We start from the raw sequence: 72,089 nt of genomic DNA on the forward strand, positions 1-72,089 counted from the left end.
TCTATTCTTATCATCTTTTTAAGTGCCTGAAGTTCATCCTTATCACTGGGAACTGTCAGGAAGGTCACCTAAACCACCCAGGTACTTGCTTAACCTATATTCCTCATATCCGAGGAGGACACACTCCTCAGACTATATTTCTCTACTATTTCCTTACGTGGTTCTCCAGTTCGGGGCTTTTCACAATCATTTACTCTTCCTCGAACGTACCCATATCTTCAAATAGGGCTCAAGGCCCAATATATAATGTGGGCTTTTATCCCCATAATAACCCCTCAAAATTTTAATTTTTCCCTCTCATCCAAGGAGAAAAAATAGGATTTTGATTTGCCACAGAAATAGAGGCTAAAAATGTAAAAATAACCTGAGTTTACACGTGTGGGAGCCTAGATTTAGGTGCTTCATCATTGCTGCTGTTGTTTCGGTATGTACGAAGCGTTATTAATTGCTCCAGGCGACGTTATGTCTATGGCATCCAACGGTGAACCACTGATCCAACGAACGACCTTTTTCCTCAGGATTTGGGCGGGATCACTCCCACTCATTTTCTGACCCCTATATAAAGCCTCAAAGGAAATTATTTTTCCTTTACTTCACAAATTCTCAGACTCTCCAACGAACTCGAGCATTCAAACTCACAAAATTTTTCAAATCTTCAATCTTATTTCTTTAAAAATCCACAAGAATCCTTCTACAGATTTAAAGATCATTCTCCAACCCAGTTTGTGTAAGTTCCAATTTCTTCAAATCTTCCATTCCTCCTCGGCCAGCTTCCTCGGTCTTCGAATATTCATTTCTCAGTTATCGCTTTGTGTTTCTTCGTTTTTACTTATCCAAGATGGGTAGATTTAAATATTTGGTGGATAGTCCTGCCCAGATAGAGATATTTAAAGAAACATTTCACATACCACAAGACGTAGGTTTGCGATATTGTCCCCCAGAAAGATTATTAACAGACTGAAGAGTGGGGGAAGTTATAAGCCCCATCATAGCTTTCCTAGAAGGGGGAATAACTATCCTTATGGGTCCCATTACAAAAGATTACCTTCAAAACCATAGGCTTAATCCCGATTAGTGTGCGCCTAACATCCTTGGGATCCTAGGAGCAATTGATGATTTGAACCGACACTTAGACTTGGGACTCACCTGGCTTGACGTAGTACATATGTACGAATGTCATAGACAAAAGGGAGCGGGGTATTACCTTAAATCCCGATCCGACATCGTTAGGCTCATTTCCTATCTTCTCAAGTCTAACAAAAGGATGAAAGACAACTATCTGATCGTCTCGGGAGCATGGCATAACGGTCTTCATTGCCCAACCCAACTAGGAGAGCCAGGTGGGATATCCTAGACCTAAGTTACCTAGAAATAGATTCAGGATCTTCATCATTAGCATTGTACTTCTTTTTTCTTTGTATTAGTATTTTACCTTTAAGTTTCTGATTATGTTTAACTCTTATGGTGTTAATAGATAAAAGGCACGTATCTCCTCGGCTCAGCTTGACTAACGTCGCCACACTCAATTACCTACTGAGATCAGAGATTTTTGTAAGTGAAGAAGGGCAACTTCGGGCCGCCCATCTCATTCTCGGCTTCCCACCACTCTCGAACACATTTCAACTGATCGGCAACACTATAAGGCTGGGAGACCGTCGCATAAACCAGATAGACGTAGCTCGGCTAAATTTTTTCTCTCCAATCGATCTTCCCCCTGTACCACATCCAGTTCCACAAGGTGTACCATTACTTGTCCCTCCAGTTCAACAAATTCCCTTTGAAGCAGCCGCGACAGGGGAAGGAACTGTTTCCTCGGCCTATTCGTTAGAGGAGTAGATTGAAAATTTTCATTTTGAAGAAGAGGCATCAGGGGAGGTCCAGGTAATCCCCCTTTCTGACGCTGAGGAAGAAGCTAACAGGCATTACAGTGTCCACGCTCCTGTTTTAATAACTTCCGCTCCAAACGACTCATCGAAAAAGGAAGAGGAGAAGGCTGCGAGCTTAAGAGATCTCATGAAGACAAGGAACAAAGCAGTCACATCTAAAGAAGCCACTAAGACCCAACCTGCTGTTAATATTCCTCCACCCCATCCTCAGCTCCCCTCTAATCTCAGCCTAAAACCAATCCTAGATCCGAAAAAGAAAAGGCCCATCACAGATCTTGAGGAAGGTGAGATGGTGCCTTCAAAAGGAAATAAACAACAAAGAATGGCTAAGGACCAACGGGGAAAAAGGGGTTCGTCTATTGAGAGCTAAGACAACACTCGCATTGCTGATGTGCACCGAGGACAGTGCACCTGGTCCCCAAAACTAGAGTTGGATGGAGTTCCCTTCCCTTGGGATACCACAATTAAAAATTACCAAGGGAGGAAGGCAGGTCTCATTACTGAGGCCCTGGAGCAACCACTTCTCCTGCCAAAGGATATGGAGGCTTACAGGCACTTCAATCAGCATGAACTCTTCCTATCCCTTAAGAGGGACTTGGCCATGGTAACTAAATTGATCTGCTTCTCCAATTAAACTGTTGGTCCTTTTTATTCGCCCTTTTTCTCTAATTTATACTAAAATTTTCCATTCTGTTATGTAGATTACCCAGCAAATTTATGTAACCAAGGAACAGAATAAAAATGCTCACAATGAAGCCTAAGCGGAGGCCTATTCTCGGTCTGAGGTTGAAAAATCTCTAGGCAATCTAAAGGAAGATTATTCTAAGCTGTCCGAGCAGTTAAAAGAGATAACCAAAGAAAGAAATAGTCTTGATGCAGGCCTTAAGAATGCTAAAAAGCAGGTCAAAGACCAATGCAAGCAATTGCATATGACCGAGATTAATCTGGAGACAAAGAAAGAACTAGTGAAAGGTCTTCAAGCTGAGCTTCAGAAAGCCAAGGAAACTACCCAATTGGCCAAAGAGGCAGTTAAGGCTGAAAAGCAGGCAGCGTACGAGCTTGGGGTAGAGGAGACTCAAGTCAAACTCACAGAAAAGTTCTCCACAGTCTGTAAAGATTATTGCGATACAACCCGGGGTAAAGCCCTTGATTCTGCTAGGGTCCCCGCAGAGTCTGACTTGAGGCAACCTGGAGCATCTACTACGATCTTGAAATTTTTGAACTCCTAGGTTCTGACTCCTCTCCCTCCAAACAACTCCCAGAGGCCTTGAAGCAGCCTTTGGTCAACCAAATCCCTCCTGAGGATCCTCAAAATAAGGGTAAAGACTTGGGGAAGAAGAAAACTCCTCTTGAACCTAAGGATCAAGCCCCAGATGTTGCTGCTGCCCAGTCCAGCCAGACTATCGACCCTTTGGCCCCCCAAATGAAGGCTTAGATGTTTAAGACTTTTAATTTATGCTTGTATTAGGATTTTTTTTTTTTTTTTTTGGTAAAGGATTGCAAAGTACTTTCTTTTTTATCAATGAAATTGTTCTTCTTTTATTTTCTATGTTTTCATTGCACATATTATAAGACTTATTGTTATTGCAAATAACTCAGACTTGTAGCTACTGTAACCTAGGCAGACTTAACAACAATATCATGCTAATGATGCAAATAACTTATACAAATACTGGAAGGAGTGGGTCGTATAAGAATTGTTAATAAATATAGAAAGCAATGAATGATATAAAGGTCTCATATGTTTTCCAGTACTCAAGTAAACAATTAGATGCTTTACCTGAATTGGTTTTTGTATAACACAAAGAATACTACTGAGCACTAATTTTGAACTAAGTACATGACCGAAGAGGCCTATCATAAGTTAGAGTCTATTTAAATACCTCCAAGGACTTCAGGCATGATTGAATTTTAGTTTAAACACTTATAAGAATTGCAAGAGAGTGTTAACTAACCCATATCATCTGGTCCGAGAACTTCAAGCATGATTGGATTTAAGTTTAAACACTTACAAGAATTGCAAGGGAGTGTTAACTAACCCATATCATCTGGTCCGAGGACTTCAGACATGATTGAATTTTAGTTTAAACACTTATAAGAATTGTAACAGAGTGTTAACTAATCCATACCATATGGTTTGAGGACTTCAAGCATGATTGAATTTAAGTTTAAACACTTTCCATGAAATCTTTATGCGATAAATAAACATAGTGATAAAAAAAAAACTCGATTAATAATAATACATTTTAAGGTTGTTTACATTCTAGGGGCGTGGTACTACATGACCATCTAAGTTTTCCAAAAAATATGCCCCAATGCCAACCCCTGAGGTGATACGATATGGCACTTCCCAATTGGGTCCTAATTTTCCCCAAGCTGGGTTCTTTGCAGTGCCCACAACTTTCCTAAACACTAGATCACCAGGTATTAAAGGCCTTAGCTTTACGTTGGCATCATAACCCTGTCTGAGCTTTTGTTGGTAACATGACAATGGAACCATTACATTTTCCCTCCTTTCCTCAATCATATCTAAACTCTTCTCTAGCTGCTCATTATTGCTAGTCGGACTGAACGAACTAGTTCTCAATGTTGGAAACCTAGTCTCCAAAGGGATGACAGATTCAGCCCCATAAGTGATTGAAAATGGGGTCTCTCCAGTAGACCTACGAAGTGTAGTTTTATATGTCCAGAGTAAATGCAGTCATTCTTCCACCCATTTACCCTTCGCGTTATCTAGCCACTTCTTCAATCCATTTACTATGACCTTGTTAACAGCTTCTGCTTGTCCATTCCCCTAGGGATAAGCAGGGGTGGAGCATCTGTTCATGATTCCCAATTCGCAACAATAATTTCTGAACACTTTGCTATCAAACTGAAGGCTGTTGTCCGAGATAAGGGTATGAGGAATCCCAAACCGAGTGATAATATTTTTCTAGACAAATTTCTTTGCGTCTACGTCTTTGATGTTAGCTAGAGGTTCAGTTTCAACCCATTTGGTAAAATAATCTGTGCCGATTAGAAGATACTTCTTGTTTCCTGCTACTTTAGGGAATGGACCCACGATATCTAAGTCTCATTGAGCAAATGGCCATGGGCTGGATAATGGATTAAGGGTTCCACTTGGTTGATGTATGTTTGGTGCAAACCGTTGACATTGATCGCACTTTTCAACATATTCATGGGCTTCCTTTTGTATATTTGGCCACCAATAGCCTTGGGTAATGGCTCTATGTACCAAGGATCTACCTCTAGTATGATTTCCATAGATTCCTTCATGTAACTCCTCAAGGAGTGATTCAACTATTTCAGGATGTATGCACAACAAATACGACCCTGAATATGAGCGTTTGTACAATTTCTAGTCCTCAGATAGCCAGAATCTAGTAGCCTTCCTCCGAACTTTGTCAACTTCTAACCTTACTTCAGGCAAAATATCCTCCTTCAGGAATTGAATTATAGGGTCCATCCAACTTGGCTCAGCTCTGATTTGATGAACTTGGACTGCCTCTTTTCTTATCTCCATGGGTTTATGCAAGTCTTCAATGAGGATAACTCGAGATAGATTCTATGCCGAAGAAGTTGCAAGCGTGGCCAGAGAATCAGCATGTGCATTATTATTTTTGGGGATGTGTAATAAATTAAAAGATTCAAACTCTAACTATAGACATTTAACTTAGCTCAAGTACCCTTGCATTCTTTCATCTTTCGCCTCAAATTCCCCTTCTACTTGGCCGACGACTAGCCTTGAGTCCGAGAACATTCCCGGTGATTTTCCTTTCATTCTTTGAACTATTGCCATTCCCATCAGTAAAGATTCATTTTCAGCCTCATTATTTGTGGCCATGAAGCTTAGTCTTAGTGACTTTTCAATAATGATCTTCTCTGAGGATATTAGCACTAACCCCACTCCAGATTTTTTTTGGTTTACTGCACCGTCTACATATACTTCCCAGAATTATGGGCCTTTTTGAGAGATTACGCCAACCGATTTTTCATCCATGTTCTGTGCTGGTGTCAATTCTTCTAATAAAGGCTCAGTGAACTCGGCTACTAGATCTGTGAGGACATGTCCCTTTGTGAAGGTACGGGGCATATACTTGATGTCGAAAGCCCCTAGGATAGTGCCCCATTTAGCGATTCTCCCCGTGTAGTCAGCACTTCTGAGTATGGTTTTAAGCGAGAGTTAGGTAAGAACAACAACCGTATGTGCTTGGAAATAATAAGGCAACTTCCGTGTACCAAGTACTACTACCAGGATGGCTTTCTCCAGTGGCAGATAGCGAATCTCAGCCTCATGCAATGACTTACTCACGTAATAAACTGGTCTTTGCACACCTCGATCCACTCTTATCAACACCAAACTTATAGCATAAGGAGCTATAGCAATGTAGGCAAACAAGACTTCATCTAGCTCTGGATTGGACATGACTGGTGGCCAAGCTAGATAGTCTTTAAGTTATTGAAAAACTAAAGCACATTCTTTAGTCCACTCAAATCCCTTCCAATTATTGATCAGCAAGAAGAAAGGCCTACACCTATCTGCTCGAGAGATAAATCGGTTGAAAGCAGCAGTCATTCCAATCAATTTCTGGACTTCTTTGGGATTCCAAGGAGGTTGTAAGTTGTTGATGGCTTTTATCTAATCGGGGTTAACCTCAATTCCCCTGTGAGTTACCATGTAACCCAAGAATTTGCCTGATCCCACACCAAACAAGCATTTAGATGCATTTAAATGCAACTTGTATCTTCTGAAAACTTCAAAAATGTTTCCAAGATCTCTCACATGCTCAGAGATAACCTTGCTCTTCACCACCATGTCATCTATGTAAATCTCAATACTCTTACCCAGCTGTAGCTCAAACATCCTCATCATCATTCTTTGATAGTTAGATCTAGCATTTTTCATTCCAAATGGCATCACTTTGTAGTGTTAGTTTCCAATAGGGGTGACAAAAGCAATCTTCTCCTAATCATCTAAGACTAGCAGTATTTGATGATAACCTTGGAAAGCATCCAGGAAACTCATCCGAGGATGACCAACAGTTGCATCCACTAGCTGGTCTATTTTAGGCATAAAGAATGGATCCTTAGGGCAAGCCTTATTTAAATCCATGAAATCTATGCACACTCGTCATTTTTCATTCTTCTTCTTCACCACCACAGTATTCGCTAGCCATTCAGGATATAAAAATAAAAAATAAAAAAAAAAATAAAAAAACTTCTTTAATAGCTCCAGCTTGTTTGACCTTTATTACTTCGTCTCGCACTACTTCAGCGTGCTCCTTAGATGGGCACCGAGGAGGCTGTTTCCTAGGGGTGATCAATAGGTTGACCTTTAGATGATGACCTATAAATTCTGGATCCACTCCCGAGGCTTCGTAAGCATTCCAGGCAAAAATATCAATGTTTCTTTTAAGGAATTCTATAAGCTCTTCCTTCTCCTGAAGAGGTAACTGAGATCCAACTTGAAAGAACTTCTCCAGTTCATCTCCGATAGCAACTTTTATCAAATCTTCACACCTCGCACCATCGGCTGAATCATTGATGGGCAATGCTAGAAGTTTTAACTGCTATAAATCCTTTCCAATGTAGGCCAAGGATTCAGTTTCGGGCCTATGCTGAATGGCAGCCACTAAGTATTATCTAGCCATAGATTGATCTCCCAGAATTTCATTAACTTGACCTTCAGATGGATACTTAACTTTTTGATGCAAAGTAAAGGAAACAGCCCCTAGCGTATGAAGCCATGGTCTAGCCACAATTGCAGTATAGGGTGAATATGCGTCTACGACAATGAAATCTACCTCTACTACCACTGGACCAGTCTGCACAGGTAGTCATATTTGACCCTTTAGGATAACAAATCTTCCTTCGAAACTCACCAGGGGAGAATTGTATGGCATTAAGTCATCAGGTTTTAAATTCATCCCCTTATAAAGATCAGGGTACATTATTTTAGCTACACTGCCTTGGTCCACCATTACCCTCTTCACATCATACCCCCTGATTCTGAGGGTGATTACCAAAGCGTCGTCATGGGGTTGGATGGTTCCAATCTTATCTTCTTCTGAGAATCCTAAAACTGGTGGAATATTGGTTTTAGCTCTCTTCGGATCTTGATTAACGTCTCCTGTGGGTAAACGGGCTACCGACATTATCCTGGAGGGGTAGGATCCTGTTCTTCCAGGTGCAGCAAAGATGACATTGATTGTTCCCAAGGGGGGTCTTGAAGAAACATCTCTTCAAGATTCTGAGCTTGCTTGGCTTCCCTGACCACTGGAATGATGCAAGAGTTGTTTTAATTTGCCCTCAGGAACAAGCTGTTCCAAATGATCCTAGAGACTCCTACAATCTTCTGTGGTATGCCCATGATCCTGATGATACTAGCAGTAGAGATTATAATTACGTCTTTCAAGATTTCCCACCATCTTGTTCAGTCATTTAAAGAATGGTTCATTTTTAATCTTCTCCAAAACTTGATGCACTAACTATTGGAATACTGCGTTGACTACTTGAGGATTCGTCGATCCTGACTGTCCGACAAAATCTCTCCGTTGTTTATTGTTACTGTAACGATCCAACCTGAAATCCCTCTTTTCCTGAAGAATAACCTTATCCTTTCCTTTTCCTTGCTGTTGATCTTCTTCAACTTTTTTATACTTATCAATCATGTCTATCAGTTGACCCACACTGGTGACAAGTTTTCCCGTCAAAGATTTCCTTAAACCGTGGTCAGTGAGGAAGCCGAGCTTAAATGTATTAAGGGCCACTTCATCAAAATCACCTTCCATCTCATTAAACATCTCTCAGTACCTATCTGAGTACGTTTTCAAGGTCTCACATTCTTGCATGTTCAAGGATAGCAAGGAAGCTAAGGGCCGAGCAACTCTTCGGCAGGTGACAAAACAGGAACCAAATGCTTAAGTGAATTCTTTGAAGGAACTAATGGAATCTACTTTCAAGCTATCAAACCATCTCATCGCAACTGGTCCCAGACTGGAAGGGAAAACTTTACACATCAAAGTTTCATCCTTGGAATGGACAACCATCCTTTGGTTGAAATGGCTCACGTGTTCCACAGGGTCTGTTCTACCATTATAGATAGTGAACATTGGCTGATGAAAACAACGAGGGAGTCTCGCTTCTTCAATCCTACATATGAAAGGCGATCTGGAGATTTGGTTCAAGGCTTTGCTCATAGCGTCATTCCCTACGCCTTCACTTGATAGGTTTCGAGGTTGCTGTTTACGATAATGTTCTTCTTCATAAGAAAAGGATTCACTAACTGGTGTTTGAGACTTCCGTCTATAAGTAGCATCTTGCTCGTCATTAGAGTTATCATCAGAGTTTGAAGAAGTTCACTTTCGCTTTACATGACGTAACTCCCTTTTTAACTAGTCAATCTCTAGTTGCATGTTCTTGTTATTCTCTACATGAGACATATGACTTCCACCTCGTGGTTGGTTTCAGTCAGTATGTGTGGTGTGTACACTACCTTGACGATTAACTCTCTACTTCAGGTTAAGGAAAAGATCAATGTGTTGGGATGCCCTGAATTCTGCTGGTTGTTGACTTGGTTCAGCCATCATCAACCGTTGCTTTTACTCTTGCTCAAGCTCTTCCCACAGACGGCACCAATTGTAGGGCCAAGATTTGTAGCTCAATCCCAAAAGATATGAGATGAACCTAATAAGCCTAATACAATAAATTTGTAGAGAGTGGATGAAAGAACTGGGCAGTTTGTGAACTAGACAACAGTTAATCAAGATTTTAAAAGATGAACAAGTGCAAAAACAAACTGTAAACTTGAATAAATTGATGTCTGAGGAGATAAACTTTTATCTTATAAGATAATACAATTCTTAGAGCTACAGTAAATCTTTCTTCCTTTTCTCTTCCTTTATTTTTCAATCCCCTTCTCATGAGAGGTCTCTTGCATTTATATAGTTTTCTTTCAGACTATCTTGATCGTCCACCTGTTCTTGATCTAGGCATTCACTTGAGTATATGTCCCATCAGGTACCTTCCTTGGTTCTCCATGAGTGGTGGCAGCTGAAACTACACTAGTCAGGGGTCTTCTCCACATAAATGCGGCCAAAAAAGTTGCTGCAGTGCATTTAATGCGGTGGTAGCAACTTTTTATTTAAATATTTCTCTATTCTTATCATCTTTATAAGTGCCTAAAGTTCATCCTTATCACTGGAAACTGCCAGGAAGGTCACCTAAACCACCCAGGTATTTACTTGACCGATATTCCTCATATCCAAGGAGGACACACTCCTCGAACTATATTCCTCTACTATTTTCTTGCATGGTTCTCCAGTCCGGAGCTTTTCCCAATCATTTACTCCTTCTCGGACGTACCCATATCTTCAAATAGGGCTCAAGGTCCAATATATAAATGTGGGCTTTTATCCCCAGACCATGCATTATCTATACTTTATTTTCAGATTCTAAATCGTTTACTCACTTGACTAGGGAGCACCTTCTCAAAAAAAAAAAAAAAATATCAAATATATTTAGTTGGAATGGTATTTCTTCGTCCATTAAAATTTTAATGAAGATTCTATAATAATAATGAAGGCTAAATATTGAGTTCATGACATATCTGGCATATGTGTAATTTTTAGGGTCGGGGGTGGACCAGATCATATTCATACCCTCAGCGTCATTCATTATCAAAAATAAAATAAAACCAAAGGTATAAGAATATAGAAACTTTTAAACATGTTTATATTAAATTAAGAAGTGCAATTTATTAACTTTACCTTCAAGTTCAGAAAGTGGGATTTGGACATGAGGTGGCCCTATTCTCTTTAAACTCAGGCCGCTAGTTTTCCTTGTTTGATTGTTCACTACGTGTACAAGTACAAAGTTAATGGAGTAGGTTGGTTAAATCTTATTTATCTTTTCATTTGTTTATTCATTTATTTATTTATTGCTGGTGTGTGTCAAACAAGAGCAATTCCAAGCTATAAAAGTTAGAACAGTAAACTTTAATTTTGAATTTGTAGAATAGATTATTTTATTACTAAACTTTTAGTTAAATAATTTATTAGTCTTGATGTTATGGGCTTCGCATACATACATATATATATAAAGTACACGCATGTCAACCAAGAACAATTTTAAGTTATGAGATGGTTAAACAGTAAACTTTAACTTTAAAAAAAGGGTACTAAAAAAATACTATTAAATTACCAAAAGTTTAATTAAATAATTTGTTAACTTTGAATTTGTGCTCACGCGTACATATTTAAATGATAGGCTAAGGCTTGAATATTCCATGGTGATACCTCCATGAAAATGCAAACACAATTAAATCCGTTCTCTACTCTATTACATTATATGCAAGATTAAAAAAGAAATGTCAAGAATTGCATTTTAAAGGAAAAAATTGCAAGATTAACATCATATTACACGATTACGATTAAAGAAGTGATTTTGCACTTTCTTTTTCTTTTTCTTTTTTATTCTTCTTTTGGGTGATGTATTCTTCCTCGTCTTGAGCAGCATAGATAATATTGCTTTATGTGGAAAAGACGCTTAGTTGCTTATCAATGGCTTTATAAAGCAGAATTAAATGGGCTAAGAAGCAGCGCCATTATTTTGTGTACATTCTTCTTTACATTATGTCATCCATCTCATCAATAATCATGGCCAAGCAAAATGTTAATGAAATCCTGCTCTTGCCCCCGTCTAAAACCCTACAATGGGACCAGCTGCAGGCTATGATTATTGACACATTCCTCTTTCTTTAGGGGTCCAATTCCTTTTCTTTTTTTTGGTTAAGCAATTCCAATAATTAAGAGAAAGATAGTACTTCCCCCAGTTGTATGCAATTTCATATTTTATCCTTTATTAGTCTTTAGATTCAAAGCCTAATTTCTCTCTTTGCTTTTTTATCTTTTTGTTCCTTCTCCGCGCATTAAAAGACATAAAAGGGCAAAGCCCAAATACATGGAAAGTAGGTATGGAGGTACAATTAAATCAATAAATAGAGCTTTAAACGACTAAAGCCAATTATAAAGAGTATTCAAATAGCCTAGTCATGAAGGCACAGCTCAAATTTTACGCCCAAACTGCGGTAAGATTTAGCAAGAAAAATGACATAACAAAGCCTGCTTTCCAACAGGTAATAGTGCGACCCCTTGAGTTAAACCAGGAGATTTTAGCCTTTGAATAATGCGGAGTAACAATAATTGGATGGAGATAAGCACTGAACTTAACTAGATTCCAAGCAGCAACGAAACAACCCAGCAACCAACTTCCTATTGGACAAAAAATCAAGTTGAGTGATGTTCCGTTGTTTCACCACTATACATCACTTTTTTTTTGTGCAGTAATCATAAAATGCCACCTCGATAGTTGTTAAAAAAGTAGCAAAAATTTGTCGCTTTGATTTCTTGAAAACCTATATACTACAGAAATTCCAAGAAATGTGCTCCAACTACAACACAAGCCATCGTAAAGTAATCTAACAGCGAAATGTTTCGTAAAAAAATAATTTAATATGAATTCAGCCATCCAATATTCTGATAAGGCTGAATTGAAATGTTTCTATCTTTTTCTCCCCATGGTACTTTTTGGGGCATTGGCCTAAATTACAAGGAAACAATCCAGAGTTTAGATATTCAAAACAAGTCAGCCTTTTTGAAGACTTACCAAAGCAACTACATCTGTAAGCTTTGGAGATGAATTGAAAACATTCCTGCATGTCCGTATGTGGTCATATGGATGGGGTTGTCATCAAACTGAACCGACTCTTCCACCAGTTAGAAAACTAAAAACTTGCTTCAAATTTCCTCTGGATGGCCTGGCATTAGATGCAAATTTACAGATATATACAAGTCGTCTTCGCATCTCCCATTTAGTAATATGAGTTTCATTAAAGGATCTCCCATTGTCAAAGGTTCCTAACATGAAAGTATGAAGTTCAGAAAATACTGAAGAGTATATTGAGGTAGCATTTACTCCACATATCATTTATTATCAGATGTTAGTCAAAGAGAATTAAGAAAATTTAGATGATTTAAAAGATGTCTCAACAATAAAACAGAGAATCATGCTAAAGACAATAAGCTAGATTACGGAGAGTTCACTGAGGGATATATATATATATATATACCAAATGAATCAACACATGCAATATGACTTATTTAAGGCTATTAAAGAAATAGAAAAGACATATGATGAGTCTAACAAGAAATGTTTGATGGATTGGATTTGCTAACTTGCTTCGTATAAACTGGAACAAAAATGTCTGCTTACAAGGGACAAGGATTATTGGTCTTTGACTCTGCTTTGAACTAAGGGATTTTGAGATTTTTTAGTTGCATCTCTTCCGCTCTCCCTAACACCATCCTCCATACCATTCTTGCCATCCTAAGCCCAACTACTTGTTTCAAACGGTGACACTCACTTGGTATGCCTATAACATGGAAATTTTTTTTATTCAATTAGCTTATAGCTCAGCCATTGCTTATTACTGTATGTCTACACCCTTTTAACCTAAAGAGGAAATGGGCGTGGAAAACCACAAAAGCACCGTGCATCCAACACTTAGCTATTTGCCACTCATGCAATGCTTCTGAAACCAACCTCCTCTCACAAGCTATTCTTTATGATGCATGGCATGGGACAATTTAGGGAATCTGTCTACATGTGGTTGTGGTGGGTTTAGATTTAGGAGGATTTGTGAAAATAGGATTTAGAGTGAAGAAAGGGTTATGGCATTGTGTTTGGAATTAAAAGGTGGTTTGATGAGTTATTTGATGGCTATTTGGTGGGAGAAAGTATGTGGAGATTTAGGATTTTTATAAGTAAAAGAAAGGGCTTGTTTTGGGGCTGTAAAGAAGAAGAATTAGATAAGTTTTATGGTGTACAGGGGCAGTATGAACAGTAGCCGTGAACAATAACTTAGAGAAAGAAAAGAAGAAGAAGAGAAGAAAGAAAGAAGAGAAAATGAGGAAGAAAAGAACCAAAAAGCCCAACGAGCCTCTATGCTCAAAAATTCAATAACTTTATTAATCAACAAATTTCCCAATTTGTCCTACATCAATGCGATTTGCTTCAAATGTTCTGCAAGTCCAGATTGTACCAACCAAAATTTCCCTTCAACCATGAACTTTGGCTGGGCAATTCCAGACAGCTCTTTCAGAGAAAAAGAAGAATTCACATTATCTACCAAAGTTACCATATAATATGTATTTACAAGTCTTCAATGCAGCCAATGAGCTTCACCATATATATATATATGTGTGTGTGTGTGTGTGTGTGTGTATTTACAATTGTGTTCAATGCTGCCAATGCGCTCTAGCTCAAACGGCACCTCCCCCTCCTCCTCCTCCGTAAGAGGTGGAGGGTAAAGTCGTGAGTTCAAACTCACAGTGTGCATGTGTAAACTTACCAATAAAATACTTTTTATTAAATAAAAAACTGAGTTCAATGCCCATTGGGTTTTAGTTCATAGCTAACAAATGTTTTAGTCCAATTTTATTAATGAAAGAGCTACTTATACAGGAAAAATGGAAAAAGATAGTAACAGTTCTGTGAAATAATTAGATTTTCTCTCAAAAAGGAATTGGCTGTAAATGTAAAAATCTATTAAACTTGATGCAAGATAAGGTAACACACCTCCATCATTGAATAATGATGTCAAGATAGCAAGACAAACGCACACACTTATATCTTCCCCTGGAAAATGAGGATACATCAAAATATTAGCGGACAATTTTTTCACCACTTTTGGGAAGCCAATGTAAACAAAATAGTTCCATCCCATTTTATTAGGGTTTGATCATGAAAATAGCTACTATGTCAGAAAGGGGTGAGTTAAAACAAGATGAGTACTGCAGAAAATGGGGTCTGGACCAAAATAATAACATCAACAATATAACACAACAAGAAAAGCGCAACAAAACAATACTAATAACCGAAGAAACAAGTAAATAATATTCTTTAGTTTATAAATCTAATGCTGAATATAATGGGATTAAAATCATTTGAAACGATATGAGAAAATACAAGTGGGCTTAATTTAAATGATTTCATGTCCATGGACATCCATCCTTCACTTGGCAGATCTAACCCCATGTAAATATGTAATATTTACTAGGCAAGGAAAACTTAAAAGAGTTTTACCGTTATGGCAACAAACAAGAAGTGTCTTCCCTTTGCTAAGATTCAACTTTGCAAAGTTCAACGCAAAAGGGAGATTGCTTAATACGGAATAACGGTCCAATTTTGACATCTGGCCAGAAAAAGCTAAAGTAAGCAGACTAGTTTCAAATATTAAAAATAATAATAATAATAATAACAAAAAGACCTATTGTCTTAGCTCTTCCATACTCACCAATGTAGGAAGATGCAAATATGCTTCAGCATCTGGAAGAAAGAGAGAGATGGACTCTTGGTCACAATTTAATATGCAATCAACATTACACACATTTGCAGCTGCACCAAAGAATAAAAAATAAAGGGAGAACCAAGTGAACATAACAGATTATGAATTACTGCTCAAATAATGTTGATGGTGGAAGTAAGATAAGAAAGAGAAACAGATAAGTGCATTAGAGGATATACGGATGCCCAATAAACATAACACAGGCATTCAGAGACCATAAAACTCATTAAGCATAGAAATCTGAGAGAACAGTGGGATACCCCTCAAATGACATTTATTGTCAGCGAAGTAATAAAATATGGAAGACAAATACCAACTTACACTATGATTTCTAGAATAATTTGATAAAGCATATACACACACACACACGCAAAGGTGGGATATTAACTCAATCATTTTATTAGATGGAACTAAAGATATGTTCTTCTCAAACCTTGTTTTCTTTTTTGTCCATACAGATATTCCATTATACCCTGCCCCGCTGGGGGAAGGGGGGTATTAAGGAAATAGTATTAAAAAAGGAATAGAACAAAAGATACATAGAGTTCACGATAGAGAACAAAGAAAAAACAGAAACAAAGAGTAACAAAAAAACATTAAACTATTCTAAGAGGCAAAAGAAAATCCATAAGAGTAGAACAATCCGTGAGACCCCAACACCAAGACCAATCAAAGAGAGTCCATTGGCACAAATCTAACAACTGAGCCAGAGATTTCTCAGTATCCTCAAAAAAACGCTAATTACATTTAGTCCAAATAATCCACAACAAACAACCTAGAACCAAATTCTCAATATCAGAATTATGTTTCCCAAGCCAATGATGCCAACAAAATACTAAGTCTGCAACAGAACCTAGCATGACCTAAACAATCCCAAACAACTGAAGCAAATACATAGAATGAGCAAACGGACATAAAATCAGCAAGTGATCCACAAATTCCTCATTACAACAACACAAAACAAAAATTCGCCAAAGGTCAACCACGAAGCATAAGATTATCCAAAGTAAGAATCTGACCATGAGCTGTTGTCCACATAAAAAATGTCACCCTTTTAGGAACCTTTACTTTCCAAATGCCCTTCCAAGGGAGAAAGGAGTAGCATTTTGAATCTCATGATAAAAAGACCGAATGTCAAACTTCCCATTTCCATTGAGGCTCCAACAAAGACTGTCACAACCACTACTCCTAGGAATCCGAGATTGGATTAAGTGAAGAAAGGAAAAAGAAGCCGCTAACTCCCAATCATTGAATTCCCCATAAAATTTTAGGTTCCACACTCTATCATTTCCACCTACTGGAGGACTTAAAACATCATAAATACAAGTTTCCTTATTGGCTGAACCCATCAAATAATTAAGAATAAAGAGTTTTAAGAGAATTATCCCCAATCCACTTATCATGCCAGAAAAGAATATGAGAACCATCACCCACCACAAAAAACACGTGCTTAGAAAAGCTCTCCCACCCTTCACTAATGCTTCGCCATAAGCCACACCCATGAGCCCTTCTACAAACTCTAGTGCTCCACCCCCCTTTCCCCTCCCCATATTTCATGGCGATAACCTTCCACCACAGATGAGTAGTTTCATGGCCGTACCTCCAAAGCCATTTCCCTAATAAAGCTCAATTAAAAGGCACCAATCTCCAAATTCCTAAACCACCCAGCTCACGCGGTATGCAGACCTTTTTCCAAGCCACCAAGGGATATTTGAAATACTCCTCTGAGGAACCCCACAAAAAAAAATTCCGCTGAATTTGTTCTAGTCTAATAGCCACAGCTTTAGAAACAGTAAATAGGGAAGGATAATAAGTCGGAAGACTTAAAAGGGTACTTTTCAACAAAGTGAGTCTCCCACCCTCATAAAGACACTTCCAGCCTGAAAGCTTCTTCTCCATCCTCTCCAGAATAGGGTTCCAAATAAAGGCTGTCATATACGAAGTACCCATTGGCATACCCAAGAAAGTCATAGACAAACTACCCACCCTGCATTGAAGAATGTTGGCCAAAATTTGAATGTTACTCACCTCCCCAGTAAGGGCAATCTCACTTTTCCGCACATTGACCTTCAAACTAGTAAAAGCTTGAAAGCAATTCAAAGTCAACCTTAATTGAAAGCAACTGCTCCCTAGAAGCATCACAAAAAAGAATAATATCATCAGCAAAAAGTAGATGGGAAATGCGAATACCAGTAGCATTAACAGGTCCCACATGAAAGCCCCAAAGAAGACCACCTTCCTCATTTTTCTTCAGAATTTGACTAAAAACCTCCATGATCAAAAGGAAGAGAAAATAAGACAACGGATCACCTTGTCTTATATCTTGTGAGCTACCAAAGAAACCAATAGGAGATCCATTAAGCAAAATTGAGAAACGGACAGTAGTGACACAAGCCTTTAACCATCCCCTCCATCGAACCCCAAAACCCATCTTGTCTAACAGATAGTACAAAGTGTCCTAATTCACTTGATCATAGGCTTTTTCAATGTCTAACATACAAACCACTCCCGGAGTACGATACTTCAGTCTACTATCAAGACATTCATTAGCAATAAGCACTGAATCCAAAAAATCTGTCTACCACCAATGAAAGAATTTTGCGACTCAAAAATGAGTTTGTCCAACACCATCCTCAATCTGTTGGCCAACACCTTAGATAACAACTTATACACCCTGTCCATTGAACTGATAGGCCGAAAATCTTTAATATTTAGTGCATTATTTTTCTTGGGTATTAAAGATAGAAAAGAAGCATTCAGAAACCGTTCAAACTCTAAGCTCCTGTGGAAATGATCAAAGAAGGCCATAATTTTTTTCCACTACACTCCAACATTTATGAAAAAAAGCCATAGTGAAACTGTCAAGACAGGGGGCTTTATCACCCTCCATCTCTTGGAGGAATTGTACCATCTCTTCCTTAGAAAAATCCCTCTAAAGAGAAAGCCTTTCATCCTCCTCAATACTAGCAAACTCCAAACCATCTATGGAAGGATGCCATGTATCTGACTCCATATTCAAACGTTGATAACATTGAACCACCTTAGAATGTACGTCTTCCTCATCCTCATAAAGGACAACATCCACCTTTATACCTCTAATATAATTAGTTCTCCTATGGAAATTTGCTAGCCAGTGAAAGAAACGAGTATTATTGTCACCCTCCTTCACAAACAAAACCCAAGAATTTTGTCTCCAAGAGATCTCCTCCAAAGAAGCTAAATAGGCAATATCACCTTTAATCTGAGTACAACAAGTTTGTTCCTCATGCAAAAGACCCAACAAGTCCTCTCTAGCATCCAAACCCAACAATTCAAACAAAAGGCTTTTCTTCCAAAACGCCAAATCCCCAAATTCCTCCTTATTCCACTTTTTCAAATCATCTTTAAGAGCTTTTAATTTCCGAGCCAGAATAAAGCTAGGAGAACCCAAAAAACAATATCCATTCCACCATTGCCGAACTCTCTCCACAAAACCCTTATCTTTCAACCACATATTCTCAAACTTAAAGGCACTTTGACCTTTACTAATGCCACCAGCTACCACCAATAGTGGGCAATGATTAGAAACTACTCAGGGAAGTACCCTTTGAGACTCATTCCCAAAATGATCTACCCAATCCACCAATGCCAAAGTTCTGGCAATTCTTGACATACAATCTATCCTAGAATCTCTAAACCAGGTGCACAAAGCCCCTTCAAGGGATAAATCAACAAGGTAATTAGCCTCAATGAAATCCAAGAATGCAAACATAGCCATACTGAGAGCCTTGCAACCAAATCTCTCACCATATATCAAATAATATTAAAATCCCCAATCAAACACCATGCCACATTCCACCTAGAGTGCACCCTTGCAAGCTCCTCCCACAGAGCGCCTCGTTGACTATCATCATTAGGTCCATACACTCTAGTACATGCGCATACAAAATCATCCACAACCCCTTCAGTAAAACATTAACAGAAAACTGACCTATAGAAACATCAATTTTTTCATAAGCCCTCTTGTCCCAAACCAATAAAACCCCCCTGCAGTGTTAACTACTTCCAACACAAGCCAATCTAGGAATGGGCTACCCCAAAGACTTCGACTTCGAACAACAGAAGAGTTTAAAGAATTCAGTTTGGTTTCCTGAAAGCAAACAATATCACACTTCCACTTCTTAAGAAGATTCTTACATGCCTCTTGTTTTTTAGGATTGTTAAATCCCCTAACATTCCAGGATAAAAGTCGTAAACTCATTTAAAACTAGTAATCACCCCTAGACCATCTGAAGAACCTCAATTCCTCCCTTTAGAAGATGCCCTATCATAATTAACTGTAGAAATCAAACCTTTAAGTTCCCTGAGCCCTTTCTGCCTTGAGTTTACTAGTCTCCTAGAAGACCTAGTGTTTACCACATCAATACAATCTTGTTCCAAAAGACAAAACAACGCCATACATTAATCTTCATGTTGTACAAGAGGAAAACCCACAATTTTACAGAAACTTTTCATCAAGCTCACCACCCATTTTGAATTTTTCATTTCTGACCCCATAATCTCACCCTATTCAACTTCCTAGGTCACACCAACTCCCTTTGCTCATTAGGATCCCACCTAGATAAAGGTGAACACTCCAATATACCACTCTCTTTCTCCCCATGAAAAACACCACTAGGATTAACTCCACAGTGCTTCCATGGTAGAAGAAGAGGCTCAGAACCACCTTGTATCAACTTAACCCCATCCAAGGAGCTTGTCAGCACTAACTCAACTTGAGGATTGCACCATTGATCTCCACTCTCACTTGATACTTCTGTGAAATCATCTCTCCCTAGAACAAAAACCCATCTCATTATCCAAATCTGAGAGAGGAGAAAAATGATTCTGGTCAACCCACTGATTTCGATGGTGAGAAGAATCGACGGCCATAGACCTAATCAGCATAACCATTGCCCCTAAAACCAAGCCACTAGTCATCGAATCTAGATTATCAGCCTCCATACCTAGACTACCCACCACCTTACTGATGAACTTGCGAGCCTCCATCGCTCTTGCCACATCGTCAGGATAACCTACCTCCACCTTGACAAAAGATGAGTCCATTGGGGCATTAGGAAGATGATCTGCAATAAGGGCAGAACTATCACATCGTTCAGGCACTACTTCAATCACTGGCGCCTCGGAATCCCCACTCAATCTCAACCCACTTCCTCTCAAGCTCTCACTTGGGTTGGGCTTGACAAAATGACCCTTGCCTTTTGGGTTAAATGAGGCCATGGGTAGGGCTGTCCACAAGTCGGGTCGGATCGGGCTTGAGATTGACCCACAACTGACCCGATTAGATCAGGTGTATGAAAAATGGACCCACAACTGACCGAATATTTAGGTTAGACCCGATATCTCGGGTCATCAGTTAGGCGGGTCGAAGCTGTCGAGTAATTTCAGGTCTGACGAAAAACACAAAAGAAATCAACCTCAAACTCAAAGAACACCTCTCACATGTTACAACCATAATCCAAAACTACAAAAATCTAATAACACCAAAAATATCACAAACCCAAATCTGAGATTCAGATCAAATAGCACCGAAAACACCAAACCCAAATCTAAGATTCAAATCAAACACCAAAAACACTACAAACCTAGATCCAAGACTGAAAGAAAGAGAGAGAAAGAGGAGACCCAGATATGAGACTAAAAGAAAGAGAGAGAAAGAGGATAAATAAGACTCAACTGGCACCACCACCACTCCCTCCACCCACCATCACTGCATCTGCAATCAGATTACACAAGATAAACAACATCAAAGCCATGCAGATCAGAGGAGGCTTTAGCTGGATCCACCTTTGACCTCTAAAGAAAGCTTGTTCAAATCGCTCTCTCCTCTGACTCCTCGCTCCAGTGGTGTACAGTCTTCCTTCTCCCTCGTCACCCATACCTGCGCCGTCTTCCAGGTCTTTCCTTTTCTCTCTCTTTCTAGTTTTCTATTGTTCTTTACTTCAAGAGAGTGGGGTTTAAGGCAAGACTCAACCCAGTACGGCAGGCTAGTGGCAGTAGGGCTGGTGGTGGCATTAAGATAGAGGCTAAGGTAGGGATTTGAAAGAGATAGAGAGAGAGTGTGTAAAAATAAAAAAAATAATAAATAAATATAAATAAATAAATTTAAAATATAAATAAATTTAAAAATAAAAAATAAAAAAAAAAATAAAAAAAAGATCTTAACTTTGAAAGACAAAGAGAGACTTTTTTTTTTTTTTTTTTTTTTTGATAAGTAAGAGACTAAGAGAGAGATTAGGTCTTGACTTTGGGTGTGAAAATTGACCCAAATCTTTTTTAAGTGTATTAGCAGTCGGGTCGGTTTCTACAGGTTTCAAATTGCTTAACCCAACGCCCGAACCGAACTTTCAGTTTTTAATAGCATATGACCTGAATCCAACCGACCATGCTATTTGGACCCACCCATTGGGCTTCGGGTCAGGCAGATCCGGTCAGGTCACATACCTGCTAGACAGCCCTAGCCACGGGTCTATTGGTTTTAAAGCCTCCAACCCACCACTTAAATCATTGGAGCAACAAAACTCCTTATTATCCACGCAAAACACCACATGTTACCCACCCTCAGGCTTGCAAACTCTCAAAGCCAAATTAGCAAAAGTCAACTTAAAATTAAATACCCGCATGGGTCTGCCATTTATAACTGAAACATTTACTATTGGATCTCCATGAATCTCGTTATTCCCCAAATGGTTCCCATTTTTTCAAATTTTCTTGACTGCCACTGGTTACCATAAACAGGTAAATTATTCTATTCCGACCACCACCGACTGACTGACCATCACCACCAATATTATTGGAAGCTACTCTGGCCAAAGTTGCAGGTTTTGCACCAGATAAAAAATTTCCTAACTCTTTTTGAAACAAAGACCGACCAGCACGATTAAAACTTGCTGGTATCATAACACAACCTTTCCGAGCCCCTCCAAAATATACCGTTAGAATCACAAAAAGACCGGCTTTATTTGATCTACCACAAAACTCTATCAACTTCCCATTGTCCCTGAATCTCTTACAAAGGACATCTTGTCATGGCACCCAATCACTTATATCAGCAAAACAGGTAAGAATCCACTCCATGCCCCTACGTCCAGCCCAAATAGAGCTCTTAACATCCCAGCAGCTCATGTCTCATGAATAGCATACAAATCAGACCAAACCCCATCAAAAGAGAGAAAAAAGTTTTGCATTAATACAAAAAAGACCTCTTTCTGCCCCCATGACCAGAAAAAAGAGTTGAAGGAAGGATATTTTGTGAGGTTTCTATGGTGGGAATTTTTGGTGTGGTTAATGGGGCAGGTACAAGTGTAGGCAGTTTAGGGAAAGCAAGGTTAGGCCCCAGTGGTGGTGGGGACAGAGTAGGCAAAGTTGGAGGAGGGGGATAAAAGAGAGGATATGAAAAAAACAAAACTGTGGTGAAAAGGAAAAGGAAGAGGAGGAGGAGGAGGAATGTGTGAAGAAGGTAAGGAGGGAAGAAAAGATGGCGACAGTTGGGGGCAAGGGTGGAGGTGGGGGTGGGGCAGGGCGGGGGGTAGGGAGGAGAACGTATACCAACTATTGATCAAAAAAGCAATGACAAGAAGATGCATCACGGGATCCATACATGCAGGGAGTTTTAAAAAAGGAGGGCCGTTACAGGAGGATTTCCCCCACATTATTTCAATAAATGAGAACTTTCTTTATGTTTTGTACTTATTTATAGTTCAAAATATTAAAAAAGAAGCTCTCTTCACGTATGTAATCAAACATAAATTTCAAAAATATGTGAAACCATACTAGCAACACAACAACAAAACTTCCAAAAATTTGGGGTCAATTATAGATTCTTAACAAATCTATATACACACACACATATATATCGAAAAACTTAAGTGTTGCATTTATTGTTGTTATACTTCTGTTATGCCACATCAACAACCATATCATCCACTTATTTTCTACTTCTTTCCTCTTTTTAAACTTCTCTTCTCCCTGCTCAAAAAAAATAAAAAATAAAAACTCTTCTACTCTTTATTAGTCCTTTCCTACGGTTACACTTCCTCAAACTTTCTCCTCCCTCTTTGCCTCTTTGTCTCTCACTACTCTCTACTTTACCGTTGCACTTCATCATTTTCTCCTTCTTATATTTTGACTCTTCTTCTCCCCATTTTATTTCGTATAAATTAGATATCATTTCTCCCATTCAATCCATACACAAAAATTGTGAGTACTCTCTCTCTTTACTTTCTTTTGGTGAATTTTTGTTCTTTCATATAACTCTAATTAAGGTTGATGTATTTTCTATTTTTTCTTTTTTTAATTTTTATTTTATAAATGTGTTTTGGTATTGTGTTTTTTTAATTTCCCATTACAAAGTCTACTCTCTCCCTTTTATAGCTTTGGTTGAATTTTGATTTGGGTTAATACTTAATTATTTTTTTTGGAAATAGGAATTTTAGTTTATATCAAAACACAATCTACATAGCTATAAATTTGAATATGCTTGCCAATTGTTTGAGTAATAAATTATTTTAAAGTCTATCTTTTATTCCTTTGGTTTCATTTTAATTTTGGTTAAAAATAACATTGTAATTTTGTGATGAGTTTTGATTATTATGTTAATCTCCTTATTCCTTACAAGATGAGAATTTTGAATAATAAATTTGAAATTTATAAAGTTTAGTTGTATATTAGGCAAATATAACAAACTACAACAAAAGTTAGAAGAATATGGTTCACCTTAAAAAAAATACTAATCAAACACAAAAAAAAATAGTAGAATGATATATTTGTAAAGATAAAGAGATAAAAAAATACTTGTAGAAATTTGTTGAAAAAAATAGACAATACTTGAAGTATTGTTACTTTTTATATATTACATCCCATAATATAATATAATTGTTACTTTTTATATATCACATCCCATAATATAATATAATTGTCATTTTTTATATATTACATCTCATAATATAATATTTATATATTCTCACGCATCGCGTGAGTTTGAGGCTAGTTAATCTAATAGGAGATGCCTCTACTTCTATTTGTAACAGATACAACAATCAAACCTTAGTCCCAAAATTTATAGGGTCGGCTATGGATCTTCAACAGACTAGTCATGATCAGCTGCATGTCTCCTCTTCCACTAATCTATTTTATCTGTTGGAATGGCTTGAATTTTAATGTCAGTGACTTGACATTACAAGAAAACGTTAAATGTTGTTGTCTTGCATGTATTGTCCAAAGGCAAGGAACAACCACCCCTGACATACAATCCAAAATTGGATTTCTCTTTGTAACCGAAATGGATGACTCCATTGGCAATAAATGCTTGCCATTTTCTTTGACCAAGTAAGTTTCATGTGTTGAAACTATTGGCATTTCGGCTTAACCTCTAGTTATAAACCTCAAGTTATAAATAGATGGTGAGTTTGAGAGAAAAGATGTAAGAAAAGAGAGCTCCTACATGAGATAGCAAAGTGAAATAGCTTCTTCTGTGTGTGCACAAGAGATAGGAAGCTATAGTATCTTGCAACTCTTTTCTAAATACAATAGGGTGTTCTCTATTTATTTGTGAGAGAACCAATAGTGTATTAGGGATTTGGGTTTGTGTGAGAGTGTCTTCAAGCAATTGTTGTAATCTCCAAAATTATAGTGAAAAACAACCTCCAAAATTATAGTGAAACTTTATTCAATCACCTCCTTTGGGCATAGCCAAACCACGTAAATTCCTTATGTCGTATTTTCTCATCTCTATTCTCTATTCTTTAACCTTGCGTAAACAGAATATTTCACAATTTTCAAAACATTATCCATAGTCATATTTTTTGTTACTTTCTCAATTGACATGTCTTTTTTTATTACTTCTATTAATATTATTTTTGGTCTTCCTCTAACTTTTTTTGTTCCCTCAACTTGACCAAAGCATCTCAAGTGATTCTCCCTCATCTTTTCATCAATGCAAACAACCCTATCATTAAGGGAATTTCATCGTATCATATCCTATCTTTTCTTATATTTCCACTTATTCATCTTAACACTCTTTTTTTTATGAATATGATACTTCTTAAGAGCCAATATTCAATAGCATAGACCATAGCTACTCTTATAACAATCTTATAAAATTTTCCCTTTTAACTTAATGGGTATTCTATGATCACACAATACTCCTAATGTGCTTCTCCACTTCATCCTCTTTACTGTTATCCTATGATTCACATCCTCTTCAATATCTTCATCTTTATAAATTATTGATCCAAGATATCAAAAACTCTCACTCTTTGGTATCTCTTGACCATCAGGTCTTATAGCCCCTTCATCTTTATTTCCACTTTTACTAAACTTACATTCCATGAAGTCTATTTTAGTTCTACTTAATTGTAACGAATCCAATCCATAATAAAATTGACTAAATTTCACACTAGTCATCAATCAACTGCAACTCCCCTCCTTCCAAGTTCCAAGTGCGAAAAATATACCAATGAAACAAAATTTTGGAAATCTAAGAAACCAGCATTAGTGGATTACAAAGAGCAAAATAAAAATAATAAAGAGTGTTAATAAAGCATACCAACTTGGGATGTGCCAACTGCAAGATTTGTTGAACCCAGCCAAGAGATTGCACAATCTTCATCAGAAGACTTTGTATTAATTTCAAGGTTTGAAACACCCAACAGTAGGGGCACTTCTTGTGAAAAATGATATGAGCTCTCTAACAATTTTAGGGCCTTGACTGTGACCTGAGGAGCAGTTTGTCCCCTTTGGGCACGATATACTCTATCCTTTTCAACCATATCTGCTACTTTCTGATTACACAAATCAGGCCCCAAGTTTATAAGATCATAGACGTGAGTCCAAAAAAGATTAGGTGATAAACCCCTTGCCCAGCTTTCTTCATCATCCCCAGCTCCGGGTATATAATTCCAGCTATACTCTGATGTTGACTTGTGTTGAATTACACCACTTGAGGAAGAGGCAGAAACAAGTACGATGGGTGTGAAATCCCAGGAATCATGGTCAGGCACTTCATTTAACCAGATGACAGTTTTTTGCGAAATCCATAGTGGGCGTAAGGGCTTTTTCAAGCACGTCATTAGAGATGCAATATCAGCACCGCTTGCATCCAGTTGTTTAGTCCATTCTTCTATGTGACTCTCAATAGACGCCTTCTCTGTTTCAGAAACCCAAAGGGGAAGATGCAAGGAGCAATCCCAATCAACAGAGACACATCTTGTTCTTTCATGATGTTGATCAGAAGTATTTGACTCCTGTTCAAAATCAAGCCAGCACATAGAGCAACATAGAAATATTTATCATTTAAGATCATCACTGACAACTTATGCTCAAGGAAATGATACATGCAAATATACAAATCAACAAGCATTGCTTAAGTTTTACTTCAGTCATTACTATTTACATATCAACAACATGAAATATATATATACATATATATATATATAGAGAGAGAGAGAGAGAGTCATAAACTATTAAACATAATCCAATCACAAATCACTAATGAGACATACCGCATAGTCATCATGCTCAAAAGTCAAAACAATAAAACAGTACTCAGTCAGAAATAAACACAAACCTTAAGAGCCCAAAATTGTACACACATATTGAAGTTTTACTTAATTAAAGTACAATGAACTTTTACCATAACTCACCTTATCCATCTGTGCAGTATCACGCATATTGTTCAAATGATTGTGAATGCACCGATTTAAAACACAAGTCCAAATGGGTATCGTCTTTGACATGCTATCCGGAAACCGCTTCCCTCTCCTTGTGGAATCAACTATAATACACCCTCCCTTCTGTCCTACCCATCAAAAACCACACGATTACTGCCGAGATTAAATAAATTTATTAAAAAAAAAAAGTTTAATATTCTTTTTCATCCCTGGAATATAGCCCAAGTTCTATTTTTATTCTTAAAATTTTAAAAATTGTATGTCCATCTTTGAAAATTAAAAAACGTTTCTATATTTCACCTTTTCATCCATTCTCATTAAGTTTTTTTCTTTTTTTTCTTTTTTTTTTTCTTTTTTTTTTTTTGAATAGTACTTCTAAATATTTTTAATTCAATGAAAAAATTACACAACACTATTTAGACTGAGACGCGACACTCACTCTCTTTAAGGAGATTCAAGCCCTTGGTTGGCTAAATTTTGTAATCAGTGCAGACCGTCTCTGACTTGTTTCCACCTCCATCTTTCACCTCTCCCTTGCGCATGTATCTAGCCCAATATCTGAGATAATTCATATTAGCCAATTAATCACCATAATTAAAAAGAATAAAATAGTCTCTCTTCTCTTCAATGTGAGATTAAACATTTTCACTAACTCTTCATCTTCCATATTCACTCTCATATCTTTACATTTATGTTGTAATATTTATTTATTTTAATTATTTAATATTAAAATGCTCCAACACATTATATAGACTATCCTCAAAACGATTTTTTTCCCCAAAATAAATAACTAACAAATGCGGAAGAGTTTCAAAAATTTCATAGTTATAACTCTATAAAAAATAGTGAACTTTGTAAGCGTTTGGATTGCGTCTTCAGCCCTGCGTTTCTGCATTTTTGACTTTTTTTTTTTTTGGGACCAACGCCTAGTGTACTGTTCATGTGAACAATGTATCAAAGCATATGAATAGTGTTTTTTAGTGTGAACAATAACCGAAAATTATTTTTTTATTGTTTTCAATTTTCAGCAAAATAAGCAGTATCCAAACGCACCTTTTATCCAAATTTTAGATTGATAATAGTTACAAATTAATGTGAATAAAACATGAGTTATAGAGAATTGCGTGATGCACTAATGTTAGGGATATAAAGTTTGAATTAACATTAAGCGTTAGAGGGAGGGAGTATGTGAGAGGGAGGGGGTATACTCCTAGAGTACTCAATAACAGCATGCCCAGGAATGTGTGGGGAGAGTGTGCTAGCAGAGAGAGCAAAAAGTTGGAGAAGCAAGTTTGCATGAAAATATCTCTTGAACATACTATAACTTTGGGCACTTAACCACATCATAAGCTACCATATGGCATGATCTTGGCCCTCCATATGACAAGAACCATAATGTATATTTATGTAACAATTAATTGAAGATTAGCACAACATGAAAAGGGACCTAATTAATTTGGACACGCACAATAAAATGGAAGACTAAATGAATTTTCAAGAAATGACACGTGTTATATGAAAAATCAAGTAATCTCTAGCATGTATCCAAATCAAATCAAGGCAAAAATACACATTTTTCATGAAAGATTCCAAGAGATAATTGTCACAATAACTTGCTCAATTCAGGCATAACTTTTGTTCAATAACAGTCAATTTTGAGGAGAATTTTATGATCTTTAAGGATACTTCAGGGACAACTATCTTTGAAGGATGCCAGTGCTACAGTTGTGGGGCTAGAACATCATTTTTGGCAAGCACTGGTGGAGGCTTTAGTGAAGGCTAAAGAACTTACTTCTCATAATATCATAGGTCTAACTGATAGCAGGAACATGCACTACAAAAAAATGGGTTTCTAGCCGCGTTTCAAAAACGCGGCTATAGACCCCAAAAACGCGGCTATAGGATTAGAGTCGTGTTTCCATAGCTGCATTTGCAAACATAGCCTAAACACCACAGCAACAGGCTTATAGCCACGTTTTTAAGAAACGCAGCTATAGCCAGACCTATAGCCGCGTTTTTAACCACGACTATAGGATTCTGGCCTATAGCCGCATTTCTTAAAAACGCGGCTATAGGCCAGCTTGGAGTTGCGTTTTAACTGCGGCTTAGGGTTCGGACCTATAGCCGCGTTTTAAAACGCGGCTATAGGTTTTTTTAAAAACAAAAAAAAAAATTGGGTTTTTTTTTTTCTTACAGAAAACAAAAAAAAAAAAATTGGGTTTTGTTTTTTTTTTTTTTTTTTTCAGAAAACAAAAAAATATATATATTTTTGGGTCTCTTTTTTTTTTCCAGAAAATTCAAAATTTGAAATTCAAATAAAAAAAATTCAAAATTAAACGTAAATATCCAAAATTTCAAATTCAAATACAAACCTAAAAAATTCAAATCAAATACAACATTCTCACAATACAAAAACACCCAGAAAATTCAAAATCAAACACAACCCAGAAAATTTAAAATCAAACACAACATACTCACAATACTAACACACCTAAAAAATTCAAAATCATACACAACGTGCTCTAAAATATAAGAACACAAACTCATCTAAACATAATCACAATATCAGTAACACAGTAGTACAAATTCAAGCACAGATGCAAAAAATTCAAAATCAAATATTGCTAGAATATCCACTTCATTCAAAATTTCAGTAGATCTATTGACAAATTAGTGTGCTTGAGATGAAGAAAAAAAGAAAAAAAGAAGCAGCAGCTCCAAAGAAACAAAGAACAAAAAAAAAAAAAAAAGTTACCCAGATAAGATGAAGGAAGAAAAAAAAAAAAAAAGAGTTACCAAATGTGAAGAACAAAGAAAGAAAAAGGAAAAAAAGAAGAAGTGTCACCCAGATGTAAGGAAGGAAGGAAAAAAAAAAAAAAAAAAAAAAAAAGAAAGAGAGAAGACTTACGGTGGAGTGGAGCACTGAGTGAAGAATGAAGAAATAAGAAGAAAGAAAGAAGAAGAAGAAATAAAAGAAAGAAGAANGACAACTTATGCTCAAGGAAATGATACATGCAAATATACAAATCAACAAGCATTGCTTAAGTTTTACTTCAGTCATTACTATTTACATATCAACAACATGAAATATATATATATACATATATATATATATAGAGAGAGAGAGAGAGAGTCATAAACTATTAAACATAATCCAATCACAAATCACTAATGAGACATACCGCATAGTCATCATGCTCAAAAGTCAAAACAATAAAACAGTACTCAGTCAGAAATAAACACAAACCTTAAGAGCCCAAAATTGTACACACATATTGAAGTTTTACTTAATTAAAGTACAATGAACTTTTACCATAACTCACCTTATCCATCTGTGCAGTATCACGCATATTGTTCAAATGATTGTGAATGCACCGATTTAAAACACAAGTCCAAATGGGTATCGTCTTTGACATGCTATCCGGAAACCGCTTCCCTCTCCTTGTGGAATCAACTATAATACACCCTCCCTTCTGTCCTACCCATCAAAAACCACACGATTACTGCCGAGATTAAATAAATTTATTAAAAAAAAAAAGTTTAATATTCTTTTTCATCCCTGGAATATAGCCCAAGTTCTATTTTTATTCTTAAAATTTTAAAAATTGTATGTCCATCTTTGAAAATTAAAAAACGTTTCTATATTTCACCTTTTCATCCATTCTCATTAAGTTTTTTTCTTTTTTTTCTTTTTTTTTTTCTTTTTTTTTTCTTTTTTTTTTTTTTTTTCTGAGAAGTAAATGATTTTATTCCAAAAAAGCTACATCGGAATACAAACCATAAGATAGCCTAAAGAATTATATCCAAATAATTACAAGTAAAAGTGAGCGAACTAGCGAACTCTGTGTTAGTAACACTATCAGTGAAACCTAGGACAGTTGACCATTCATAGAGTAATCTAAGAAATGAAATCCTCAACCGCACTTCCAAAACCTCTACATCTTCAAGGGTACAGGAATTCCACTCCCTCCACAAAAGCCACATCAAACACAAAGGAACTAAATTCCACAAAGCAAACAAAAGTTTATAGAACCAATTCAGCCAACCAACTAGTAAATCAAACACTCTACACAGTGTCCAAAAATAGCTGCAACCACACATTAGCAAAATCACAATGAAGTAACAAGTGATCCACCAATCTACCAATGTGATTCCTCTCTTTTTAAGATTATCATTAGTCAAAATCTTCCCTCACAAAACTGTCCAGATGCACACACACCAACACAAAAACAAAAAAAAGTAACCACTTCTGGCACATTAAATTCCTCTCCATGGAAAAGAGATCTCCCTTGGGGTTCACAGCACACCATAGTACCTGTCAAACTCCATCTCATTCTTCCAGGACTCGCACTCCTTGGCATATTTGAATACAGTAAGCCACGCATGGAAGCAATCAAGTCAAATTCTCAGTCATTAAACTGACTGATGAACCAGACATTTTAATGTTTCTCCCTCCCTTCAATACTACATTCCAAGTACGAGGACATGAAAGCGTCCTAGTCATTTAGCAAAGGGTACAATGTCGGATACAAGTCATACAACTCCTTCATAGGTAGATCCCCATTTCCCACACAACCTATCATGAGAAAATCATTGATCGTCCCCCTTTTAACAGATATATCTTTATCCAGCCCAACCAATTGTCATTTCATCTTCTCTAGAATGGAATTCCACACTCTGTGCCGTGAAAGACAACCCCAAAGCCAAAGGTATACCCAAATAGTTGATTGGCAAACTCCCAACGGTACCACATAGAATATCAGTCAACTCCTCCAATCCCCAAAATCTACAACCAGGGCTAATTCACGCTCATTCAGATTATCTCATTAAGTTTTTTGCCAGTGCGTCTGACAAAAAGAACAAAAAGAGAACCTTGATAATATTTTTGGACAAAGAATAGAACCTAAACTATCTGTTTTTCCACCTCTAAAATATAAGCCAGGTTCTATCTTCTTCTCTAAAATACAGCATGCTAATAAATAATAATAACGATAAATAAATAAAAAAAGGGTGCAAGGGCAGAAATACAACTTCTTAAAATCTAATGACACAAGATAAATTCGAACTTCAAAATTTCATCATTGCGTGGTCTAATAATCTTCTTTCCCTAACTTTCTGAGCATCCAAACAAAAAATTGCTGCCCTAAGTGTGAGAAAGCAAAGAAGTAGGGAATATACCGGCGAGGAGAGCGACGTGGAGGTTGAGGCGAGAGGTGCTGAAAGACCAGTTGTTGTTGTGGCCGTCGGTGGATTTGAAGTAACAGGTGGAGTGAAATGTAGGGGAATACCAGAGGCCACAGCGAAGGTTGGCGAGGAGAGGGAGGTCCGGCCATAGCTGGGAGATCTCTCCCACGAAGATGGAGTCCTCGTATATGGATCGCAAGGCGTTGTACACCGTGTTCTCTCTACGCTTTATGCTCCTCGCTGCTCTGTATATGCTCAGCTTCCTCGCCGAACCCTCGTCTTCCTCCATCGCTCTCCCTGTCTCTCTGTCTCTGCAGAGCGCTGATGCAATACGACCTGTCGTTTTCTTTTTTGGGTTGGCTCCTAGATACCATATGATTTGAAATTTTAAAGGACAAAATCAAAATTATCACAAAATGTTAATTGCAATTTAGCCTATTATTTTTGACCCACTGGAACTCAGTTAACGCTTTTCTTAAAAAAAAAAAAAAAAAAAAGGTGAAACACTAGACACAGACGCAGACGCAGAATCCAAACGGATATTAAGTGTTCGTTTGGCAAAAATTATTTTTGTCAACTTATTTTACTATTCAGTTTATTTTTGTTACTATTCATAAGTCTCACTATACTTTTTATACTATTCATGGGTCTCACTATACTATTTTAACTAACTCTTACCTTTATCTACAGTATTTTTAAGAAAAAGTTTTCAGTTTTAACAAAATAAACAGATCCCAAACAGACTCTAAGTCTAGGTGCCAAAATTTTTCTTTTTATGTCAAATGGATTCTATTATGTCTATAGTTGTTAACGCTCTGTTTGTTTTACTGAAAAACTTTCTGTAAAGATAGTTTTTCATATTTCCAGTGTTTGGTAGCGTAAAAAGAATTAGTTAACAAAAAACTATCTTTTAGTCAACGAAAAACCCTAACAAAAATAAGGCATATTTTCTATAGGTTGTTTTCCAGAAAAAATATTTGGAAAACAATCTCAGTCTTGCGTGGCTTACAACTCTTATTCTTTTGGTCTCGGAAATAATATTTTTTCTCTCTCTGGTCTCTTCTTTCTTCTCTTCCCATAGATTGGCAAACTTGTCAAACCTCATCAAGTAAGGCAAGAATATTTTTCATTAGAGAGAAACCCAACTTTCTTATGAATCATGTAATAGTAGTTGAAGCTAATATTTCAGGCTTCACAAGTTTCCCGGCAACTGTTGTGATAGCTTGCTGGAAAACAGACCATCGTGGATTGGAATTATGGGTTGGTGTCAGAAAAGGGCGGCCATTGCAGTCTCTTATGGGCCCTTGCAGTCTCTTATGAGTCCATTCTTTGAGGCCCAAATATCACCTAGCCCAGAACCCACAAGTATTCCCTCTCCTTTTAATGAGCCCATCAATAACCCTTTTATGCCCAAAGAGTGGGCATTTAAATGGGGTTGCTAGAGCCCAAGAAAAGAAACCCCAAAATTTTAATATGCAATCACAGGTTAATTGCTAGGCTTTCGGGTTCGTTGAGGAGAGGGGTGTGTAGTTGTTTGTTGTTTTTCTCCCAATTGTTGTCTACTTTCTATGTTGTATCTCTTTTCCAGATGAATGAAATGTTTATGTATTTCTCATCAAAAAAAAAAAAAAACTATTTGTTGAGAAGATCAAGAAAAAAAAATTCTAAATTCTAAACCTTGAGTCCTTGTCTATAGAATGCTTCTTGATAGAAAATTTGAAAACATTAAATCCAGTGTTCAGCTTCTTAAAACTTAAAAGCATATATAAATTAAGTGTTTGGACAATTTGGCATTTTGGTATTTATCAAACAACTTTTACTAGACTATTTCGCAAGTTGAACTATTTAGCCTGTGGCAATTTGATATTATTTAGCCTAAAAGCATAAAATTCATACTTAGTTTTTTTTTTTTTTTTAACTATTTATATTGATTACATTAGTTGAGTTTACACAATACACATGTTATACATATTTTAAATTATATAAAAAATGTTAAAAAAATTTTGAGCATACCAAACACTAGAAAATGGTCTCAATCTCATTTTTAAGGTCATTACCAAACACCGGAAAATGTGATAGTTTTCCAGAAAATGCTTTTTGGAAAATGATCAATTTTTCAGAAAAAGTTAATGCTAAAAACAAACAGAGCGTAAGTGTTGGCAAATTACAAACAAATTACAAGTCTTGCATATTCCAAGTCCAATACGAAGACACAAAATTAGTTTAAATGAACTTTTCGTAAACCCGAAACTTAGTAGATCAATTGAGTTTTAGGAAACTTGATTCTTAATTAGACCCCACTATAACAAAAAATTATCATTACAACATTTTTTGTTACAATAAAGTCAAAGTTGAAAAATATGTTGTTATAGTAAAATTATTGTAACAAAAGTTTTGATATTTTAAAAATAATGTTATTGTATGGGATAATGGATACTAGTTATTGCAATCATGACATTTTTTGGTAATAAGTTATTGCAACAACATTAAGGTGTTGTAACAAAAAATTTTGTAGTAAAATGTTATTGTTTTGAGTTTGGCCTATTGCAACAACACATTTAGTTGTGATAAATGTACATTTTGTTTTAACAATTAATTTCGTTGCAATACATAGTTTATTACAACAAAATTTTAAAAGTTATTGCAACGATAAAATACTAATACTCTAGCATGTCAATGTTCAATGGCAAAGGGACAAGCAATTCCACGCAAAAATTCACACTTCTAGTTTTTGTGTAGCTAATTCAAATAGATATCCTTTTTATGATTGCATGCTAAAAGGTTCTTTAGGGTCTCATTTGTTCCAAAACGTTTCTAAGATTTTGGATTAGAAGACAAGATATTGTATTGCAATTGGGGCGGCTAGAGGGATGGCCTACCTTGAGTAGAGTTTCCAAGATTTCACCATACATTGTGACATCAATCCCAATAACAAATTGTTGGAAGTTGAGTATCATCCAAAAGTGGTCAATTTTGGTCTTGCAAAGATGATTAGTCGGGATTTTAGTTGGGTTCTAACCAATCTAAAAGGAACTATGTGCTATTTTGCACAATAATGGATCAACGTTGAAGCTATCACTTTAAAGCTAATGTATATAACTATGGAAAAGTTCTATTTGAGATTATATTTGGTAAAAGAAGTGGTATGCCAAATGATGAATTTGATAACTACTTCCCAACTCAAGTTATAGTTGCACTAAAGAAGGGGGAAGACCTTTTAACTCTGTTAGATTACAAATTAAAAGGAAGTACCAAAATGGAGCAGCTCATTAGAGCTTGCAAAGTTTCCTGTTGGTGCATCCAAGATGACCTTGGAGATGGGCCAACCATGGGGCAAGTAGTCAATATGTTTGAAGGAAATATATAAGTAGAGCTGCCTCAAATTCCACATTCATTCCAAAGCCAATTGAAAAGCTCAACTGGGTCCCTTGTTTTTATGAGCTTGGGACTTCTTTGAATTCACATTAATAGGAACAAGGTACTGCCTCAATTCTGTCTTTATCATCTATGAACTCTTTTGTAGTGAAAATAATGCTTGCCCACCTATTTTCTAGTGATGTTACTGTTCTTTTTATTGTACCTTTTCTAGTGATCTTATTTTTATTTAGTCCTCTCTTCAATTCTTTGAGTGGCAGTACTAATAATAGTGATTTCACTTAGGTAGTTAGAAATATGTTTTATGGTGTTTCTAGAACAAGACTGGTTTTGAACCAAGAAACCAAGAAAAGTGGGGTGGGTGGGGATATAGGTGGGAAAGGATGGGGCACGTGGGAAAGCTTAAGAATTTTTTTTTTTTTTTTTGGGTGTTACATATAGCGACATTTTTAAAAACGCGGCTATAGGTCACGCTTTAGTGACATATTTATACGGTTGGACTTATAGCCGTGTTTTCTAAAAAACGCGGCTATAGGTTTATCGGTAGAAAAATTATTTGGCTGTACCTATAGCTGCGTTTTTGAAAAACGCGGCTAAAGGTCAGCTATAGCCGCCTTTTTTTAGAAAATGCAGCTATAGGTTCCTTTTAAAAAGAATTATTCAGATGGACCTATAGCCACGTTTAGAAACGCGGCTATAGGTTAGCTATAGCCGCGTTTTTGAAAAACGCAGCTATAGCATGAGAATTTAACAAATGCAGCTATAGGTTAGCTATAGCCGCGTTTTTTGTAAACGCGGCTATAGCCCGCGTTTTTTTGTAGTGATGGAACAGGTCTTGTATAACATAAGGAAACCTCAATGACAAGAGCAAACAATGCTAGCTGATCTACACTACCTACAACAACATGGTTTAGATCTCACAATTAAAATTGTTCCATGTCTGACATAATAGATAAAGCCTTAGTAGCTTCGAATATGCCTGTACACCAAAGCTGGGTTAATCCAGCAATTTTGTAACGCTTCTGGTAATGTTCTCGAACTCTCTTTTATCTTGGTATTGAAAAAAAAGTTATAACAATATGATTATCAACTGTAATTATAGAAATAGCAAACAGGTATCCGTTTTTTTAATATAAATTTAGACAGAGATAGCAGTTTAAACGGAGACGAAACAAGATCCCACTGTATTTAAATCAAAGATATATATATATATACACAAACGTTAACATATATACTCACATGTATGTATTCTTCTTGTTTACATGAGCTAGACTCCTGGTATTGGCATCTTTAACGCACTACAACTAGTCCACAAAAAATAATCTGATGAGATGTGACACGATACAAATTTTCAGGCAAATCAAGATTAATGTAGCCATAGCTGGCAGCCTTGTAGGTCTATTTCCCTCACTTTTGCATTAGCAAAGGTATTTCCATCAAAATGAATGTAAATGTTATGAACTAGGATTTGAAAAGAGGGATAAAAAAAATAAAAATCATCCTCAGTGGCCTCCCCTGCACTTTCTCCAAATCTGGTGCTCAAGAAAAGCAAATAAAAAGTTACAGATGAAAAAACACATGGGTGAAAATATCAAAAATTTATCATTAGTAGGGAAAAAAAAAGATTAAAAACAAGAAGCACAAAGAATGCTTCATAGAGTTTGACAAATATTTCTAGCTTTCGAACAAAAATGTATCATTTATGAGTTGCTGCTCAAAATACAAAGATCATAGTGTAGAAAATATACCATTTAGTAATAAGACCATAGAAATATCTATGAACTATGCATCTTCACTGAAGTTTACTCAAAAAGTATAGATAGATCAAATTTATGATCTAATTATCTGATAATATAGATTTTAAATGAATGAGTAATTGATGAATCAAAAGATATATTTGAACTCTGCACAAGATGCTGCTTGCTGCTCCCCATATCTCTAAAATGGCTTATATTCACACACGTTTATATGTTTTGTTTATAGATTTACCTCTTTGTGACCATTCTGGTTGTTGCCCTGGAGGTGGCAGACAGAGCTTGTATTTCAGCTACTTCAGCCGCATCTAAAATCTTGTCTGTAATTGGCAAGATGGATCACTTTAATTCTATGAATTTATATACTATTTAAAACATGACTTTCTCGCTGTAAATCTGATAAGGTTTAAACTTACTGACAGCATCAAGTGAAGCTAAGAGGACCTCTCCTGGCATCATGTTTAGAAATGCCTTCCCAGCTTGGATTTAACCACAGGTTTCATCACTGATCCAGTGGCAAAACCAATACCGTCAAGCATGGATTTGCTTAACTTCTCTGTCATCTTGGACAGCTTTCTCACACTAAAAACAAACAGCAAAACACAATAACAACCTTCAGCAAAAAACATAAGTATAAAGAAATTCATGTTTACACAATATTCTAATGAAACAGCTAAATTATTTGGGAATTGAAATACCGTTTTAAGCTTTTGTTGACTCCACTCTTCTTTGTGGCACCCGCACTTCTATTGCTATTACTTCTTGGTTTGACACCATTTTTCTCCTCCACAGCTGTAGTTATAATCATTTCTCCTCCTTTTTGGACCTGCAATTGTCCTTGATCTTTATGTATAGAATGATACTTGTATTCTGGCGAAAACAGATTTTATCTTTTTCACCGGATCATAATTAAAAAGACTAGATTTTATGATGTGACATGGTAATTCTGGTATCGAGTATGAGCATAGTTACGCGAGATCTTCAAATCATTGTTGGCTTGAATTTAGGTGCAATGTTATCTTCTCCCTTTGTCTTGCAGTAATTCAACTAGCTGAAGAAGAATTTTAGCAAGAAATCCATATGATACATCATGTCTTTTTAGTTGCTTTGTGCTCTCCATTTTTCTTTTTCTCAAACAATATGGGTTGTGTTAGGCTTCAGTTGATGAATTTACCATAAAATTATCATTTTGGTCCCCAAAATATTTAAAGACATTAATTTGGTCCGTCCGACTTCTGTCCATGTTTTTCTTGCATTTACCATGTTCACCCCATCATTATCATTCTCTAAGGGTCTTATCCCAGTTTCAAAGGGGAGGGCAAGTATCATATGCACTAAAATGTCACGCTTCTCATACGTGCCCCAACTCTCTCACCATTTTATTGTCTCCATCAGTGACACTTTATCAGAGAAACAGTTTTTGTAACACCTTATCTCTTCTCCAACATACTTAATAAATCTCGGTCTGTCCACAAATTCCCTCCATAGCACATAAAAGTCATGAACTCAAAATCATCCTTCCTAAAACATAAACACACAATATACACAAACTTAAGTTTAAAACATGACAATCAGGCACCACTGTCATGCAAAACAATATACACAAACTCAACTAAGGGACCACTTTCAATAATAAAATACCAATACAAAACAACAACAAAGAGTCAAAGATTAAGAGGCATAAACGAAAAAAAAATGTGCAGAAGCAAAGACATACAATCCAGGGTCACTTTTAAAGCAAACAATTGTTGCAATCACAATCACAATTCTTTCTAAATTTGTGGAACCAAAATTGAATTCAGGACGTTTAAGGGACAACAGGTGCAATTTATTCATGAATTGCGTTTATGTCACTTATGAACAGTTTTTTTTCTTTTTTTCTTTTTTGTGGTACTTTTATCTTAAAATTCTCTCTTTTCTAATGTAAACCTCAGGAACTAATACAATTAATTGTGATGACTGACACCAACCAAGAAAGCAACTAAATTTCCTCATTTCTCTTGCATGTTTCGATATTTTAATTCCTAAACAAACCTGGTTGGTGTAAGCATTGCTGCATTTGAATATCCCCCTAACAATCTGACCAGTCCCCCCTGCAATTGCCTTGGCCAACACATTATTATAGTCATCCATCCTCGGAGCAAACTCTTTCCAATCAACATTTTTATTTCTAGCATATTCCGAACCAGAAAAGCACGTATGCTCCTTCAAAAACGAGTCCAGAAAGCCCAAGTTGCTACCAGACTGCTCAGAAAAAGTGACTCCATAACTCAGAGGATCACCATCTTTCATTGGCAGCGAGAATAAGTAGTGAAAAGCATCAACCTTCACTACTGGCTCATCCTTCGTCAAAGGCCACTGAAGATCCTCACCAACTTTTATGATAGTTGCAAGAGAAACATTCTCATCTGAGATTTTAACAAGCATAAACTCTCCGCTTGAGAGTTCTACAGCTTCTCCTTCATCCATCAGATGTACTTTGCTTCCTGGTATACGTAAAAGAACCTCTTGTTTGAGATATCTTGGTTCTGGGTTTTCTTGCATAGCTTCAGAGAAGGAAGTTTGCACGGGAGATGGGGTTTTGGAGTTGCAGAAGCTGAAACAGCCCATTTTCTTCTCAGCTGTTGTTGCTACTTTCTTTGGTTAGAAGGGAACTATTTGTGGTATAAAGGGATAGGTACAAAGATGAAAAGCGGATTGACTATAAGAAGAAAAGTGAAACGGTGATTGATTCTTTTTTGAGTTGTAGAGCTTTATTTTATTCCTATTCCTATTATTCCTAATGAATGATTTTGGGTTAAGATATGTGACTTTCGGTGGAGAAAAAAATGAGAGCATGAGTGCATGACAGACTGCATGTGAATGTGATGGTTTGTCATCGCCGACGCCTCACTACAATGTGAACATAAGATTTAAAATTTTAACGCTACTACTCCTGCTGAGTTCTTTTACATGTTACAACTTACAACCATTGTTGGCAGTGATTAGACAGGGCTCATCTGACTTTCTTGTCCTTGGTTAGCTCCATTATGATTTATGGGAGGATTTATAGAATTATAGTTTCTTTTGCTAACCAAATAGAGAGTAGCGGGCCACAGTTGCCCAGTATCCAATGTTTGAATGGCATAAATCGAAACAGGAGAAAAGTGATATTAGAGATACTGTTACATAACAAAATTTATTTGTACCACAAAAATAATTCAAACATTTATTTATTATAGTGTTGACTTATTGTCATTAAAAGTTCTGAAATAAAATTTGTAATAATTTTAGCATTTTTTATAAATAAATAAAAATTGAAATTTTTTTTAACAGATTTATAGTTGAACTTTTCTAATATATATAAGAGTTTACATGGGTAATTTCAAATGGATAAGGCATTTACACAACACCTGGATGCTAGTGCTTGGAAATGAGAGAGTAAAGTTGAAGCAAGGGAAAATATATATTTCGAGCAAGATAAAAAATAAAACTTTTTCTTTTTTAATGGAAACCTTTTATGGTTTGAGTGGGAGAAAACCATGAGCTGAGAGCTGAGGCCAGTTGAATAATCTCCAAAGGCGGCTTGATGCATTTGGGGTCCTTAGACGAAAAATAATTTGAGACTTTTTATATATATAAATATGCATATTTTTTATTTAAACTCTATTCTCTTGTTTTAGATATAAAATTACTAATTAATCACAAAGATTTTTTTTTATTTTTTAGAAAGTCTATAGATACAAAAAATTTAACAAAACATTTCACATCTGTTGATGTGATAGATTGGTAGTGATAAGTAAAAAAGGTAATGTTAGTGGTGAACTTAAATACAAACAAGTAAAAATTTGCTAGCTCAATTTTGTGAAAAATAATGTGAAATTCTATGCATTGCTTTTTTCTTTTATAGAAATGCAACATTCACAATATTTTTACAACAATTCATAGGTGTTAAATTGTTACTAGTTTTAATTTGAACCCACCACTGAAATTACTTTTTTGCCAACTAATAACAGCCAATAACAACTAACATTTAAAATTTTTTGTGAAAAATATTATAGACGTAGCATTTTTCTCTCTTTTTTCTTCTTTTTCATATGATAAAAAATATTATTTTATTTATTAGTTAATAGTTAGGCACTTAGGCTTAATTAATATTATTACAATGAAATAAATAACTCTATTGGTTAAATTTTAAGAACTTTTTTCTACTTTGGGGCCTTAGATGACTGCCTTATTCACCTATACTGTAGAGCTGACCCTGATAATCCCACTACGTTTTGAAGAATAAATTACACTGATGAATCTATTTACAATTACAAGAGAGAAAGAAGAAGCGAAAGAGAGCTATTTGGAAAATGGAAGCTCCAAACGTATGAAGAATTGCTGTTTCTTAGGTCTTCTTTATCACCATTTTGTATTAGTAGGGGAGAGAAGTTGTAAAGATGCGTTGCCTTTGCATTGGACAATATAATTCCTTCTCATTGCACAATAATGTCTTAAAAAGATTCTTCATGCACACGCTTCTGTTTAAATTTGCGAGAATATATCCAAAATTATGTTATTGTTGGGGTAATTATTAAGTACTCTCGAAGTACTATAAATGCGTATTCCCCTCTCTCACATACTCACATAGTAGTAGATCTTATTAATTAAATTTATGATGGAACCCATAATTTATGTGAAAGAGGGAAGTACGCATTTATAATACCCTCGGAGTATTCAATAATATTCCTATTGTTAGAGTAGTGGTCCCTAGATGCTAAATGAAGCCGCTCACCTATATCTAACATTATTACTCTACCATGCTATCATAATAGTTGAAGGAGTACATGGTCTAAGGACTTTTGCATAATGAGAAATGGTTAATGACTAATGGCTACATAACTTGGCCTGATACCTATGTCTTTTTCAATGTCTAGAGGTTAATGAATAGAAAAATAACTTTTACACGTGTAGTAAAACACAACTTATTTTAAATTGAAATCTTGACTTGAGTTGTGTGTTAGTAATAGTGTGTGTAACAAAATTATATTGCATGTATAACAAAATTAAAGTAGCCATATTGTTTATACTATAAAAATAATTATATTGATAAGAGCATATTGTAGGCATAAAGCCACTCATAATCCTAGAGATGATGACACATAAATTGGCGACTATGCCAAGTGTTAGTTTGGTAGCCACATTACGTGTGTTTTGGCAAATAATGGGCTTGTTTGGTAATAGTTTTTAAGTATTGTTATTTAAAATGATGTGAAAACTATGGTTTAAAAAGTGTTGTAAAAATACGTATTTAAAATACTCATAATACAAAAAATGTGTTTGGTACCATGTTTCAACAACATATTTTAAGATGTGTAAAAAGATAATTGTGTGCTTGGTATGTGTATGTATTTATTTTTTTTTTTAAAGTAGTAACTTTCTGACATTACAATTATTTTATTAATATTTATCAGAGAAGAGAATTTCCCACGCTATTTCTAGTTGGTCTTCTTCAATTCTTTTTCTTCCTCTGCTCTCTTCTTCCTCTTCAGAAAATTTCTTCCTCCTATTAAAAAAAAAAAAAAAAAACCACAATCGTTTGCTTAAAAAAAAACAGCAGCCCACTCTCATTACTCTTCTAAAAAAAATAATGAATCCTTTGCCCAAAAAAAAAAAAAAAACCTCTAGGAAGAAAAAGACCGTGAGAGAGAGAGAGCGAGATGAGAAGTAATGGAGGTGAAGAGNATTGAAAGAGAGAGAAGGGGCTACCACCTTTAATGAATGCATACAAAACCTTTCTTACGCACATGGGTTCTGGATGTGGGTCTGAGATGAGAAGTAATGGAGGTGAAGAGAGACATAAAGAAATTTGAAAGTGAAGAGAGAAGGAAGCGTGAAAAAGAAGAAGAAATAAAAAGAAAGAAATAAAGAAAAAGGAAGAAAAGATGAGGCATGTTGGTAATTGGTCAGCGTGAGAGAGAGTTGTAGTTAATGTTAGGCCTTATCAAGTGAGTCCCACACTTTTCTAAATACTTACAAAATAAACTATTGAACAATGTTACTTGAAAAGCTCTCTAAATACAGTGTTTAAACATCCTAAATTGAGAATTGTGACTCAAACGCTCCAAAAAAAACACTTCTACCAAACACATTGTTTTTTTTGGGGTTTACAGTTTTTAGCATTTAAACACTAAAAAATATTGTTTGGAATCGCTTACCAAACAGGCTCTATGCCACATGGAATGTCACTTGTCAAATAATTAAAAAACTTGAAGACACTTGTTGTAGATACTGTATTTTGTCCGCTCTTGATCATTTTTTTCACCGGGGGACCGTGGGAACATCTAGATTGACAGGGTACAACCCGTTCGGCCATCGAAGCACTCAAAGTGTCTTTTTAAGTCAAATTAACTAAAATGCCACTGGTCAACCCAGGGTTAATTGAAGGTTAAATTTGGTTAAAAGCACCCCAAAACGACATTTTTCATATTTTTATATCAAATCGAGGTAATTGGAGATTTTTGTCAATTTTGACTAAGTTTGTCCCAAGGTTGACTCTTGAAAGCGACATGAAAACTTAATTTTGATCCAACGATCAGAATGGGTTGGAACCAATTTCATTTCTCATGGGTCGAAATCAGAGTTGAAAAGGTTGAGATATCTTGAAAACCGTGCTAGGCGCATCAATTCTCAAGGCCATAACTTTTTATTTGACCGTTGGATTTTCAAATTTTCAAACTGTCAACTATTCTAGAAACTGGACATCCATATCTTTCCATTGGTACCAAGATCAACTCAATTAGAGTTTAGGAAGGCCTTCAAATGATCAATCGAAGTCAGAACTGAGAAGTGGGGGAAAAGGACAAGATTGATGACATCAACAGTTAGGTCTAATGCACCGATGCACCGGCTTGGCCCAATGCACCCTAAGGGTGCACCGAAAGCTGAAGGGTCACAAAATCAACAATTTAACCCCCAAACCCCCCCCCCCCACCCCCCCCCCCGATATTGATTAAAACGAATTTTGGGAATTTGGACATTTTTCTTGGTAGTCTCTCTCTCTCTCCTTCCTCCTAATTTCTCTCCAAAAACATACCCAAAAAAAAAAAACCACTGTTTTCTCTTCTTTTTCATAAATCAAGAGGTAGTGTTCTTACTCTCATCTCACTCTCTTTGGTCCATATACCTTGGATTTGAGGTTTAGGAATGTAGATGTTTTATTGCTCTCTAGCATGTTTTATTTCTTTTCTAGCATGTCTATTGCTTTCTTAACATGTTTTATTGCTTTGATGTTATTGGCCTAGCCTTCTTGGGCTAGGATATGTCTACATTTCTTATTTATGTGCTTCTTGTCATGTTTATGAGCTTAAAGTTTTGTTTGGATGCTATGCTTAGTGCTTTTTATAGATTTATACATCTTGTTTGTGTTTCTTTCTGGTGTTTTGGTTTTTGGGTAGGGTGTAGATATAGAGTTAGTGGTCTAGGCCTACATCCATACACATGAATACAACAAAGGATTTGGATTGGTTCCTTTTTGCATGTTTATGCTTTCTTTGGTCTTTCACATGTGTTTGTGATTGGATCCGTACTTCTATGCCTAGATCTCATTTCTCACATCCTTACCATGCTTCACATGTCTTGTTTCCCTTTGTGGGTTTGTGCTTGTTGGACTTTGGGGCCTTTTTGTTTGTTTGGTTGCATCCTTCCACCTTTATGTGGCTTGTTTGGATGCAACCATGTGTGAGAGTACATCTTCATGATGGTGGCTTACTTGCCACTTGTCTTTCTCTCCTTTGTTTTGCTTTGCTTGTTAGGGTTTCTCATCTTAGCCTTGTATGTGCCTTATAACATGATTAGCTTTCCCCTTTGTGTGATGATATGCTTAGTCTCTTTTATGCTTTCTTTGTGCCTTCTTGTTTGGTTTCCTTGCTTTTGTTTGCATCTTTGCATCTTTGTTTATATGTTCATGCATGTGTCTTTGTGCGCTTGTTGTGTCATCAAGCATCATTCCTACCTATGATTTCATGCAGGTTCACACCTGTCTTTGTACATGAAATCTCGAGTCCCTTTTTAGGAACGCTACTTGATGGCATAGGTGTCGTCCGTACTCCAATATAATGGAACTACGGACCCTAAATCGAAACTTACATTTGTCTTTCAAGGACACCTTTTCTTGTTTGCTTGTTTGATAACATGTTTGTTTACTCCTTTGTATGTCTCCTTTCCTTTGCTTGCTTGCCTTGCTTGTTTGCTTAGTGCTTTCTTTGTTTCTTTGTTATCTCTTTTGCTTGTCTGCAAGCCTTGTGTTTCCTTGTTTATTGCATGTGCACTTAGAGAACGGGCACAACTTCTAAAATGCAATCAAAGAAGACAAAAATGCAAGCAAAATGAGCAAGCCAAAAAAGGGCAATGATTAGTAGATTAGGAGGCTTAGCCTTTCCATGTAGTTTTATCTCTCTCTCTCTCTCTTAGCCTTTTCTTTAGAACCATGCCTATAGCTTTCTAGATTAGGGCTTCTTTCCTTGTACCTTGCTTGGGCTGCATTCTTAGGGTATGGCAAAGTCTAATCTTTATCTTGCCTGTACCTTGCTTGGACCATATCTTTTGGATGTTGGCAATGCTTGATTTATCTTTCCTGTACCTTGCTTGAGCCACGTTCCTTGGGTATGGCAATGTCTGATCTTCACTTTTCCTATACCTTGCTTAGGCCATACCCTTGGGAAGTTGGCAATGTTTGGTTTATCTTTCCACTCTGCCTGTCTTGCATTGTGCATGTGTGTGTGTGTGTGTCTATATATATATATATATGCTTATTTAAAGATAGTCATGCACTTTCTATGATGGACTTATATGGCTAGAAGGGTATCCCCTCGTGATCATAGGTGCTCTTGACCTTGGAGTGTGGGTATGCATTCAAGGTGACTGTTGTAGATGCATATTCATGCTACACTATGTGCATGATTGTCGCGGTATGATTGTTTCGATCCACTTTAGCTAGTGACATTAGTTTCCACGTGTATGCCACACTCGTCATTGTGCTTAATGCTTTGGTGAGCCTCGACTTGCCTTAGTATGAGCATACTGGTGCATACCATATACACAAGCACGAAATCCTATCGGTGCGCCGTAGCACACCAAATGCGAAACTCTGCCGAATTTTGTTGGGAAAATGGGGATTTTTTACCATATTCTCACTATGTCCTTGAACTTGACATAGAATTCATCGAATGACTCATCCTCATCCATTCTTATTTCCTTAAAACTGGTAGTGAGCCTTTGAAGTTTAGAGTTTTTAATAGCTCTTGTGCCCTCGTAGGTATTTTGAAGAATAGTCCATGCTTCCTTTGCATAGTCAATGGAGGAGATCTTCTTGAATTCTTCATTGGTCACTGTGCTAAACAGAGCATTCAATGCTTTACTATTAAAATTTGCAATTTTGATCTTAGTATCATCCCACGTTGCTGGTGGCTCTTTAGGTTTCTTCCAACCTACTTCAACTGTAAGCCATACTTTCTCATCTAAAGACTGCAAAATGCTCTTATGCGTACTTTCCAATATGTGTAGTTAGTACCATCAAATAAAGAAGAAATAGTCAGGGATTGCCCACGATCCATAACAACAGGGATCAATGGATCATACAGCAATTATTAAAACCTAATCAGAGTATGCTTGCTCTGATACCACTTGTTAGGTTAAGATAGTTTGACCATGATTAATTAATTCAATTACTCAAGATAATTAATTAGATTCAATTGCATAAAAATTGTGAAGGCACCAACAAATCACCAAATAAACTAAATGCAGCGGAAATTAAATGACACGGTAATTTGTTGACAAATGAGAAAAATCTCTCACAAGACAAAAACCCCAACGGGTGATTTTAAGATCACCACTCTCAAGAATTCACTAATCAACAATCAAGTGATTACAAGTATAAGGAATCTTACCAACTATCCTAACCCATCCCAAAAACCTTATATATGTCTAGGGTTATGAAAAAAGAAACTCTAAACAAATACATAAACTTGAACCGAAATTCAGATCTAAAAAATTGAAAATTGTAGTTCTTGATAGATCGAGCTTCTATCAAGCTATCTATTGAAGCTATCTATCGAGATTCACATTAAGTCTCGATAGTAGGCATCTATCAAGTTATCTATAGAGATTTAATGAACAGCTTTTCTTCACTTGCTTCTTGGACCAATCTTCATGTCTTTTAATATGAACACTTGATATGCTTGAACAACATTAATCTTGATGTATTAAACCCATCTTAGATCTACTAAATTACAAATAAAGTGCATTTTATCAAATAATTAGCCAATTACATCAAGTAAGACCCTAACAATAATTTTTGGATTATGACACTAACACCCCTCACACCCCCCTCCCCCCCCGAAAAAAGAACTTTAAAGCATATGCAAACTGTCACATTCCAAACCCGATAAACAGATTGTGATCATGGCCAGCAAGCTAATACCAAGCTTAAACTTAGTATTAACAAAAACCAACTAAACTTTTTACAAAAGCTTCCCTCTTTCTTATCATTCTTGTTTCTTTACTTCTTGATATGACTTTCCACTTAATATTCAAAACATCTACATTGAACTTCAAGGGATAACACAATCCACCAGTTACTCCAATTCTAAATTTCACGCAATACATCTTTTATTACTTTAAGGAACACAACTTTCATTAGATCCTAAGATACACAATACTGTAAAACTAAATATCAAATTGCTAATTTAGGATCTATACATTTAAAACTAAAGTCACCTCCTTCCAAAATTCGACTAAGGCTCCCTCTACTCCAAAATAAAACATGTTGACTGAAAGAGTAGAAGGGGTGAGCTACACAACTTAGTCAGGGTAAGATATATTAGAAATTAATAATAATACATGTAAATCAAATCATTTCATTTTATGATTATTTAGATATGAGAACATCTTTTCATGCACAGTATTTTATACTATTCATAATAATATACGTTTTTCATAAGAAAATAATTGTTCTCCTTTTCTTATTAGAATAATATTACCAAAACCTTTCAAGCTGAATTTCTTTAATTTCTTACAAAGTCACCAAATATAATATTAATTGTTTAAAATCATATATATATATATATAGTCTTATTACCAAATAATCATTTTGACTTATATAAGATAATTGGTAACTGAATGTTCAAATAGTGTTGAAAACACTATGAACATTTAGACCCCCAAACAACAAAATATCAATTCAAGTTTTATATCAAATAATATATGTACGAAAAATGATAACAAGCTTATAACAGAATTGATAAAAAATCTAAACCAATTAAAAACACATCAACAACAGAAATTAAATGGTAAAAATTAAGAGAAGAGAGATGCACATACAAAGACAACACGGCGCTGTGTTATTGAAGAGGAAACTAAAGCCCTCGGCGTAAAACCTCTCTACCGCCCTCTAAGCGGTCAATAATCCACTAGGAAATGTAGTTGAGATACATGAACAACAATAGACCCTCCAAGCCTAATCTACCCAGGTACCTAAGCCCTCCAAGCTTCTTGCTCCAACGAGGTTGCGCCGAATCTTTTTCTTCTCTAGCTTACCGGATTCTGCTTTAGCCCATAGCATCAACCAATAATTATTGGTCACTTTCAAACTGCTTCTCTTAGCACCAAAAGACCTTTTCACAGACATGGGTATAGTGACAAAAAGATTTGGTCAAGAACCTTTCAAGGATGTATCAATGGAGAGGGTGAAAGTAGAGGAATTTGAAGCGTCTCTTTGTGAAGATTGTGTATGAGGCAATCTTGTTTTTCTCTAGCATTTCTCTTTCAAAATTCTCTCTAGAAGCTCCCTACATTTCATGAGTTTAAAGGATATTTATACTAGGGTGAGATAGGAATGCGAAAAGTCAGGTTTTTTAAAACAGAGCTGGTTGGCGACTTGGCCTCGTGACTTGGCTGAGTTGCGAGTTCAAGCCGCGAGCTAACAGAATGGTCAAACTGGACTTTTTGTCCTGTAGTGCTCCAGCTGGCGCGACTGTTCATCTTCTCGCATGCTTCACTCGTGTACTGAATTTGGCGGCTTGTCAGTCGCGAGTCACCCGCGAGTACTAGCCACGAAGCCCTGCATTCTTACACTTTCTTGAGCATTTCTTCACACTCTCTTACTCACTACCCTTACATAAATCCCACCTAAATACAAGGTTTCTAAGTGCTGAAATACAAGAAAATTGGCTCGGAATAAAGCCAACAAGATGGTTGATTAAATTCAACCTTACAGTAACTTTATCTTAAATTAGAAACATCTTGACAAATAAGAAAAATTTTCTTTATAAATTTCTTCTCATAAAATATTATAACTTTCATAGTCATAAAACTTAACGCTTCTTAAAATACGGATATCTGATAACTTTTTAACATAAGCTTCCATTAGAAGCTTTATCTTTAACATAACAAAACTTTAGAAACTTTTATCTTTAAAGAATAGCTTTTATTTTCATCAGAGACTTCTTTTCATGAGAGCTTTCAACTTTTCATAATGCATTTAAACAAAATCATTATCTCATGATTAATAAAATAATATAGTTATTCATAACATATTGGTTAGTCTATATCTAATAAGTCTATACTTATTTGGAGGTTTCTAGCACAATTGTGCTAGGCATCCAACATTCCCCATAATACCAGGTATTCCTAGGATCCCATCATAATACATATCTTTAACCATGAGAGTATGTTGGCATCCTCCACAAGTTAGTCATTACCAACAAGGGCAAGTACAGCAGAGCTCTCCACTTTTAATGGCCAATCAAATAACATTTTCCATAGAAAGCAAGTAATTTAACTCCTACTAGCTGAGTTCAGATTATCAGAGGACATAGCCTAAAAACATTTCATACTTATACATTATATTGAAAATTCTTATTTTGCATAACATTTTATAATAATAGCATTTCCGTTCTTTTCTTTAAATATCATGTTTGTGGAATTAGTAATAGCATCAATATACTTAAATCATATATATAAGGTTTTGAAAGCTCACAAACATATCTTTGTCTGAAACATGATTATATGTCATATCTCTAATCAAAACCTTTTAATACATAATACACTTTAAAATAACCCCATGACTTACCAAATGCCAATATAACTTATCCATTACCTGAAAGTAGAGAAACCGAAAGCCTACAGTCGAAGGAGCTTAGACTTGGGTACTGTTAACACCTAAACCAAATATCAAAACTTCTTACTATCAATTACTCCTTATCATAAACTTACACATTCATCTCAAAGCTTATCTCTTATAATTAATGAAATCTTAATCTCACCTCAACGAGGTTCTCCAAACATAAGATACATTCATCAAACAATATGATGTACCAAATCATAACGAAACCATTATTTTAATGTTCATATTCAGATCATGTCAAACAGCTTTAAAATCAATTCAGAATGTTTTTGAGATTCAATGGTGCATGCATCAACTTACACAATGCAACATACAGTATGAACAAAATAGTTTCATAAAAACAACAATTGAATGGTTTAGAACCCCTCCTTTAGAGTACTAAATCTTGAACTAAGTTATACAAAATTTATCTATGATCCAGACATACTAAATGATGAGCATATTAATTTAAAACTCAAAACATTCACCCTAACTTTAGAATTAAATCCTTAAAGTTAGGTATGTCACTTATTGTTCACTGTTTATTCTAGCAACATATATTCCAGTTATAAAATACAAATAGGTTATCAATTCACATCCAATTTTCATGCAAATTTACAGAGCCACTTCTATGGATGTCTAGTAGATTCCATATCATTTTCATAATTAAATCATAAATCCATGATTTACTAAAAATCATACAAGACAGCATACTCAAATATGTCCTAACAAAATTTCAATTAACTTAGAAATTAAAACATTATTTTTATATTAATCCAATGGCTGTGAGACCACTTCCATTAGAACCATATGTGTCTTAGCATTCATAAGAACCACTCTTAACATCCTAATTCACTGTATACAATTTAATACATAATTTATCATGCGTAAACTCAAAATCTGTCACAGTGACAGTTTTGCAACATTTTCTTGTAAATTCACAAACAATTATCAAACGATGGTATTTTCATATGAAATTTAATACACACATACTAGAAATATTAAAATACATGAATAAACATCCAATTTACCATAATATCTTCAATCTTTCAAATTACTAACACAAAACCACAATTCAGCTTCTAACAATCAGATTAGAGAACATAAAGGAAAACTAAAGAAAACAATCATACCATCAAATACCCAAAATAAGATGAGGTTTTATTTACTTACCCACAAACTTTAAGGATTTGGATCCTCTCCATTTCTATCTGAAATGGAGAGTGTCCAGTTAAAGGACCAAATCTTTATAAAAAAATAGGGATAATTACATTTTACCCACCTGTGGTTTTCCTCTAATTCGATGTGCCTACCCGTGATTTCAATTTTGACACTTTGCCCACCTGTGATTCTCACGATTACTATGTCATAACCCACCTCTCCACTTTCCGTTACTCTAACACAGAAAATATAAAAAACAAAACCCCAAACGAATCGAAACACTCCTCACAAAGGCCCACCTGTGATTCGGCCTTTGTGCTTCTTCTCTTTTCTTTTCTGGCTTTATTTCTTCGTGTAAAGTGTAACTCTTATTTCTTGGGACCCTTTTGCTTTGGCAAAGCATTGATACAACTAGTCAATCCAAATTGGATCAATCCATGTTTGTGTATGTTCTTCATGTGAGGAGTGTTTTGATCTATTTGGGGTTTTGTTTTTTACATTTTCTGTGTTAGAGTAACGGAAAGTGGAGAGGTGGGTTACGGCACAATAACGGTGAGAATCACAGGTGGGCAAAGTATCAAAATTGAAACCACGGGTAGACACATCGAATTAAAGGCAAAGCACATATGGGTAAAGTGTAATTATTCCTAAAAAATATCAATGGTAAAAAATGTGACAGCTCATAACTTAACCCAATATCAATCTTAACTGTAGTTAAACACTTAAACTAAACCACTCTTTAACTCAACTGGACAAAGTCTATTGAAAAACAAAAAAAGTAAAACATAAAAAAAAAAAATTTAAAAAATAAATAAAAATAAATAAAAAAGAGAGAGAGAGAGAGAGAGAGTCACGGCTGTTTTTGGAGGGAAAAGTGAAAACCAAAGAGAACACATCTCAGAGAACACATTCATAGATTCAAATTTTTTATTATTTTGGAGGGAACACATCTCAGAGGTTGTTTTTCTTTTACACAACAAAGCACGTCTCTATTTCAATCTTGCCAAAACAAAGGTATGAAAGTAAAAGTTGTTTATGGTTATCTTATTTGATCTTTGATCATTTTTCTGCGTTTATATTGTTGTCTTGGTGGTTGGATGCCAGTTGGAGTCTATCTGAACATTCATTTTTAATTTTTTGAGATAAAGATTGAATCTTTAACTCAACTGAACAAAGTCTATTGGAAAACAAAAAAAAAAAACAAAAACAAAACAAAACAAAACAAAAAAACACGAAAAAGAAGAAGAGAAAGAGTCACAGCTATTTTAGGAGGGAAAAGTGAAAACCAAAGAGTCCATGTTTGATTGTTTGGAGAGAACACATTCAAAAGTTCAGATTTTTATTATTTTGGAGGGAACACATTTCAAAGTTTGTTTTCTTTTTGTACAACAGAGCACGTCTCTGTATCTAGCTTGCCAAAACAGAGGTACGACAGTAAAAGTTGATAATGGTTATCTTTTTTTGATCTTTGATCACTTTTTGCGTTTATTTTGTTATCTTGGTGCATTTATATTGTTGTCTTGGTGGTTGGATGCCAGTTGGAGTCTATCTGAACTTTTATTTTTAATTTTTTGAGATAAAGATTGAATCTTTGTATTGGCTGGATGATTCTTGGAGTCTATCTATATTTTTTTTTTTTTTTTGAGATCAAGATTGAATCTTTATTAAACGCAAATGTAGGTTGGTGAGTGATGCTTGTGTTTATTAGTCATTATTTGTATATGGCATATGGCATATGAGGGGACACGTTTATTGTTCACATATTGTTCAAAATGATGTAATGTAGCTTTATTTTTAGTTTTTTAAATTTTAGTGAAACCCATATTTTGTTCTTTAAAAAAATAAAAAACCAAATACAATACCATGTTTGTTTTATTGGATTTTTTTTTAAATCATCTCTGATTTGAAAACTAAAATGATAGATGAAAGTTATAATAAATTTATGGTCATTTTATTCTAGGGATAATGATGAATGTTTTAATGGGAGTACATGTTCCTTCTAATGTGCCCATGGAATTTACCCCATTTAAAATGATGGAGTTTGAAGCAGATGGGATTGCATATAATATTTATAATGAATATGCAAGAAAGGCTAGTTTCAGCATTAGAAAAAAGTACGTAAATAAATGTAAGAAGATTGGAGTGGTTACTTCAAGGAGATTTGTGTGCACGAACGAGGGAGTTCGAGGCAAAGACAAGCGAGATTAGAATGTAAAGCAACCACGAGCAGAAACAAGATGTGGTTGTGAAGCACAATTGGTTATTGTACTTAATCGGGATAGTAAAAAATATGTGGTGAATGAATTTATTGTTGAGCATAACTACTATCTCCACCTCCCATCAATTGCACACATGATGTCATCACAACGAAAAATGACTGCAAATCATGCTATTGAAATTGATTTGGCATATGAGTTGGGATTGAGAATAAAGCAATCTTATGAGCTTCTTAGTAAGTAGGTTGATGGATATGATAATCTTAGTTTTACCAAGCAAGATCAAAAAAACTATTTACGAATTAGGCGATAGAGAGACATGGAGCATGGGGAAGCTACTAGCTTGGGAAGATATTTCAGTCAACAACTTAAGAAAAATCCTTCATATTATTTTGCTACTCAATTGGACTGTGAAGAGTTAATTACTAATATCTTTTGGGCCAATGCAAGAATTATCATTGAATATAGTCATTTTGGTGATGTAATAACGTTTGATACAACGCATGGTAAAAATAGAGATGCAATGTCACTTGGAGTATTTTTGGGACTCAATCACCATAGAGAAACTGTTGTATTTGGAGGTGCACTTTTATATAATGAAATGATTAAATTTTTTGTATGGTTATTTGTGACATTCTTAGAAGCAATGTCTGAAAAGAAGCCAATTATTATTTTCACAGATCAAGATGCAGCCATGTCAGCTGCAATAAAGGTAGTCATGCCTAAGAAATATCATGCATTGTGTTGTTGGCATATGTGGCAGAATGCTGAGAGACACTTAGGTCATTTACTTAAAAATGAGTCTCAATTTAATAACGATTTCTTAGCATGTATCTATGAGTATGATAGTGAAGATGAGTTTCTTACAGTTTGGAATGAAATGTTGGATAAGTATGATATTTGTGAAAATAAATGGCTAATTGATCTATTCAAATTGAAGGGAAATTGGGCCCAAGCATATGTTAAGAGAACTTTCACTGCAGGAATGAAGACAACCCAACTTAGTGAGAGTTTCAATGCTGACTTGAAGGATTGCTTGTGTACTGATCTCAATATAGTAGAGTTTTTCACTCATTTTGAAAGAGTTGTCAATCAAAAACGAAATAAGGAGTTAAAGGAATAATACAACTCTAGACATAAATTTTCAAGATTGAAGCTCAAAAACTATCTTTTGCTTAACCAAGTAGCAACAATGTACACACCTACAATGTTTGATTTATTTCAAACAGAAGTTGAAGAGGTAATGACACTTTCCATCCTAGAATGCAATGTGAGTCAAACACATAGTTATGTGGTTGGAGTTTTCAATCGATATGGAAAATATGAAGTCATGTGGAATCCATTAGATGAGACTATGTCTTGTAGTTGCAGAAAGTTTGAGACATTTGGTATTTTATGTAAACATGGTTTGAAAGTTCTTGATGTATTGGATACCAAGTTGATTCCTAATAGATATATCATGAAGAGGTGGAGAAGAGATGCAAAAGATGGAAGTGGAAAAAATTGCACAACACATGACATTAAGCTGGATACTCGACTAGAATATGTAGATTGGTATCGAGATTTATGTCCAAAATCTATTCAATTGGTGAATGAGGCATGTGAAACTAAAGAATGCCATAATATTCTAAGCTTAGCAATTGCAGATTTGAAAAAAAAAACTTTGTGACCTTAGGAATTGCAAAACTAATGTAGAAGAAGCATCATTAGGCCTTCCACCGATTTTGCAGACAAAGAAAATCAATTATGTACTTTGATTACGATTTGTCCAAAAGGGATAAAGAAAATAGAGATTTATCGTAATAAAAAGTGTAGGACAAAATCATGGATAGAAAAGATGCCAAAATCAAAGGAAGGCACATCAAAGAAGCAAACAAAGAAAAGAAAAGTGCACGAGGTAATCTTCTAAATTATCTTTATTTTCACCACTCTATTTTATTTCTACACACTAATATAGTATACTATTATTGTTGCTAAACAAGTACGATTTTTATTGGAAATGTATGCACATAACATCATGGCACTAAAGAAAGCTAAAGATATCTCTTCTAGAAATATTACTAGTTTTACACAACTTTTAATGGTAAAGATATTTACAATTATATATTTTACTTTGATGTTAATAATAGTTTAGATGCATGATTTGATAATTTTAATGCTAAGCTTGTGATATGTGTAATATGTAATTGGTTTTTTTGTAGTCGATTTCTACAAGTTCTGCATCACATCAGGGAGACTCATCAACAAGTGTTGCATTAGCATCACATTTAGAGAGTATATCAAGTGTTGTAGGCTCCAATAACAAAATTGATGGTGCAGGTCTCTTGACTCAAGGAAGTGTTACAAGTAGAGGTCCTTTGACTCAAGAAAGTGTTGCAAGTAGATGGAATGAGATGGTTCATAAAGTTAAGCTATTTTTCTAGTTTAGGATCATGTTTTATAATCTAAGACACATGTTGAGATTAAGTGCTCTTGTTTTGTAATTTTCTAGTTTAGGACTAGAGTTTTGATAGTCCTAGTTTAGGAATGAGATGGTTCATAAAGTCAAGTCATTTCCTTTTGTTAACAAAGAGCATATCTTTGTTTATATCTTACCAAAACAGAGGTACAAGTTGTGACCAAGTGTTCTAGTTTTGTAATTTTCTTACTTTAAGATTGAAGTTATGATGATCCATAAATTTGAAGTTTCTTTTCAATGGATCATAATTTGCATAAATTTTGCTTCTTAAATGGCCTATATTATTATACTATGTCTTATTAGAGAGTTCTATTTATCTCCAATTATCAATATCGATGTTTACTTTAATTGCAGAAGCTTCATTGACTTTTGGTAGCTGCTCAATCAAGCAATTGACAGTGATCTGCATGTCTGATGTATCTCTGCACGGTGTTAATTTTTGCATAATTATTTGTTGCTGCAAAAATTGTTATGTTTTTCTACATAATTACTGTTTCTGCGGAATAGGTCTGGTATTGCACATTCTATAGCAGATTGTCCTATTTTGTTTTAAAGGTTTCGGATGTATTGTTTGTGTTTTTACAAAAGTTGTTTTCTGCATAATTGTTATGCTATTAGGAGTGGATCAGTTTCCCTCTTTGTTGTAGATAGTGTTTAGTTTTTGTCTAGGCAGGAGTTGTTATTTTTATATGTAAGTGTTGTGTTTGATTTAGGTAGTGTTCAATTTTTTTGGCTAGGTAGAAGTTGTTGTTTTTATGTATAATTGTTGCTGTTAGCAGAGGGTTAGAGGTCTTGATCCCCTATTTTGTTTACACAGGGTTCTTATGTAATGTTTTGCATATTCATTAAATAAAATTTCTACCTTTTATCTCAAAAAAAAAAAAAAATACTATCATTACATAATTGTTACAACATTATCATTTTTTTTTTTTTTTTGAAAAGGATGCTTTCATTCATCAATAGAGTGAAAATGGAATACAATAGAGCGAGGCATAATAGCCATATACAGAGCAGAATCAGGGAGGGTAAAATACATATTGAATGGGGGCATGACACCTTTCCAAACTTGAACAAATTGCACAATAGAGAGGGCATCAGATTCAATAATGATACTGGGGATGTTCATTTCTTGGGCAAGGATGATCCCATTTTCCAAATCAATGGCTTCAGTTGTATCAGCAAGGTAGCGGGCTAGGAGTTTTGCTTATTGCTACTATGACATGGCCATTGGAGTCTCGGATGATTGCTCCGATGCATGAGGGTCTTCCATCTTCAGTTGTAGCACCATCAACATTAATCTTGTGAGTGCCATTATCATTGAACACTTAACTAAGCAAGATACAAATTTGAGTACACTTTGTATATTTGAACATATAACCCACAAAAAGGATTCTGCCTTTGATCAACTGATTAGCATTTCTCCCAAGTTGATGTTTTGGCCAATACACTTTGAACATCACATGAAGTAAATTGGTTGGTATTTCTCCCAGGCCTTTTCCATCTTTCTTTACAACTGCAGTTTTTTTAGAGCATTTTGAAGTCTTACATTTCCAATTGAATGTCAAGGTTACAAATTGTAACACTTTGATTCCATACATCTGTTTGAGAAAAATTGAAAAATCAGATACAATCATACAATTAAATGTAAAAGCTATTATAACCTGTAATAAAAGTCATTAGAAAAATACAAAGTAAAAAATACAAAAAGTCATTAAATTTCCCTTTTTTTTTTTTCATTAGCCCTGACATTTTGATCCACTAAAAAAGAGGCACCCAATGAATCTAAGAAACCTATGTACAAAATAAGTAATTCAAGATTTATAATCCAAATTCATATCCAAATAATCAAACCATGCCTAAATCCAAAATCATTCTATATGTGGGACGAAAATCAAACAAACTCAACTATAATATCACCTACCTAAATAAAAAATCAAAGCAAATCTGGGGAAAGATCCACAAGTTCATCTTTCAAACCAGATCCCATCAAGTCACCGCTAATGACCATTGCCACTGCCACCAGCCCCAGTGAGCACAGCACTACCAGACCCGACCTCATCGACTTGGAGTGAGCCACCGTTCGCCCATGTCTACCTTGCAACCCCATCAAATCTAGTTTGTGTTCTTAGCGTCCATCTCTGTTGTGCATTTTTCTTTTTCAATAGAGTTAACACAAAGTAAAACAATAAGTGAAGAGTTTAACCCCAGTTGAACTTGAAGAGTTAAGTGATTTGAATTTTAATTGACGTGGCACAATTTAGGCCTTCGATTTATTTCAAGCGAATCTTGTCCCTTAACTGGACACTTTCCATTTCAAATAGAAATGGAGAGGACCCGGATCCAAACTTTGAAGCTAAAACCTTAGGGCTAATCTTTTAATTTCTTCTTTGGAGAGAGATATATGGTTTCAGTGAGAGAGGGAGGGCTATTGGTGAGAAAGTGAGAGAGAGGTGCTGCCAATTCAAGAGCAAAGAAAGAAGAAAGAAGAATAGAGAAACAGAAGACTGACTTCAGTGCAGCAACAAAGTAGACGAGAAATAACTTGGGTGGGGCACGTGTTTGCTAAGAGAAGAGTGAGCTAATGACTCACCTTTGCACTTTTTAAAATTTACTTACCACTCCCCCTCACAAGCTTATATTCTATAAAGGCCCAAACTATAAAATAACTTTACATATAAACCCTTACCTTTATAATTAATTAAACACCAACAACTATATATCTAATAACTTAACCACTTAATATAGCTTTGTACATACTTAGTATATATTCATAATACAATTATCCATTCAATTATATATAATCTTCACAATTCTTATTCAATGGCATTATATAATAATATGCTTATTAAATACTCTTATATTAATTTTAGAAAGTAAGTGACTCAAATAATAATTAACCACTTGAACACATATGTTAGCTATAAAGTTAGGTCGGGGTGTTACACAAACCGTGTGCAATGAGGCTAGTTCCTACATATCATTGTGCAAGTCCCAAATGCATCTTTTAAAACCCTCTTGAGACTAGTGAATATATTTTGATCATTCTAAAAACGATGGAGAGGCATAATAGATAAGGATGGTGAGATGGGGATGTTTTAATTTAGGGTTGATACGATTTATGCATTTAAAGTATGTTAATTTTTTTGTACTAATCTCATCACACTCCTACATATTTTGGTGATTAAACACATAAAATTTTATTGACAAATGCATAAATTTTATTGAAAAATGCATAAATCTTGAATTAGGGTGACCGGAAACTAAAAATAAAAATAAATAAATAAAAAGAAGAAGCAATCCTTTGAAATATTAACATAAGAATTAAATCTCGGTATTAATTTAGTAAAGGATTCTAAAGGTGTTTTCCCTATTAATTCTTGTTGCATGTAGTTGTTACATTTCTTGGCAACAAAAGTTGCTATAACTAAAGTATTGTCATTGAGAATCCTAGTGAATTGCTAGATACCCAATTATGGCTTCTTCGGAAAAGTATTTAGGGGATTTAACTTACGAATCTTGAGTAGAAATATGATACAATGTAACTGTGGAAGGTCAGAAATATTGGTCCCATTGCGATCGATCTGAGGAGCCTAAAGGCCCAACCATCAACTCACCTAACTCAAATGTGCCCGAGTTGATCGAAAAGAAGATATGACCGAAGAAACAATTAGCCCGAAGAAGGTGTTTGGACAAGGACAATCCGAAGGGATTGGGAGGGAGTTTGCTCAAAGTCGAAGATGCTGGTCCAAGGAAGGTAGAAATTGCCATTGTGTATAAGAAGGATGGGAAACTACCAAGAAAAGCTTATATCACCTCTTTATTAAATGCACTGCACCAACTAAGCCAACCACATTAATGGCCGAATGATACTTGAACAATGTGAACATTACCTGTAACTTACTTAGCTTAGCTTCAAAAGGAAGGATGGGACAAGTACCCTCATGGAGAATCAACAACCCTCCAAGTGAAGGGTCAAGAAGAAAGTTGATTACTATAAAGGGAAGAGATCTCCAGTGAATAAAGATCAGATCCCAAACAAAAGAGAGAGAAATTACTAAATAGAAGTGGAAAATACTCATTCTCGTATTTTTGGTAAGTGTATAAGGTTCCTCAAGCATTTTGAGAAAAGTAAAATAAACATATTTACCAATATTATCAATTTCTTTTTCCAATCACTTGTTATATAAAACCCCTTTGAACAAGAATTAATATTAAAAGTTCAATTGTTGGTCTGGAATCTCATCTCTAAAAATTAATTGTTGTGGACTTTGATCTGTGCCCAACTCCTTATTGGGCCCTTTGGATTTTTGGCCCATACAGTAGTAACTAATAAAAACTTATATGCCTACAACATTTTTTTTTTTTTTTGACAACATATGCCTACAACATTAAATGAATAGATAGATCATAGAACTCAATAGGAGCGAAGTTATTGTTTTTACTGTAAAGCTTATTGAATCACACAACAACAAAAATTATGTTTTCTATATTCAACTTTGTGAATTGTTTACACACGTGACAATTACTTGGTAATCTGCGGGAGCCCCAACAATATTGCTAGATTGAAAAAAATAAATAAATAAATAAATAATAATTGGGATCCCACCATGTTACCTTCTTTTGAGAATTGAGAATTGAAATATAAACACACTTGCAAGTTGCAACTGATACATCCCAATTATTCTTCTTCTTCTTAATCTTCCAGCTAAAAAAACCCAAATCTTATAAACAAAAAAATTACAAAATTTCCTTCTTTTTTCTTATGAAATCAAAAATAGTATTTAAATCAAATTAAAGAACAAAATCAAATTTTTATTAGAATTCAATCAACAACAGTAGATGAAGATATAAAAACTAAAAAAAATTTAGATGTCTCTCATATTACTCTTTGAATTTACCTGGGCCCTTTATGTTCTTTCTATAAGATAGTGCGCCTCCGATTTATCACCACTATAAACTATTCCAGCAATCATTTTGCTTTAACTGTGGGGTACTATTTTATTTTTTTTAATTTTTTTTTTTTTTTTTGGGTTGAGAAGAAGGGGTATCATTTTCTTATGTTTTCAAATTAATCATTTTGCTTTATTTTGAGACAAAGATAATTGTTTTAGAAAAAAGTGTTTTGATTTGAATTTGTTTACTAACTACAAGGAAGAGATTTTTAAAAAGCTAAAATTTAGGACTTTAAAAAAGGTTTAAAAAAGGAATCAAACCGTAAAGAATGTGGAGTTTAGTATGTGTTAATTTTAAGAAAAATGTTTTTTTTAGTGAACAGTAAGAGTTTGTTAAGTTTTATTATGGCAAATTACAACTTACCTGCATGTAATTTGTTCGAAATTATAATTACCTATTTGTTGTTAGAAATTTGATACTTTATCCACCTGAAGTTAGTTCAGTAAAATTTCTTTAACCCACATCTATTAAAAACATTGTTAAATATATGATTTTACTTCACTTTTATGTTTCTCTACTTCAAAAATATAAAAATATAAGATCAAATTAGATAAAAAAGAATCAAACGAAACACTTGCATCATAAAATTTCAAACCACAAGTAGAAAATTCAGATTTCAATCAAACTGCAGGTGAGTAAATGTCAAATTTTAAATCACAAATAAACAACTTAAATTTTAACCAAATCACAAGTGGGTAAATTTTAATTTGCCCTTTTATTAAAAAAAAAAGATTTTTTTTTATTTTTTATTTTTAAATGGAATATGCTGTCAAATAGGAAGTTATGATAAAGTGTTAAAATTAAAAATACCTTAAATATAGGATTTGGATATTATCTTTGAAATTGCCTCTTTTTATTAAAATAAAAATAAATAATTGGGAGTGGGTTTTTTTTTTTTTTTTTTTACCAAGTGTGTTATTTACTTGTAAAAGACTTTGTTATCCTTAATTTGAAGGATTCCATTTTAAATAAAAAAGAGGCTTAATGTTGTCACATTGAATAGTCTAGACCAAAAAGAGGAAAAAAATTCCTGTTATAAATAGTATAAAATAAAAGATAAAACAAAAAAAAAAGGGAGAAAAAATTCAAAGCATCCAGACCATTTCTCCTCTTTGTTAACATGGTCTACTTTATGTTTTGTTACTTTTTCTTTTTTCACTCTGAAGTCCTTAATATTTTCTGGGGGAGCAACTTTTTCGCAGTAAACTGTTTAACCACTCAATAAATTACAAACAAACTGTAAAACACAAAATCAGGCCAGAAAAAAAAAAGGGGGGGGGGGTGGAATTCAGAAGAATCAAATAGATTGAATGGGGATTAAAAAAAAAAAATATTGAAGCAAATATTCCTAAAACACTTTAATCATGAGTAATGGATGGCCAAGCAATCTACGAGGACCAGATAATCCACAGCATTTCTTGCTTCTGAAGCCCTTGGTGCCCATTAAAGCGCAATAGGTGGGCAAAACGATTTAAGCTTTTCTTCTTTTTTGCCTTTTTTTTTTTTTAATGGGGGATTGGTAAAGCCCATTTCTAGCTATCAAATTTCTTAGGCTGGTGCCATTGCGCCATACTTCTGGCCAATGAACTGAGTAACGAGACTTTGGGAGGAGCGCCTTTCCTCCCATATAGTAATTTTTTTCCTCCCAAGTACGACTTCTCTGGACCCATTTCCTTGCTTCTTTCAATCTGCGGAGTGAATAAAATCACTAATGTTCAGAAAGTAAGAAAAAACAACTAATGTGGTGCTCCAGTATTTAACTCCAACTGTTCTTATTTCCATTTTTTCCAACCCTTTAAACTGTTAATTCACAAAACAAAAGGGCAAGCATTTAGCTGTACCAGAATGAAATAAAACGCTATAATTTTTATTTTTTAATCTGAGCCCTTCCACCTTAACTTGAAAATCTTCCTGAGTATCTTATAAAAAAATAAATGCTTCTCTAAATGGGTATGCAAATCCTAAAGAGAAAAGAACCAAAGGGAACTACTAAAATGAAAGGAATATTTTTCATCTCTAAGTCCTTAGTAAAATCCATTTTGTACATACACCAAGCACTGCTGGCATTTTACATCAATCTGAAAGTTTGAACAAAAATTCTCAGGTTATGTGGAATTTACAATCCACAACTTAAGATACACAATAGATCATAAAACGAAGGGCAAATTATAACTTACATAAATGTGGTTTGGTTGAAATTTAAATTACATACTTGTGATTTAAAATTTGACACTTTACCCACTTAAGGTTTAATTAAAATTTAAGTTATCTATATGTGGTTTGAATTCCCATGATGCAAGTGTTCCGCTGGATTCTTTTTGATCTTGTATTTTTATGTTTTTTTGTGTTTTTGGACGAGAGAAACATAAAAGTTAAACAAAATCACATATTTAGCCATGTTTTTAACAAAGATGAGTTAAGGAAATCTAACTGAAACCTTAGGTGAGTAAAGTGTCAAATTTCAAACCACATGTAGGCAACTTAAATTTCAGCCAAACCACTTGTAATTTACCCTAAAATAAAATACTCGCTGGTTGGAGAAAATAATGCTTTTGAAATAATCAAAGATCTTAACCAGCTTACCTTACTTATCTTTCCATTCTTCAAATGATACCGGATACCAGACCAATTGATAGACTGAGATAAATGAGAACGCATTGCAGAGACAGGGTACAAAAAGTTATCCACTAGCATTGCAATGAATACCTGCTCAATTGAAAATCATTTTGATTACATTAGTAACTAATCATCAGTCATCATCATGATGTCACAATCAGACAAGTCAAATTATGTTTGGGTTTATGCTTAATGTTTGGGCCCTTTCAGAAATACTGCTCATGATAATTGCTTCATAAGAAACCCTCACACCTAGGATCCCTTAGAACTTCAACACAAAAGTAATAGCATATCTGTAATATGAAGTTCCAAGTCCTTTCACTGGAAGAAGAGACTTAAAAGTACTTACAAGAACCCAATTGTAAGAAGCAAGCGACAGTTTAGGTGCCTCAGGAGATAACATGTTGCATAGGTGAACTTCTATCCTTGTCAAGTTCCACATTGAAAGAAGTTCTACTAAAGTACATATAGCTAGGTAGCCCACCAGTAACAACCCTGAAAAAAGAAATAGCAGTTAGAAAAGAAAAACTTTTTACATAAACTAGATCCAACTCTCAAAATATAATAGTGCACTTCCCTAGCTATTGCTAACAGAAATATCTTATCAAGGATTTGCAACATATCATGACTTCGATTGGAATATCAGGTTGCAATAATACAATAACCCCCCCACCCCAAAAAAAAAATGTGTAACCTTTGTTAAGTTACTGAAACAATCCATGTTTTTTTCCCCAGATGGGGGGTGTTAATCAGACTACGATTCTAAGAGTTCAAATTTGCCACATAAACATGGTTCAAATGTAGAGTGTCGATAGGGACTTTGCCAACCCCATATTTATCTTAACCTTCCTCATTAAGGTTGAAGGCCCTATTATCAAATGATTGTATAAATTAATAGTATGAAACATTCATACTGAGTTGTGCACTGAGTACAACCTTTTTTTAATAGGCATTCACCAAACTTTATCCTGCATGAAAGGTCCTGCACATTGGTTTTATATAAATCAACACTAACAACCTACCTAAAAAGGAAAAGTAGTGTGCTCACCACCAGAAGTGAAGGAAGTTTCCTCGAGTGAATACCCTTTAATGTAAATTCTAAGTGCTGCAGTAATATGAATCATAGACATAATGTATGGTGCTACGAATCCCCATGACAGGTAGCAGTGGGAAGTAAACAATGCACGATTCATTATCCAATTAACATTCGTTGTGTATGACTCCAAAACAAATGTCTGCTTCCTCAAGTAATTCCAATACCTACACAAGAAGTCAAGAATTAAAAATGGAAAGAAGTGTAATAGACATGAGAATAAGCAAGTGAAAAAATAACAAACCTTGAGAAGCTAAGTTCACTTGAAAGGGGGTGAGGAAACACAGCAACCGGAGGTGATGTAATGAGCCTCTTGTGAGCCCCTGGAAAGGGGAAAAATAACATCAACAATTAGAGAAACGTCCACTCTGCATCATGTTGAATAGGGAATAAACATAGCTAGACCCTGAACTTGATGAGAGCCATAGCACAGACCCTTATCAAAGCACAATAAAATCACGGAGGGAACAAAAGTAAAATATTTTTAACAAGTCAGCAAACAAAAGTATCCACTATGGCCATATATGGAGTAACTTCTTAGCAGAAGCATATCAATTGGTCATCCAAGATCAAGCGTTCTCACACAAAATTACAAATATTACATTAACATGGGAATATAAAGAAATTACATAAACCTAGTATTTACCTAGGACTACAAAAACCCAAGAAAAGCCAATGAGTGCTAGCTAAAATGGCACTTCCTCTCCCACAAGAATGGGTGGAGGGTGAGGTCATGGTTTCAAAACTACTTGTGCCTCATGTGTAACTTACCAATAAAAAGATAAAAAGAAAATAAAAATAACCATGAGAAATTCCATTTCAGTGCTCTAACACACGTGCCAAATTGTTAGACACAAAGTCACCAGCATTTAGTTAATACTTAATCTTAACAGCTGATGACAGAACAAAGTTGTGATCTGTGTAGATCAACGCTTCTAAGTCTGCGACAGGATTGCCAATAAAATAAAATTAAAATTAAAAAAAAAAAATTACTGATGGATTCATTACCAGCTATAGCTGCAAGAGTCATGTCATCAGAGTATCCACCATCTCGAAGTCCCGAGACCACACCATACCGGTCAAGTCTAAAATCATCAGCATGCATCTGCCAACAATCTAGAAAAATCAGAACATCTAAATTACGTGAATGCAACACCTACAAAAAAGGTTGCAGTTAATTACCATCATGCACCCTCCCCACAAAAAGAATGTTTTTCCACCAGTAGCAAATCCCATTGAACAAGGCTGCCAATCAGAAAGGGAAGACAAATTGTCAGCTATGTATGACTTGAAGGATTTATTACTTTAGTACCATTAAGGAAAGCTAACAGCTAGATGTCATATAAATATCAGCCCACTATGAACATGGCCATTAACATTCCAAGATTTTCTTATAGGAAATTAAAATCGAATGCAATAAAAAAGCTCAATACCACTAGTTGTAATAAAAAAATTCAAGAAAACACAGTTGCAATTGAAACTGATCTTCTATATAACTCTGTCCTCACTGCAATCAAATTCAAGAATTTATGGTTCACTCATTAAAATTGTTATCTTTCTACTTGTTAGTGCATTGGAATTTCCAAAGAACACTCTTTTTTTTTATTTTTAATAAGTAAGAAGAAAATATTATTAATAAAAGAAAAGCAAGAGAAACACAAAGAGTTCACGGTAGTGAACAATGGAAAAAAAGAAACAACAAGACAAAAAGACAAAACAAAACAAAACAAAAACATCCCCTAATCTATTCTAATAGAAGAAATAAAATCCGTAAGGGAAGAACAATCCGAGAAACCCCAACAACGAGACCAATCAAAGAGGGTCCTCTGGCAAAACTCTAATAACTAAACCACAGTTTTCCCCTCGTCCTCAAAAGCCCGCCGATTCCGTTCAGACCAAATAGTCCACATTAAACAGCCTGGGACCAAATCTCAAATATCAGAACTATGCTTTCTAAGCCAATGAAACCAATAGAATAATAAGTCCTCGACTGAACCTGGCATGACCCAAACAACCGAAGCATATACATCCACAAAGAATGAGCTATCGGACAAGAGAACACTCCTGATTATGTGTTTTTTTATCCTTTTGTTACTTGAAATTCACAAGAGAAAAAAACAAGTTACTTTCTGTCCTGTGTTATGGTTCCCATTCTGTTGTAGATTTTATGGATTTTCTCTCTTTCTTATTGTAACTTTCATTCTTTGTAATTCTTTAACACTACATCATGTATACATCGTGTACTAGAGGCAGTGCCTCCTAATCAGTAACACTCATTACCAAAAATAAAAAAATAAAAATAACACTACTACTTAGTTTTCACATAATTTCTAGGACATATTACAATGCAGTAGTGAGAATCAATCAAAATGGTGCATGTTCCTCACACATAATCAATTACCACTTTTTTTTATAAGTAGTATTTTTTTCATTCAAAAAAGCATAAAGGGGCAGAATCCTAGTACACTGGGAGTATAAAAAGGTACATAATTGTTTACCATTTGTTATTTGCTTGAGATGCTAGAAAATGTCATAACAATTTATTTCAACAAAACCTACATATGAGCCTCAAAGACTCACTAAAGGTTATAATAAGGCAAACACAGGAACACCCTACTTTTTTACTTCTAGTAGTGCCCAAAGAGTAAATAGAGAAGACATTGGAAAAATGAGAAAGAACCTAGCAAAAATTGATAAAACAGAAATGTCTAAATTAGCCCTATTACAACAGACTAACATAACACACACTATGACCTATTAATTTCTCTTTGTTAGGAACCCTAGTTATATTTTAAGCAAGCCCATGCAGATGATGCGGTAGCTTTTACACCTAACAATTTCTGGTTACATGTTGAAAAGAAATAAAACCCTACCATGAACTACAAAATAGAACTGGACAAACATGTACACATAAATTAAGAAGTTTGGGAAAAAGAAAAGGGAAAAAAATAAAAGAGGAAGGGGTGCAGAAGCCTGAACTCATAGATGATGCCTTACCATGTGATATTCATAAATGCAGTAACTCCCTAAACTCCCCGAAGGTAAATCAAGAGGGTATCCAGTTTGAATAAATATCTGCAAACCAATGCCAACAAAGTCAAGAACATAAAAAGAATCTGTTAAGACCAAGGCACTCATTACCATAACAAAATACACCTTAAAAAATAAGTACAAGACAAATGATTTTTCGTAAATCCCAGGGAATTAGAGTAGAGGGCATTTGGGAGTAAGTTTGCAAAATCATACATCAGGATTCTTTTCCATCTCAGCAGAGAGAGCTCCAATTGAACCAGGGTGCAACCTAACGTCATCATCCAAAAATAATACATACTTGCTGTCTTTATGCATTTTCTCCACTCCAACCTGCACAAGAGCATATCATATATGACTTAGTGTTAACAAAAACATATGCTTATAGGAAAGATAAATTATGAAAGCCTATATGACATCTTACAAGATTATTTTAGTCTAAATAAGCTCAAAAATCCATATCAATTTGTTAAGGCAGGGCTGCTCTGCTTTCAACATGCCTTGCAGAAACATAATATACGAGTCAATCCTATTTAAAATCTAGTCTTATCATTTTTTTTTACTGGTAAGTTACGGGTCCAGTGGATCTTGAACCCACAACCCTACCCTTCACCTAGCACTTATAAGGGGAGAAGGTGCCAATTGAACCAGAGATCATTGGCTAAACATCTAGCCTTACCATATATTCCCACTCAATTTTTAAAAGAACAAAAGTTTATTATTATTCCAGAAAATAGATACAAAGACAACATAACATAAGTTCATATTATAGAAATATTTTGACATAATACATATATTTTTAAACGAAAAAAAAAAAGAAAAAAAAAAGTGTAATCAGAGGCCTTCGCCTTCATTATGCATTGGCAAAGACCATATACCAAGTTGCAAACTTGTTACATACCAACTGATTGTGAACTTTCTGACTGCAAGTAGTTGACAAACCAGCTACAACAACCTTAGCATCAACTTCATCCTGCACATATTAAACATGAATACAAGTAAGGAAATGTAACTATGGTAAAGAAGTTCGAACAAGTTCACTAGGCACCCACATATCATGAAAGATATTAGAAGGCAAGGTTTTCATTTCAACATCAGTGCTAGTGGCACTCAGGATCACAAACAATGTATCCAGTCATAATGTATGCTGGGATGTTTCTTACCCCAAGGGGTAGCACAATAGCACCTTGAGAACCAGAGGTTGCTAGTTCAAAATCTCCACTTCCCCATCCCTTTGGTCCAAAACTTACTTATAAAAAAATATGTTGTGATGTTTGTTCTCAATATTACCACAGCATATGTAATCAGAAAAGTATACAACAATCATAAAAACATATATACCTTAAAATCTGATATTAACGAAGATACAACACGGTAAGCAGGGTCTTCTGTACTTTCCAACACAAAAAGAAATTCTACAGGACCACCGTAGAGAGATGTAATCTGCAACCATTCATGAGATGGAACCATGATGAACAGTTGAAAACTTCAGACCAACAAAATTATTTACAATTAGAGGGGAAAGCTTCAGCATAAATATAAAATAGGTACAAGGATTTCAATGGTAAACATGCCTAAGTATCAGCTCCAAGAAGAAATTGAAAATAATTTTATCATCCACAAAGAACTCTTTATCTGTACATAGTGATAGTGTCCCAGGAATGTGTGTACAGACACACACACACACAGAGAGAATGATCTAGAAGCTATGATAGATGTTCAGCATATTATGAATAGACTTGACTTATTTTTCCTTCTTGTTTTTGAAAAAAGAATAAAATGAGACTTATTTAATTAAAAAGGGCACATGGAAATGCACATGATAAAAACCTCACCTGACTTCTCCAATTGTGTAGATTGTGTTCTCCAAAACCCTTCAAAGGCATAACAACTGACACTCTGGGCAGATTCTCCTGATTAGTGTGCTCAAGTTTATTAATATCATGATAAAGAAAAGCAAAGCTATTGCCACATCGCATACTATCCTTCATCTGTTTGATCTCCCTATTCCTGTGAGAAAGAAGTTGGAGATAGCTCAAATAGCAATTTTGTGTTTCTATACTACAATGATAAAAGGGAATTAATCATAGAGGCCATGTCACTAATTCATTAATAAAATTTGTCCACTTAATTTTTTTACCTGACATAGGCTGCAAAAGCCCACCCAAGAGCAAGAGTTAAGCATATTAAACATCCCTACAGCAAAAAAAAAAAAAAAAAAAAAGGATTCAAGTTAAAATGCAATGAACTCAGCATAAATTTATCCTAAAGCATCAAGAGGATGGGAATACTGCATTTTTAAACACCATTAGTATTTAGACAAGGAGTTTCTCAATGGATATTATTGGAGACTACTTACAGTAATAGTAATAAGGATTTAAATGACTAAGTCTAGTATAAATTGCACATCCTCTTAAGTGTCACTGATGGAACTACCGAACTAGACATCTTTGCAGAACCTAATTCCTTCTAGCTTTTTTTCCCCCTATAGACTAATTCCATCTACTTGTTAAATAATTGTTCTCATTTCAACTAAGGTTGCATTTGGATTTGAGGATTTAAAAGCAACAGAGTCAAAGAACAACTGTGAGTATAAATTGCTCTATATAAATTTAACCACACATGATGAATTGAATTTAGAGATTTTGCTCAAACAAAGACACTTATAATATTATGGATTTAAAATGACCTCTTACACCTAATCATTTCAAATCCATGTATTAATAAAACTTAAAGCCACCCATAAATTTCATTAATTCAATTTTATGCCTTCATAGCTTAGTTCCAAAAATATTTAAAATCCAAACCCATTTCAGACTGCAGTTTGAATTTCCTATCTCCCTAACCTGTCCACTTACAGGGCTTCTCCTTTTTAAAAGTTTAAAGAATTAGAGACTCATCAACTACTGAGAACTGTAGCAGTAAATAGTAATATCCATTGACTACAAGAAGAAGTCACCATAACCAGCAAAGACCTTTATCTCTGAGTATTGCGCTATAATATATATATATATATATTGATAAATAAATAAATAGAGGATTTTAAATCTTCACCATAGGTAATTATCTAAAATAAATTGGAGAAAAATTGTCGTCGTAAACCCAGATTAACATTGACTTCAATTTTTGTGTCAATTTTAAACATTGAATCTCCATTAAGAAATTAAAAATTGCATTCATGTTTCTGCCATTTGCTACGAAATGGACCATCCAGATCTGAAGCTAGTTCGATGAAAAGCTTCAATCTTTTATCCTAAAAAATATTCAAAATTGTTTATAGCTATTTAATAAATAAAATTTAAAAAAATAACAGCTCAGCGACAGGAAAATAGAGAAATAAAATAAAACTAAGTGGTCCACCGTTTGGTTGCCGAGAAAATTTAGAAAAATAAGGAAATGAATTTTGAAAATTGGATTCCAATTATTTACGAACCGAAAACCAACACACACACACACAAAAAAAAAAAAAAAAAAAAGAAGCCAAATGAAGCAACTTCGACTCAATCGAACCAAATATAGCCAAATGGCTCTGTTACATCACCAAATTCAAAAAAAGAAGACAGTGAAGAATTAAAACTATCAATTCCTCAACTTTCTCAGCAACCAAAGGGATTTTGGATCTGAAAAAAGAAACCGCGAGTGCGAAGCGAAGAAGGGTAAAAAAAAAAAAAAAAAAAAAAAGCAAACCTGGATCTGAACGAAGACTCCGAGAGGGCTGCAAAAGGCTCTGCTTAGAGAGAAAAGGTACGAATCGAAAGCGTCCAATGCAGGCATTGTCGCTCCCTCTCTCTCTTTCTCAAAAATCACTCTCTATGCCTATGCTTTCGAATAACGATAATTATATAGAGATATATCTTTCTTACTCTTAGCCAGCCCTAGATTTTAACTAAACAAACACTCTATCTCTCTCTCTCTCTCTCAGAAACAGCAAAATATAGAGAACAACCATGACATACCCATGGGAGAGCCACAAAGACTGAAGAAAAGGAAAGGGGTTAGTGTGTTAGACCGCCTTATTTTTATTTTCCTTTCGAAGAGCTTCTTTCTCATTGACCACGTATTTTAGTTTTTTTTTTTTTTTATTATTATTATTATTATTATTTATTATTATTATTATTATTATT

At 35.1% G+C, this 72,089-nt stretch overlaps 3 protein-coding genes across 4 annotated transcripts; all 3 read right to left on the minus strand.

Annotated features, from left to right (window-relative positions):
• Positions 1 to 12,354: 12,354 nt before the first annotated feature.
• On the minus strand, positions 12,355 to 32,608 carry LOC112024792 (uncharacterized protein C3F10.06c). Of its 2 annotated transcripts, XM_065780518.1 has the most exons (7): positions 32,178 to 32,608; positions 30,323 to 30,477; positions 25,877 to 26,570; positions 15,241 to 15,341; positions 15,030 to 15,138; positions 14,523 to 14,582; positions 12,355 to 12,802 (listed from the first exon to the last, which is right to left on the minus strand). In XM_065780518.1, the coding sequence occupies exons 1-7, from the start codon at positions 32,470 to 32,472 to the stop codon at positions 12,636 to 12,638; spliced, it is 1,581 nt and encodes a 526-aa protein (XP_065636590.1). In that variant the 5' UTR covers positions 32,473 to 32,608; the 3' UTR covers positions 12,355 to 12,635. The 2 variants fall into 2 exon arrangements, with proteins under 2 accessions (XP_065636590.1, XP_065636589.1); XM_065780517.1 differs by lacking the exons at positions 30,323 to 30,477; positions 32,178 to 32,608 and adding an exon at positions 26,973 to 27,243 and having other exon boundaries at positions 25,877 to 26,573.
• Positions 32,609 to 36,924: 4,316 nt separating this feature from the next.
• On the minus strand, positions 36,925 to 40,096 carry LOC112024809 (senescence/dehydration-associated protein At4g35985, chloroplastic). The gene is given in 6 exon segments (XM_024057462.2): positions 36,925 to 37,090; positions 37,548 to 37,632; positions 37,729 to 37,797; positions 37,800 to 37,894; positions 38,011 to 38,138; positions 39,347 to 40,096. Coding segments are annotated over 6 exon segments (1,119 nt in total). The 5' UTR covers positions 39,923 to 40,096.
• A 22,417-nt stretch (positions 40,097 to 62,513) lies between these two features.
• LOC112024914 (uncharacterized) lies at positions 62,514 to 71,989 on the minus strand. Its single transcript, XM_024057566.2, has 14 exons — positions 71,653 to 71,989; positions 70,106 to 70,161; positions 69,801 to 69,975; positions 69,307 to 69,408; positions 68,867 to 68,938; positions 68,182 to 68,298; positions 67,933 to 68,010; positions 66,118 to 66,180; positions 65,944 to 66,040; positions 65,180 to 65,258; positions 64,891 to 65,102; positions 64,192 to 64,337; positions 63,810 to 63,932; positions 62,514 to 62,914 (listed from the first exon to the last, which is right to left on the minus strand). The coding sequence occupies exons 1-14, from the start codon at positions 71,737 to 71,739 to the stop codon at positions 62,759 to 62,761; spliced, it is 1,563 nt and encodes a 520-aa protein (XP_023913334.1). The 5' UTR covers positions 71,740 to 71,989; the 3' UTR covers positions 62,514 to 62,758.
• Between the last annotated feature and the right edge of the window lie 100 nt (positions 71,990 to 72,089).

This window comes from Quercus suber, unplaced genomic scaffold (assembly GCF_002906115.3).
Source record: "Quercus suber isolate HL8 unplaced genomic scaffold, Cork oak 2.0 scaffold_238, whole genome shotgun sequence".
In the NCBI taxonomy this organism is placed as follows: Eukaryota; Viridiplantae; Streptophyta; class Magnoliopsida; order Fagales; family Fagaceae; genus Quercus; species Quercus suber.

Coding starts and splice junctions, on each gene's coding strand:
- LOC112024792 (XM_065780518.1), bottom strand. CDS start 32,472: ATGGAGGAAGACGAGGGTTCGGCGAGGAAGCTGAGCATATACAGAGCA. Junction 26,571..30,322: donor ATACTGCACAGATGGATAAG/GTGAGTTATGGT, acceptor TTTGAACAGGAG/TCAAATACTTCTGATCAACA. Junction 14,583..15,029: donor TCTTGTTTGTTGCCATAACG/GTAAAACTCTTT, acceptor CTCATTTTCCAG/GGGAAGATATAAGTGTGTGC.
- LOC112024914 (XM_024057566.2), bottom strand. CDS start 71,739: ATGCCTGCATTGGACGCTTTCGATTCGTACCTTTTCTCTCTAAGCAGA. Junction 68,299..68,866: donor AGAAAGTTCACAATCAGTTG/GTATGTAACAAG, acceptor GCTCTTGTGCAG/GTTGGAGTGGAGAAAATGCA. Junction 63,933..64,191: donor CTTCTTACAATTGGGTTCTT/GTAAGTACTTTT, acceptor TCAATTGAGCAG/GTATTCATTGCAATGCTAGT.